The sequence below is a fragment of the Trichoplusia ni genome, chromosome 5, assembly GCF_003590095.1.
Source record: "Trichoplusia ni isolate ovarian cell line Hi5 chromosome 5, tn1, whole genome shotgun sequence".
Taxonomy (NCBI): domain Eukaryota; kingdom Metazoa; phylum Arthropoda; class Insecta; order Lepidoptera; family Noctuidae; genus Trichoplusia; species Trichoplusia ni.
The window spans coordinates 15409109-15481197 of record NC_039482.1 but is presented as its reverse complement, the minus strand read 5'-3'; the positions used below and the strand labels follow the sequence as shown (position 1 = coordinate 15481197).

At 36.6% G+C, this 72089-nt stretch overlaps 1 protein-coding gene across 1 annotated transcript; it reads left to right on the top strand.

The window, feature by feature from the left end:
• The first annotated feature begins 37676 nt into the window (after positions 1 to 37676).
• LOC113493715 (transmembrane protease serine 11G-like) lies at positions 37677 to 42799 on the top strand. Its single transcript, XM_026871708.1, has 8 exons — positions 37677 to 38707; positions 38820 to 39015; positions 39309 to 39411; positions 39676 to 39855; positions 40983 to 41074; positions 41537 to 41600; positions 42065 to 42211; positions 42475 to 42799. The coding sequence occupies exons 1-8, from the start codon at positions 38155 to 38157 to the stop codon at positions 42760 to 42762; spliced, it is 1623 nt and encodes a 540-aa protein (XP_026727509.1). The 5' UTR covers positions 37677 to 38154; the 3' UTR covers positions 42763 to 42799.
• Positions 42800 to 72089: the final 29290 nt, after the last annotated feature.

The window sequence follows — 72089 nt, the reverse complement described above, 5'->3', positions numbered from 1 at the left end:
ACAAGTTTATAACTATCGTCAGCTGAAATATTTTAGAATAATGAAAGTCAATATTTACACTTGAGTTGAAGTTAAAAACCTTTTTTGAAAATCAGCTATAAATACAGATAGTACCAACAAGAAGACCAACAGATTAATGCCTACTTTGGATAATAAAAACGTAACCATCTTAGCCGGGCGTTGTTGTTTCAGAATATTCTCGAAAATCCGCATAAAACAAATCATGTGTATCAGTAGGTAATCCACAATACCCGTTTATCTGTGAAGTAAATATAATGCTCTACATTTACCGCTTATTATGAACTCTTAAACTAGATAAGTAGCGTATGTGGAAGCGAGATGCCGCTCTACAGTGTGTAGCTTGCCGTCCTTCTTCCACAATGACTTGAGACTTGTTTCTAGAGGATATGGTACAGGCACTGAAGTCTTTCGTGAGTTCGTGATAGACAACACCAAATTATCGAAGCTATTGGGTGAAGGTCTGCGATTTCTATGTCCTTTGAGATAGAAATCCTGTGGTTAAACGATTTTTTGTCTTAATATCCGGATTATATTGAATTACCTTTTTGGCCGCAAAAGCTGATAGCGAGATGTAAAAAAAAATCTGCTTTACTCTCAATTCATGTCATAAGTATCACAAGTGTCTGATAAGACGGTAGGATAATGTTGTAAAATGTTTTCCTTTTTAGAGTTCCGTACCCGCTCTGTAGAGACTATAAGGGGTGATGCCTGCCAAGGCAGTGGGGCTACCCTTAAAGGTTAGGCTCTGGTACACGAAGGGCATAGGAAGGAACATGGAGGGATTTTAGTCCCGAGAAGTTTGACACTCCCTTCCACTTAACCTAAAGCAAAAGGAATTATTAGATGATAAATTATCTGAAAAAAAGGGGGCCCGATAGATTTTTTTTCTTTTGCCAAACTGAACCTTCAGTATTCGGACTCCAACTCGCACTTGACTGGTTTTTTAATGGTCCCACAGAATATCAAAGCGAGTATTAAAGTTCAAACCTATTGTTTTCCAAAGCGTAGTGTTTGACAATTCGTTTAGTGTCACCATATTGAGTTTCGCTCAAATATTCCAACAGTTGTATTTCTGAATTTCGCGTTGTTGAGTTTTACGGACCAGACAGATGCTTGCATGTTGCAGTTTTGTGAAACCACCGGAATTTATTCATAGTCACACGTACTTTCTAGTTCAACATCGTCACATATTGAAACGTCCTTCAATATTTAAAGTTGCGGTTATTTTAAATATCGTTCATCCCAAAAATGCTTCAAAATACAAGTCAGTTTTTTCAGTGTCTGTTTTGCAACTGAGCACCAAGAGGAATCACCTTTGCTGTGGAATTGGAGGATTTTTTTTCAACGTTTATCGAAATCTTGTGGTACTTTGGATCAAAATCTAAGAATTAACGTACAATAAAAATGATTTACGTTCTATTATTCGGCCGTCAGTTAACCCTCAAGTTAAGGATTTTGATTAGGGGATTCTTCGGATAAAATTCGTAAAACAATAATAAAATAATGAATGTATATAGTACATGAATGGTCCTTTTTGTATCGCTCTGAAAGGCAAAGGTCCGTGTGTCCTGTTGACAGTTATTACATACGTTTTTGTTAGGGCAAAGAGTTTAACTGGCAGCCGCTACATGCGTCGTGTGACCAATTAATCTTGCTCGGTGACAAAGAACATAAAGCCTTCGTTTTTGCTTCTAGAGCAGTGACTTAATATTTCTATTGTTTGTTTATTTATTCCTTTATTTTATTAATATATTACGATGTGAGTCGGCTAAGTCGAGTCATGTTTTGAATTCCTCTTTCGTACATGATAATAAACTTTCTCAAGGAAATTAATAGTTAATGAAAAAAATTGGTACTTTACATAACCCTCCAAATTAAATTTCCTTTATTTTTTTCCTTAAAGGGCTTTTATTTTCACCTAACCCTACCAACGAACAATTGATATATTAAGGGCATTGTATTAATACATAAAGAAAAATTGTGACGTGAAATTTTTAGGTGGTTTTTAATCCTATAAAAACTAGTTTGGTCCTTAGGTACGCTCTCTTGGCAACGTGTCTCAAATACGTAATATCTTAAGTGTATCGTAAATTGAAGATTTGCTGCGTTGTTTTTATTGTTTTCTTGGGTAGGTGCCCTTTTATAACTGAGTAAGGCATACAAAACGTGAGGGTAAGCTAAATTCATCGGATTTTCTTTATTAAAATAATAAACTTTTATTAAAGTATTACTGGAATTAACAAATCTCTGAAACTATAAATAGTTTTTTTTTTCATTTCATAGCTCAATAATTCTACAGTAAAATTGCTTATTTTTGAAATTAAGACGATTGCCCATCAGTGGGACAAAAAGTGGGGAATTGACATAAAGCAAAAATCAGTTCAATTTATGCGGTCTGTTAAACTTTGCACTCACCTTACAGGCCTTGTAAAAAGGCAAGGTGAGTGTCTCTGTGGCACATAGCTATTCTACTCTTTCATTGAAATAATTGTGTAATACAGAAAGCTCTTTAAACAGGATTAAGTATTCATACCTAGGTATACGTCTCCAAATCACTTACGAACATTTGACATTACATTTTATTAATCCCACCCTAATATAATATTATAATACGTTTACAAGAAGGCTTTCAATTAAGCACATATACATATAGATATATGTAATTTCAATTCAGGTAAGTTTGGGTCCCGTGGGTACAACATGATAATATATTATATTTTACATTTCAATAGGATATCTACTGAAATGAAAATATATGTCTTGGGATTGTAAAAATTGTATTCATATGAAAATTGGGATGAAAATAGATGTCATTCAGGGGCCGGTACTAAAGGATTTCTGTTAAGTTTCCATGTTTGTCTGTTTGTCGTTCTGTGAAGACTGTAGACGGTCAAAGGTCAAGGTTAAGCTATAAACAGTTCAAGCTGTAGACTTAACTGATTGACGCATTGCTATGAAAAACTGTGTTATCCAGTAAAATGGCTTCATCGGAGATATTGGACAAGATTGTATGGAGAACGATACTACGCTGATGGCAGTGCTTAAATGTATTGAACTAACGAATCGAAATAAGGATGTATGTCAAAAAATCCTATAAGTTTTCATGTGGTCTGATCCCAGGTGGCGAAAGAAAGAGAATCGTGGAAGGATTTGGAAAGGCCTTTCCCCGGCTGTAAAAAAAAGTTCATCTTGACTACGCTAAAGCGATGTTACGTGGTCTAGTCCTTTAAGAGGGAGAAGCGGTCGCTTTTTTCACAAGCTAAATACTTCGACAGGTAATATCTGAGGCTAAGGCTAGCTAGTGATAGACCGATCGTAATAAATACCTAGACTTAAACAAATCGGCTGTAGTATCAAATCATTACCTATAATTAACTTTCGGCAGATTGACAGAAAAATATGTGAAACAGTTAATTTAAGTAAAAGCTCGCAATTTGTAATTGTAAATCACTGCGGTGCGTGTTGTATTTACATCGGCGAAGACATTCGTTATTTAGACATGGTATTAGTCTTCAAGCTTTGCTATTATTAGGAGGTAAGTAGAGTAATTAGTAGTTTAGTAATTTCTATCATATTTTGGAGGTGGCAACTTTTTATAATATAGAGTTTTTACTATTACTGGAAGAACAAATGCTGTATCTGTATTTAGAGTAAGTGTTTTTCTTTAGTTACGCAGTTTAGTGTAACATTATATTCTGAAATGCTTGTTCAGAGTTAGACTTACTAAACGAATAACTAATGGAGTTTCTTGCCGGTTCGTGTCTATAAGAATGACAATTTGGAAAAGTGCAAGAGTCACTACTGTCACGTTTCAAAAGTGCCTGGAAAACGACCTATTTAAAATAAAAACTTTTGATTTTGATTTTAGAGTCTGGGTGTCTTTGTACATGTGACTTGAATATTTGTGAAATACTCGCGACACTAGGATTAAATTCCTTAGTGCGAGAGACTTTGATTTAAAAAAACTTGCTAGTTCTATCGCAACAGAAACATCTGCTGTAAGAACTCATATTGGGTGCACAAAAATAGCATAGCCCTGAGTTACAGCCTTAATTTTCTCAGCACATAAGACTTATGTTAAAACGACATCTATATCGTTGGGCACGGTTCCAAATTAGACCGTGGTGTCTTAGAATAACTTACCAAGTATTTTTATCACACCAAACCACTTTTATACTTGTCTAATAGTCAGTAAAGTGGTACTATTTGCTACTAGGTGGATATATACAGGATTATCTAAAAACTTTTATAAGGATTCCGAAGTTTTTATTGGTAAGTTCTCGCTTTTCAAAAGTCGAAGAAGTCCTTCAAAGTTATGATCGAAGTCCAAAGACTTTATAGCCGAAACGGTTTATCTTTTGAAAATGTTTGAATTAAGATTATGTTTTACATCTTTTTATTTTTGGGTGTTTTATGTTCCTTTCTTTATTGGCCAGGGATGAAAAAGGTATTTTGCACAATATTAACTTAACTGTTTTTTCATAGGGGTCTTATTATTCTTCATGTAGTAATCTGTACAGTAAGACCAATTAGAGTAAACTCTTGCATTAAATAATGTTATCATTATGTCGCGGGAGGTTCAGCATTCAAGACACCTGCACCAAGACACCCAGACTATTCGTGGTTTTCACAAAGGTTTGTCCGACGCGGGTATCGAGTTCGCGACTAGTGGGTTTGGTGGGGTAATTTCAATGTGTTCAGTTGAAACAGACCCTAACATGACTTGGGAAATGGTTACGCAGAAGATATAGGGATCACCGTTACTGCCTCTGCCAGTTATTTGCTCAAAACTTCCCTATATGAGAAGAGGGCCTGTACCCCACAGTGGGACATTTGAGGCTTATATTATTATTTGGTATAATATTATGGAAGAGTTCAGGATTAATATTCTAATATAAATATTTGTTTAATCGATAAATATTTAGTTTCCACATCTTTGTGTGGGCGTTACACCCACGGCGGAGGAAAAATCCGAGACTAGGACTGAAAACATTATCTTTTTGAATAGGTTCAAAATAAAGGGTGTGTCTATTTTTATTTTAGTTTATTGTTGTTAGAAAACAACACATTTATTGTTTATTATTCAATTTTTATACACTGTTATGTATTTGCATAATAATTATAGTCGGGGTGGTTACGACGCTGATAGAAAGAGTGTTATGTCTTTCAGCGTAGGTATCATCAAATACATCTCAATTTTACAAAGTTAAGTTTTTAAATAGTTTTTCTTATGATTACGCAATTTTCCACATTGTCATTTTTTTTTTTGGAATGAAACTTTTTACTCGTAATATTTTAAAGTGTAATTACTTCTGATGATATTTTTCTTTCATTACCAGGTGACGTAAACATAAAAGCTTTCTGTCACATCTGCCACTTGTTAGTAACTCATACATGTGATAAATAACTATTGAGTGCCGAATGTTGAACATTCATGAGTTATTCGAGTACTGCGTGACGTATTGCGTCAGCTCCCCTCAACAGCTTAATGAAGTCATAACAAATTGAGATTGAGATCCGTGTTGATGGAGCCGTCATGAAACGGACTCATTTACTATTTACAAAGGGAAGGCTTCATAAAACTCTTGATGAGGAATATTACAACATTTCACAAAGGATATTTATCTAACGCTGCCCTAAAACAACAGACGACCGCCACTCAAAGCAATCTCTAAAAAGAAGAAAATACCTTATGTTATTACTGGGACCTTCACAACGGAAACTTCCACATAACACAAAGAAAACACAATTTTATCACAGCACAATATTACAACAAAAAACACTTTTGCTCACTTATACTATTGTTATTTGTTTATATTCGATTTATTAATAGCAACATTTAAAATTTATTATTAAAATTCAATTTATTATTTTGTCAAAATTTATTTTTATGTTTAAGTTAATAAATAACAAATTCGAATTACAATAACACGATCACTTATTAAGAGATTAAAACGCGAATTACGATAAGAAGTTAGCGAGGAAATTGAAACTCTATTAACTAGGAGAAAAGGTTTAAAATCGAGTGTGCGGTGGGAGCCACCTGTAGATTTAGTAATTTGATTTATGAATATTTTGATGGTGTATTTTTTTTGTGTTATTTTTTTTTATTTGAGATGGTGGATAGACGAGTTTGAGTTTAAAGGGTAGGGTGAGTTAGGGGTGGGAGCGACCGGCCCGAGCCACGTCGCGGTGTGTACTGCCGGTTGCCGGCGTGCGGCGGCTCCCGGCGCGGACTGCGGCGGAACAGGCGCAACACTCCGGCCCGGACCCGACTATAGCACCCCGAGTAGGAAAAAACAATACAAAATACGAATCAAAAATCTCTTTGATGTATACCATTTGAAAGGTTAGATGATTAATAACTAATTGAACACCGGACAACATTATTTGTCTTTCATTCGTTGATTGGCAAAAAAATTGATAATCTGAAAATTTTATATCAGTAACCAAATCGGTATATCATTTAGTTCTTTATACCTCTAGATCCGAGACCTGTCTATAACATTCCGGCACTTTTCGGCTAGCACTAGATACGTGTGCGGAATAATGCTCAACAAGGATCGAAGGACCAGTACCTATACCACGAGACTCTACACCAAGATTGAGGAAGCGAGACAGCACACTACACAACATAGAGCGGCGAGCGCCATCTCACATCAACAACGGTAGCAAGGTTAACAAGCATTTTAAAACCTCGGGGTCCTTTGAGTCGGGAGCCAAACAAATAGGCAGCCTATTTGTTGCTGAGTGGCTGATTTGACGATGATGCCGCGCGATCCTGTTCACACAATTTATTTAGGCTCATAACATGTAAATTGTAACGAAGGAAATCTTTTTTTTTTTGTAGCCCTAAAATATGCTGTTTGGCATATTTGTATAGTACCTACAGACCGCGTAAAGTTAAAATGATACGTTGACATTTTTTACCGTATTATATTATGGAGGTGGTCATATTGTTTTTCTTCAATTAAGTGTGAACCACATAACCAAAATTGATGGGTACTTACATTGGTAAGATTAAACGCATTTCCCTGTAAAGTGGAATGGTTTCCCGCCATCTCGCTGCGGTTATAAAGCTCACATTGTAGTTGATTAGTTTTCTATGACTCCTATAAAAGCGGACGCGAGCTGCAAGTTGCGAGCAGACACCAGATAACTTTGTATTTTCAAGCTTGTGGCCCGTTGACACAAGATCTGAAGCTCACGAGTCTTTCGGTACATATATCTTCACATACTAGCCATTTCTTTTTCTGGCCGGGGTGAAACTCTAATGACTTCAACCTACGCCGAGGGCACGGCGAGGGGATATGTCGGACTCCCACCGACTAAAAACACCCCGGGCCCCTTCAACTGCCTAAGCCAGAGCCACGGGATCGCTCGCGCATGCTTCAGCGCAACCCTGACCGGCCTATATCCTTTTGGACTTCTTCTCGAAAGGTTGATTTAAAAGCCAACCCCTCATTCCTCGTAAGAACGGACGTGCAGGACGACACGTCCGTCTCCTTCTTGGCCTGTTAGCTGGTCGGATGGCAGGGTGCCCTCCCTGCCACCTGCAGGCCCGACCCTACGGTGGTCGCAAGTCGTTTTCACATACTAACGTAGCCCTGCGGGTTTAACCATATTCTTTATATTTTTATAAGACAAAAATCGTAATAAATAAGACAAAATGTTATATATGTTGATATAAATTAACATGTAGTTTTACTTTGTATGTGAACTTATTGGTGGGAAAAATATTGAATGTAACTTTTTAATAAGCAGCAAAAAAACTGGCCAAGTGTGATCCTGACTGGCGAGCCTGAGGGTAAGATTAGTCAAATCAGTTGGGTGACAAATAACTGTATGGGTACCCAACTTCAAATTTATTTGCCAAATACAACTGTTTTGTCCGTAACCGAAGCTTAACATCGATCTTTATATTGCTTTTTTTAATTTTTTTATTTTCCCATTTTCCCCTTCATTTTTCCCTTTATACACAGACCTCAAAAAAGATATATTACCTTTCGTAACTCTATGATTTCAATAAGATATGTGTAACCTAGAAGCTTACAAGTCTTAAGTAAAGTTATCGAATTTAGAAAGGGTAACAGCGCACTGCATGACATAATAATTCTATTTTCCTTCATCTACTTATCCTTCAACAACCTTCATGATATAAAATACTAGCTGTTGCCCGCGACTTCGTCCACTTGGTTAGAAGATCTTGAACCGTTTTCGCAGCTCACGCAACGGAAGCTCTCAAAGATGAATAATGTTCCAAGTTTTTTCCACATTTTTCACTGCCTCTTCGCTCCTATTAGTCGCAGCGTGATGTTATGCCTATAGCCTTCCTTGATAAATGGTCTATTCAATACAAGTTATAGATACAAGATTTTTTCAATTCGAACCAATAGTTCCTGAGATTAGCGCGTTCAAACAAACAAACAAACTCTTCAGATTTATATATCAGTATAGATTAACAAATGTAAGAGTACAAGCTATAATAAAATTACCTCGTAATTAATTTAAAACCATGTAATATCGTTAACATTGCGTCGCTTGTTCACTCATTAAAGCGCGTGTAAAGCGAAACGTTCAGATCTGTCTAATTAAAATATTTTACGCAAATAAAACGTTCTTTTTCCCGACTTTTATGTTTTAAGTAGACAGACGTGGATATGCGGTATATAATATGTTGTGGATTCTTGTTACTTGAGAATGAATAGCTAGTCATATTCGATCCATCGTTCTGTACAATGATTCTGAAAGTTCTGTATCTTGAATACAATGATGTTAGTGTAAGTATGTATATGACCTTTGAAAATATAGACTAATCACTTACCTACCTGTAAACACTGAATAAAAAATGCAGTAATATTCTGCAAATAAAATATTTCTTTATATAGAAGTAGAAACTCTCATAAAAATTAAATATCAAATAGATCACAAGTAATGTCATAAAAAGCAATAATTTTCTGTAAGAGACCCATCATATAAAATGATCTTAATTTATTTGACAAGATAAAACTAAAATGTCTTTCTCATTCACTTTAATGGCTCCAAAATGTAGATGTGTGATTAAAGTGGCTGCAAAATACTTAAATATTACTGTAGCAAGGAGAATGAACGAAAACGTCGTATATTCTTATTAATATGAGATTCTCACGATTCATGCAATTAAGGTAGGTCATAAATGTTAGATAACCGCAGAATTGTGGAGAGGATCAGTTATTTGAATCTGTTTGATGAACTGATGTGATAAGCGTTGCTTCGGGATTGTCACATTGGCACAGTAGCCTACGCCACTCGGCTATCCGTGCAGTCAATGATTACAAAGGCTTGAAACTGCCCTATTTCTTTATTCACATAGTTACTTTTACATCTATAGGAAAGAGCGAGTAAGTAATTAAATGTAGGCCTTTGGTGTAAAGAAGCCTTTTTATTCTTTTAATTTGTCAAGTTTAACAATGACGAGGCTTTTATTTTAAAATAGTGCGATCTATTCTCTCGGGCCATTTGGAGTTGCTACAATGACTGTGTGATTACTTACCATTTATCTTTTTATACGTTCTACAAGTAATCTGTAAAGCATGACTTCTGATTTTTGTAAAAAGCCTTAATATCCTTGCTTTATTGCCTCTGTCACGTTTATCATCATCTTTGGCAGCTATTACCACTTTAGGGCACAAGCACTCTCTATCCTACATTTTTCTACGTCATAACAAATAATTTATGCAAAGCTAAAATTATTGTAACTAGATAATTGTAGATTGAAGTTCAGACAAGATTACATAAATTTAAAGTTGTATGACTAGGTAAGGAAAAGTCCGCACAACGTAAGGGTTTATGACTTCAAACTATTTGCATTTTACACAGATAAAGATTAAGATAAAGAGCAACTCTTCTACAGTTTCAGTGAAATTAGAAAGTCCTTTGGTCCCGGACTTAACCCGGGAAGCAACGACTGTGTCCAACGACCAACCCTTGACTAATACACTTTTGAACCAACGAACCGTTTCCTACTCCCCGGTATTCCAATAGATGGCGGTACTCAGAATATTGGGAGATGGTCCGAAGGGAAATCAAATTGCTTTGCATAAAGATAGAATACTTGAAATTATCTATGTTTTTAAGAATACGAAACATAACGGTCTTGTTGTAATTTGGAAGTTGGAATTTAAATTGTAAAGGACGAAAGGACCATTAGGACCGATGTGTTTGACGACATAACTTGTTAGCTTTTCTGAGACTGAAACAAACATTTTTATTTGTTAAGGTTTTGTTGCTATTGTTCAATTCATTTTACATGTCAAGAAACAGGTGATTTGATATTTATTTAAACATAACGATCTTCGTCGATGTGGTATCAAGATTCAGATATTTTCTTTAATATTTAACAATATTTTTCAGGTATTTTAGTACAAGAAACTAAAGCTCAGCTGAAGGTTGGAAAAAGCCTTCAACGTCTGTAAGCAGTAGGCTATTACGCGAGCTAATATAGATCTTTATTAATGCTGTGTAACATGTACACAAGATAAATATATACTGATATAATATTCCATCACATTAGTTCTATAATAAGGAAAATAAACAGCGATACGATTTCTCATATAAGTAAGTAAGTAGGTAAAGCATTTACCGAACATTATGTTATATCAAGTAACAACGGTAATTAATTCCAAGAAACGACGGGAGGCGAGCATAAGTGTATTTGTGTAACGACTTATATTATTAAGGTATAAATAACTGTAAAAAAGGGCAATCATATTTTCAGTTTTACTGGCCTATTGGTGTAATGGTTAGTGACCCTGGCTGCTAAACCGGTGATCGTGGGTTCGATTCCCACCCAGGAAAATTACCGGTAATCGCTAATATGCTTTTCGTTAAAGAAGAACGTTTCGTTTAAATTATTAATAAACGTTTATCATCACTGGAAGAGATGAATAATTTATTTATTTAATACTTCTCATACAAATATGAACAATGCCGGACTTAATGCCAGAGGCATTCTCTACCAGTCAACCAAGAGGTGGTGCAGAGAAACAAGAAGTAGGTGTACTAGCAAATAGAAAACACAAATAATGAGATAATAATAAAAGCGAAAGATAATATTATGTATAAATATATTTATATATAATGGATAATAGATAGATAATATGAATACCTACATAACATATAAACGGGAGATAATATTAAAAATCAAGAATTCTAAAAGTTTTCAGCAAAATATCTTAATCTGCAACCTGGTCCTTCGGTACGACTAATCTGAGAATACCATAACTTATATTTTAGAAGGTAAACAAGCATCTTTCAACTATAAATTACGTTTGTTTTTGATCGCAGTAAGTAATATATTTTGTTTACTTACAGATATTAATAATTCGCGTTGCCATCTGTCTGTGGACAGGTAAATTGAAAAAGTTGGTCGGAAAGTCTTCAAGACAAGAACTAGGTCATAATTCATAAATACTGCTTGGTAACTAGCTGCAGTGGAAATAGTAAAGCATGATCAGTTGTTGACTGTCTCGTTGGTTCGGATAACTACCGACTTCGACTGCCAATGCGAGGTCTACGATACGGGTCCCGGGTCAAACAAAATGAATAAAGAAACATTCAAGTCACATGTACAAAGACACCCAGACTTCGTAGATTTCAAATATTATGCTTGTCCAATTATCACTTTTTTTTTAATTATGAAGTTATAATTACATATTTTTTGCAGATTTTCGAGAGAATCAATTTCCTTCTCCATCTTTCAATAATCTATATTTGTGAAGTGTGAACCCAAATGAACTGAAACAAACGAGGTCTGCACACAAGACTTCATATTCGTCTCGTGTTTTGTATTTAATACTAGCTATTGTTCCCGGGTTTCTCTCGCTTTCGTATAGCTGCAAAAACATTGACTTAGTTCAGAAAGTCGGGTGTCAGCTACCTTCATACCAAATTTTTGAGCTGTTTGAGCATGAAGAGGAAACAAACATACACCCTGCCTTACTTCCACATTCATGATACTAAGCGCCTGTTTCACAATTACTGATTAGCCCGCTATCTGGCAGATAAATTGACAAATTTGACATTCCGTGTGTGAAAAAATCGGTCAAGTAATTTACCGAGAACTTATGTGGCGGTGGTGAAAGCCTTAAAAGTTGTAATGCAGGCTGTTGCAGGTTACTAGCTAGGTGGTTTTAATATTCCATTTATAGAGCTCAGGCAAAGTTACTTTACTCAAAGTTCAGTCAAAGCAAATCACGATAATGTTGCACAAATTACGGCGCACGAATTCTCAACTTAATAATAGTTGTGCAAATTATAACATCTTTTATTTTTCCCTATTATTTCTTCAGCAAAAATTAAAATAATTTTATTTTCCTTCTTTATACAAAGGAATAATCTCACTCCGGTGAACGCCTAGGGGTGTTACAGATAAAATGAAATAAAATCTGTTGCTATGCTAAATATATAAGGTCTATCCCTTTTTCATTAGGCAAATACCCGAAAGAAATTTCCTCCCACGCAGATTGAACCTGTTACTGCGAAATTAGCTTCACTCTAAGCGAAACGAAATTAGTTCTGTTATAACAAAAGATTTTCCAAGAATCACATAGAATATCATGGTATGTTTTTCTTTTTAATAAACATTAAATATTATGGTAAAAACAGCTTTGAGAGCGGAGAGTCTAAACGATGTTAGACCATTTTGTGTAGTCACGGTAACTTTAACTGTAAGGGAATGACGATATTTTGAACAAGTATGAATGATTGAGAGATAGTACTACGCTAAGCGACTCCAAATATTTATTTGTTTGGCACGGCACCTACATACTTATTTGTATTCTGATTTACGTTGTAAACGAAAAAACAGCATGCTTCTTGCGCTGTTAGGTACTTCTCTCACAGCAAAAGCACTTCGGAAGTGGTGAAGGGTGGGTGAAGCTGGGTGCTGTGCAAAAGTAATTTAAGTACAAAATTTTTTAATGAATGACTTTGTTTTATAGCGCCTACAATAAGCTATCGACTGATGAACATTTCAAACTGTCTGGTTTCTACTTATTACTAAAACAAAATGACTTTGACTTGTCAGTTTGATAAATTTGAGCAATTCAATCAACATTAGAACATTACGTTATCTATAGGTCACCAAGGCCCAATTACCACTAAAGATAAGAACACCCTTGGAATATAATCACAAGTGTATGATTGATACAATAAATCAGTATAATCTTATTCAAACAAACAACACTTCAGTACACTACCTGCTGACAAGTGACGTCACTAATGAATTCGATGACGTCATCAGTCTTGGTAAGCTCGATCGCAAAACAAAGGGTCGTTCTGACGGATTAGAGGTAAACGGAACGATTAGCGCTGAGAAAAGTGCCGGGATTTACTGGGAAATGTATTTATGTAGCTTAGTGAGAATAATGTCTAACTAATAGGTATTAGAGGTTTAGAAATAGTAATAGTAGACTTGCTCCAGATAGTAGAAGCAAATGTAGGTATACGCACGTATATGCAGAAGCGCTGCGAAGCGTATAATGTTTTCAATGAATACAAATAATCATCAGCATCGCCATTGCCAAATTATGTTGGAGATGGCTTCCAGTATAATCGAATGCAGCGATAAATCAGCGTTTTACAAGGAGCGACTGCCTATCTGACCTCTTCAACCCAGTTACCTGGGCAACACGATACCCCTAAGTGAGACTAGCTGTCACACTTTCTAGTTTCTAACTACCCGTTACGACTGTCCTGTGACCTCAACCACTCAGCTATCCGTGCAGTCAACTAAAACTCTACAGTCATATTAATTTTGTAAGTCAATTGTCATAGGTACCTAAATAATTTTAGTCTTATATAATAATAGATAGGGATTAATAAATATAATGTAATAGATGGAAGAATAATTTTCATAAGGATTTGCGATACCATAAATCATTAAATTAATTAACACACGTTGTGGGCTCTATAATTTGGCAGTAACTTGGGTTTACGGGATATATATACATACTGCTTATAAACGACTGCATGTAATATACGTTCTTGACATATAACTGCTACCATTGTGAAAGAGAGACGGTGCTATACAAAGTCCGTATCGGCGTCTCGCTTCCACACGCGCTCATGAGCGTTTAGTAAGTGCTCAGGATGAGATTAGAAAGGTTTCAGTCAAGCTTTTAATTGAACTATAAACTATGCTCCATTTGAGATAAGAATGTTAGTGTAACAGCGGGAGCCAGAGTCAGGGTAAAAAGGATCATTATAAAGTTGACTTTGCATGGAGTGACTGCATGTAATTAACAGGATCGATTTTCGTTCGAGAAGCATTAGTGATTTACGTTGGTGCATGTTTCAATTGCCAATTTTCTTTGTACATATGTGTCAATGAAATTTCTAGGAAATTTCTGAAGAGAAAACAAGGTAAATTCACAAGTAAAATTTATGAAAAAAGTAAAAATCAAATGTGAAATAGGTAGATTATCGAGAGCCAAATGCATTTTATTAATATATTAATAACATCAAACATATTTGTTCATTAAAAGCAGGCATAGTCAATGGAGTTCGTTCCATTGTTTTGAGCTGTCAGTTGCAGGTTTCATTGTAATGAATGCCAAGCTTTGATAAATGATCTGAGATTGACAAGACTATAGCCTAGACCAGGCGCGGTGGCTTCAAAATGCAGGCATCGTGTAACAAAATGGTGGCCAAAGGCAACAATAGGCGGCATAACTGTATGGAAATGCGGCTTAGATTTAAAGTAGTTTGTTTTTTACCAATTAAAAATAATTAAGTGTATTTTTTAAAGTAGCTTAGGATTAACTACTTAACTCTTTTTCAACCGAATTCAAAAGGATATTTTTTTTGTTTGTTGTGGTGGTTTTTTTTTTCTTTGTTGCCTAAAAATTTCGGACTAGATGAACCGATTTTGTTGTTTTTTTTTTAATTTAACATACAATTAATTATAAAGAAGCCATAGATCTGTAATCAAATAGACAAACAAAATTGTGACTATCCTTTATCAACAGGTACTTTGGTATGGACATAACATACAAAAAGCTAAAACACTACAAAATGCCTCACCATAACACACAGCACCATAATGGCGTTTCGTCGCGACAATGACGTCACCTAAAAGCGTGACACTTCACTTGTCCATTAGCGAACAAATGGACGCGTGTTTTTTTGGCCGCGACGCGCATCATCAATCGTAGTGGCGTAACGTATGTGTGTTGCGAGTGGCGGTGCACTGAAATGACGTGGTGACATGGCTTATGAAATGACGGATGGATTCACTGTTAATTACTATTGGAATATAAATGTGATTTTTTGTATTTTAGTATTTATACGGTAGTAATTAATTTATAGGCAGTATCATAATTAAAGAATGTTGTTGGTTTGAGTTTGAAATTGTGCCATTTTAGGAGTAAATGCCTCCCTAAATTTTACAATCACATTCACATTCTTTCACAGCTGCAAAACTTGAAAGACGTTGAAGCGTGAGCGATATTTGGACGGTCAAAAAGTTTTAAATAGACAAATATTTTAAATAAATTACATTATTAACAAGGCCAATACAACTTCAAACGCTATTCTGAAGTAACAATGCACTTTAATTTGAAACCTGTTTCCAAAGCCTTCTTTTAACATGAATTCTCTCGCAGGACATAAATGGAAAATATCCCAAGACTTTCATACTGGCAAACGATTCGTAGTACGAAGAGCAGATATTTTAACACACGAGCTAGGATCAAAGCGATTTAAATCCAGCCTGAAAGCGGGAAATAGAACGACTAAACCTTTTAATGCCAGGTTTTATCTGAAGCGATGTACAGACAGACGATATACGTACTAGGCATTGTCATTCGTACGTACTTATCCGATATATACCTTTTTTATGTTAGGACTGAAACATTTTTTCATACGTAGGTAAGAAATCCGTATTTAAAAAATGGTAGAAATACTATTGTCGTAGTTTTTATTACTATGCTATAATTGGTTTCACGTCATATCCAGAGGTTTTGTGTATCCTTTATTTACATCCGTCTGTAATATGATGGGTAGGTTGTTATGCTTCTTTGATGTAACCTGTGTGAGATCCCACTGCCGGGCACAGACCTCCCCCTATTTCTTTCTGCCTGTCTCTATCTTTCGTGATTTTTGGCCACACGCCAAGCATATCTGACGTTATCTGTCAGCAAAACTTTTAAAGCCAATTATCGATTTGAACGAATCTTTTTATTTTGACTGGATATTATGGAGGTGATTAGTAGTTTGTGTAATCCACAAAGATCCATGCAAAAGTTTAAATGATCAAACTGTTTAATGATCATGAAAACTCGAAATAAAAGCAGAATCAAGGTGAATTTAGCAATAACCTACTTAGTTAAAAGCTGGTGTTCTTTTTACAACATTTTAAACTGTAATTTGTTTACTAAAACAGAATATATTAATGTTATTACATATTCATTGCAACTGTAAAAATACAACAGTTTAAAATCGCCGTAAATACGAGAGCGACACGATGCAGAAGTGACATAGATTAACGCACTTGTTATAAATGGCGCCTGAATTTATGAAGGAATAAATTTCGTTTAGGATGTTCGAACTAATGTTTCAGAGAGATTTATACTTTTTGAGGTACTTAAGTTGGTTTTTATTTAAAGTAATGTTTCGTGTATTTAAATTTTCAGTGGGTGTTGTAGGTCGAAAATGAGCAAATATATTATTAAGAATCTTAAATAAAGAAAGCTAAAGAATCTTACTATGAATTGAGTCACAAATCTTTTACAATTAATGTTTAAAATTATATATTTCTTTTAAGTGTAAAAGTTTTTGCTTTGGCATGGAATATAATCTGAAACACACATTCTAACATATGTATGGTTCAGTACCAAGTCAGTTATAATTAAAGTTACATTTCAGAACGCTTCTACTTCATACAAAATAAGCTTTAAGAAAAAACCTCAACAAATAAAACAATTAAAAGTAAACTCTACCTTATACCCAACTCAACCAAAACACAGCTAAAAAGCCATTATAAAACCTATTTGAAGTAAGGTTATAAAAGTGAAACAAATTAAAACGGATGAATTACACGATGCCTGATGTTTTGTTTCGAATGCCCCGAGCAATGAGGTTGTTCGGTAACGGCTGAGGGGGCAGGGGGGGGGGTGTAATTACAAAAGAGAGACAATACTTTATTTATTTTGATGTGTGTTCTATGATCAAAGGTTGGTTTTAATGACGACTGTGTTGCTCCTGGTTATGTTTACAAGTGGGGATTGTATAAAGAGCGTTATTGAAAAATATTAAAGTATTTTTAAATCTCTATAAAACGACAAAATCGACGTCTCGTAGAGCGAAGTGGTAAAGTAATCCGCTATCTTTACAATTTCCACATAAAACGATTAGCGGGTTAAAACATATTGTTTAAATTCTTATTTTAGGTAATATTTTTTAAATATAGGAAATTGAATAGATATTATATTACAAGCCGAGTATCAAGCTTCGAGCTATAAAATCATATCTACGGGACCTAGCACACCCTCTTCCTTCCACAATTCCAACAACTTTTAACTAACGTTATTCTACACTCAATAGAAGTGGTATAAATGTTGATATGCCAGTTACATCGGCATGTAGTCTGTAACGAGCGCACGTGCCAAACCTCAGCCAGCCGGCGTTTCACCAATATTTCAGCTGTTTCGGTTACCTGGACAGGTGAGTACTGACGTATTGAATCAACTGGTATCGATAGGGTTGTGGTTATTAATAACTATTTATAGAGGCTGTGCAGCCAGTGTTAATGTTTTATATTGAGAATATATTTTTGAAATAATAAAAATATTATATATGTATAGAAAATATTGAAGTTTTGTAACTAAATAATTTAACCATACTGCCTTTATTTACCTAGGTTTTTGACAGATTTGTAATTATTCGACTTTATAATGAGTCCAACCTAACTAAAGCTCCTTGCCTTGCTTATTTTTTCAACCTTTATTCCGAAAAACATTTCTTTTAACTTCAATCCGGAGTTATGGAATACCTGCAATACACAAACAACTTGTGATTACCTAAAATCCAGACATGAATTGTAAATCAGAAAATCCGCGTAAATCATTCGCCGCTGACAGATGTAAATGTGACGATACATCGGCGACGCAGGGACGCACTCGGGGATGAATAAGTAATGGCACGTGTACACAGCTACAGAAATCGGTTTGTATGAACCGATTTACGGATAAGTGACAGTATTTTAAGAGCTTTGTACATTCTATCCTACCATAACGCTGTGCGTGTAAAATTGCCACCTGCAACTACATGGAAGCTATAAAATATGGAGTATTGAAGATTAAATCAAAACACTGTCACTAAGATCCGTTGTCTATAAGGCCGCTTGTGTGATAACTGGGCAGTTGAAAATTTCAGAGATGACGGCTTTTTTGTCGCTATAATAAATACAATAATCAAGGTGAAGGAAAGGTTTTTGCAGTCATATGTATGACGTATTACGATATTTGCAAGAAATGTTTTTCTACTAATCCAAACCCTCCGATGCGAGTCTGTCTTTTACTTGATTGTTTGTTCAGTGGCATACAGGAACTAGTTGTATCTGCACCGCAGCAACATGTTACGCTTGTGTTAACCGATTTTTTTCCGACTCTAAGTCGCTAAGGTTACTATACAGGTAAATATGAGATAATCTCAAACCTTCTGATATGTAACACGAAAAAGGACCGATTTAAAAGATTGCACACAGTGAGTTATACTTCCCTAGCAGTTTGAGCATACTGTGATAATTATGATTTTCCGGCAGAAAAAGTTGTGATCTACTTAAAAATACGCTATAATATACTAAATGAAACATTCATAAAAGTGACGAAGCATAATACACTAAAACAATCCCACTTCTATGCCGACTGTAGGCTGAAAACAGCACTAAATACATTATTAAAGTGAGACAGCGCACTACACAACTTAACGCTGTCCCATTTCCACTACACCGTCAGGTTTATTATACTCTGAACGCTAACATTTACACCACTCCTTACCTCGTAAAACAAACTATTCCCGTTGCACTAAAAGTAGTTCCATCCAATTAAGCAAATCAGCCAAAAACAGAAAATAACACAAAAGCCCTCGTACCGTGTGAAAACAAACATGGCGAACGCAAACACAACAGAATAAGATCGCGTAACTTAATTAAAATGGAGCATGTTTGGAATCAAGTGTTTTGTTCACTGTATATAAGATGTTGCTTATTTTAGTATAATACTGGAGTATCGCTTTGGTTTTGAGGCACTATTATTTAAACGTAATTTTACTAGGTTTTCCCTTTGGTTTTAATCGCGTGATTGTCGGGTATCGTGGAAAAATTCTAGAGATTAAAACTATATCTATGCAACCTTTTGATATAACCTCTTTTGTAACCATACTGTTAAGGCAGCCCTTACCATGGTCTACTTTTCAGGATGGAGTGGAATGGATGTAAGAGACCGCATGCAGTATTACGCTATCTCGCTTCCACGAACTTGAAGGTCCCGTTATAAAAACTCTTAGCTTAGTCTCTATTACTCATAAAGAATACAATATTGTATTAAATAAATAAACGGATAAATTCCCCTCAATTGCAATTTATTGCCAGTAAAAAGTAAGTTCTATATTAATTAACTGAAGTCCGGAAATGCGTTGTCCAAAACACATAAAACCTCTCCGACAAATTTAGTTAATAGAACGGCAGCGACGCGTGTTATGATCGACATCATTTGTTTATTGTCTGGAGCTTGTGAGGCAAGGACATTAAAATGTTTAGTTCATTATGCTATTTACAGTATTATGTATGAGAGTACAAGATTAAAGAATTTCAACAACATCACTGTTCTGATACATTAGCCAAACAATAACAAATAGCTCGACGAATGCTTGGCCTGACTTCCTGAGTTTGGGTGTGAATGTTTGCAAAATCATACAAAGATTAAATTCATTAAAGCGAAAGACTTTTTTTAAATGAACAACGACAAATTACTCACTAATCTGAGTAATGGTTAGGTAATCAATTAATATGTTCTAAAACATTTTTTTCCGTTGAGAGAAGTAGAGAGAGAGTATGCTATCTACTACTTTAACTTTTTATATCCATATATATATTTTAAGCTTGCATTGATTATAATAATATCGTACTACTTAAAGAACTTAGAATTTACTTTTTTGCATAGAAAACTAGTAAAATGCTTATACAAACAGCCTTGAATCGAATGGAAAAAAAACGCAGGAAACTCATGGGAAGGTTGTTAGTAAGAAAACTTCCTATTTGCATAGAGGTCGCAGCTACGGAACCCGCAGTGCGTGTCCACAAAGCGTTTGACAGGACTCTAATAAGCTAATGCAACGTTGCCGCTCCGAAGCTTATAGCTTAGAACGGGCATTCGCTATTGTTGTCTCAAGTTAATAACACAAGGTGGTTTAAAGACAATTTTGAAAATAACCGTCTTTAAAAGAGGACTAAGTATAATTTTGTTTGAATATAACTTTAGAGTAAATTGACACCTGATAGACGCATTTAGGCTATAGTGATAGATTGTCTATCTACAAAGACAAAACTGAAAGCAAAAGCTTATTAACATTTAATATATGTCATTTAGTGCATTAATAATAAAGTTTAAATTCTAGACAGCTTGAATGTCATAATGGACCATAACCATTTACACAAACTTCAAATATATAATGTACGAATGTACGTGTTCTCCATGAACCCCATTAACCAGATACAGAAAAAACACAAATCCTATAATATATGTGTGTAGGAGGTATAGATAACAAATGGCCTCCACTCCTCATCTTATCACGAGGAAGAAGAACTTAATGGCGTGCGTTTAGCGAGGAATTACCGATACGGTGACAGTATACAGGTGTATGGGAGAAGGTCATCTGAGAGTCCGACTCGCGACACTGACACAAAAAGCTAAAAAACAAAAAATCCGTTTGGGTTAACTACGTCTTCACTCTCCACAAACAATGTATGTTCTTAAAAATCGCTTAAAAATGGCAAAAAAAAAAACATCTTTTCGATTTCAACTGTCTAGCTATCGCAGTTTATGAGATACAGCCTGGTGGACCGATGGACAGACGAACACACGGCCTGAAAATCCCCAACTTATAACAGAGAGATTAGCAAAGTTACCCCCGCAAATGCACTTGCCCTTCTGGCTATCCTTCCTACCTTGTGTCCGCACACGATATCCGATAAATATGGTCATTACGGCAGATGAGCCGATTGATTCCTCCGTTCAAGCGAAGTGCCAAAAACCAGGTTGAATGTTTCTGTGTGTATGAGTTGCTGTTGTGGATCATACTAAAAGGTAATAAACCTTCTTGACTATAATTTTCTTTATCGACGTTTAGGTGAAGGTTATTTTAATTTATGGCATTTAGGTTTTAGGTACTCCCTAATTTTGGAAACGCTCATGTAGAGTATGAATGTGTTGAGGGGTGATTTGTTTTTTATGCTGCCTAATAAGTATAAATAAATACTGGATACAACACAACATACATCATTTATATCTGTGTTATATTATTTTTAAGCCCTTTTGTGTGTGTACATAAATTATTAAATAAAATAAAATAAACATTTTTATTTACTTCAATTATTTATTGCATTAAAAACGTGCGTCCTCTGAAACAACTTTTTTTTTCAATATTACTTTAATACAGCACTGTTTTAACTATTTTATTCATCAATTTTACCAACGGCAATAAAAATATATTTCTAATATGATCAAAATTCGTCAATTTGCGACACAAAAAACCCAATCTCATTATTTCTACCTTCCTCTAAGTTTTAATATATTCAGACGGTGCCGCGGTCGAGCTCACCATAATTCTAATCAGCCGCCGTTGATAAGGGATAATCCGAATATTTCAGACAAACTTTATCATGATTAAGAAATATTCCAAAAGTTTAGATTATTTATAAACTTTTTTCAGAAGTTCGAGGCGTAAATTATGTTTACCTACACAAAGGGAGATTTAAATTGAATTATTTTTACAGACGAAATTGTTAATTCCAAAATTTGCTTTCGAATTCTACTGAGGAATTTTTCATATAGCGAACGTATTTTATAGAGGTGCACAATACACAAAACATGATATAATAAAACTCATATTGATCATTGTAGAATATGATTATTATTACACCATACAATACTTCCGTCCTCCATGCTGAGCCCGAGTCGTTAACCGAAGTCCAGCAAGTGACGTTCGTTCGTAAATAGTGATTGCCATGTGACAAGTATCACTTATGACATAATCAATTTATACTCGACTAAAATAATACTATGGTTGTTTATTATATTTTGAAAACTCTGAATATCACGTAGTAAGATTGGGTGTCAGAGTAAACCAACAGCCAAAATCAAAGACTTATTAAAAAAATACTATACAAGGTAGATATATTCTACTTTGTTAACATAAAGGCTTATTTACTGACCAACTGTAGCAAAAACGAATCGTTCACTATTTTAGACCAAACTATAGAAATGATACTGGTCACACTTAACCAAGAGCCCAAAAACAGCCTACATTCCGCAATAATAAAAAAACCTCACCCAAACCCCAAATCTGTTAGTCTGTAATAAATTGCTTCAGTAAGCGGCTCTCACAACAAAAGTGCGTGTAAAATGCCCATTACTCGAACATACGATCACATATAACTCCGGCCGCCGCTAATTTCTCCCGACGCATCCTTAATGTTTCCTCCAGATTTTATCACTATCTGTTTAACATCTAGTGATCTGTAAATTAAACATTCAAATGTTTTTTTCTTGACATTCGATTTATTGCCATGGTAGGTGAAAGTCGTTGTGAAGTTAGCTGCAGAAGGACTACTGTACACGAATATGACATGTATGAATAGTAAAATTTTCATTATAGCCCACTATGAAATGCTACTGATTCCATTATAATTTTATTTCATGTTGATCTGAAATATAATTGATTAACAGAGTAGTATTCCCATTCGCTACTGTGTGGCATCGCGAATTTTTTCAGAGAATAAAAAAAAAAAAAGTTTTTTAGTCTATGGCAACTCACAACTAAACGTCACTTTCTCTTTTCGCGACTTAACGGCATCGTGGTGATTTTGTTAATTACACTTTTATTACGTTATTTAAATAGTTTTTGGCATATTTCAAGTCGAAAAAGTATTGCCAAGTGATACAAAAGCCTTGAAAATACTGGCCAAGATGTTTAAAAGTGATCTTCGAGACTATAAAGGCGCTGCGGAGTTAATGCAGGATGCGTGTACGCAGCCCTTGCCCTAGGTTCATCGCCGTGGGATGGAACCCCAAATTACGGAATATAAACGATGGAACACTGACCCATAACCTCAAAGAGGGGGGCCAACAGGTGAGGTTTTCTCTGATTTTAGGTTCAGCGAACAAGGACGCAAATATGATGTGAGATGATGCGAAATACTAAAAACATGCATGAACCGAGCGGGTCCGAGAGACTTTAGCTCGAAGATCGGGCTCTTCGCGAGACGTCGTAGCTCTGATAAACCCTACTGCAAAGTTCGGGACGCGAGCCCGCAACTTTGATAGTACACAAAACAACATGCATTACGTATAACCGAGCTAGTACGCGATGCTCCACGCTCGATGTTAAATTGTGGGCGCCCCCAAATTACGGAATATAAACGATGGAACACTGACCCATAACCTCAAAGAGGGGGGCCAACAGGTGAGGTTTTCTCCGATTTTAGGTTCAGTGAACAAGGACACAAATATGATGTGAGATGATGCGAAGTACTAAAGACATGCATGAACCGAGCGGGTACGAGAGACTTTAGCTCGAAGATCGGGCTCTTCGCGAGACGTCGTAGCTCTGATAAACCCTACTGCAAAGTTCGGGACGCGAGCCCGCAACTTTGATGGTACACAAACAACATGCATTACTACAAAGTTCGGGACGCGAGCCCGCAACTTTGATGTTACACAAACAACATGCATTACTACAAAGTTCGGGACGCGAGCCCGCAACTTTGATAGAACAACATGCATTAAGTATAACCGAGCTTGTACGCGAGACAGCTCGAAGATCAAAACTTCGTACGAGATACGACAGTTTTGATGAAGAACGTACTATGTTCACTGGTTCTCACAGTCCACAACAAGAACCAATGGTGACAATCTTCGAGGTGGATTCGAGGCTCAAGATAGAAACAAGACCAATGCAACTATCAAGAATGTATAACAAAAGTTATAACCGAATACCACCTCTAAACCTAAGCAAGGACTGTGGAAAACATAAGTGGTCCGGCATCAAACCAAAGTGCTAGCACAGCAAGGTGGACCCAAGAGTGGTATGATACAACTGTGACACCCTCGCTGAACAGGACACAGGAAGGGTGGCCCCGAGAGGGTACACCATGCCATGCATCCAGCAGGCAATTGTCAACCAGGTATATGTAATATATCTAACTGTCTTTCATGTTGTGAACATACCACCACTAATGTACCTTAAAATACTTGAACATAACATTGTTTACATAAACAATATACATATAAATGAAATCAACAATATGTGTCAGACCATCAATAACTCATGAGTTAGGGGCTGTACAAATATGCACTCACAGTAAAAATTTCTATCTATATACATATATGTCTAAAGATTTAATATTCTTAAGACCACCAAACTCAACGGACAGATCAGATTTGTTCTTAACTGAAAACCAAAAATATATATAGAAAAATATTATAGTTTTCAAATTGTGGATATGGAAACCTTGGAGCATCAATATCACATGTCTTGCACAGTCTTAAGATAAAACTGATTCCTTAGGTTCAATAACACCTAAACTCAGAAAAATTAATCCGCTTTGAGTTTGAAAATGTCATATAAATTTACTGCAATTCCATGTAGTCCATGTACAGCACCCACAGTCCTTACAGACTAGAAATTTAACAAACTGTTGTCTGAATGACCACCCATTGGTTAGAATCAGTATAAATGTCTGGCTGACAGAGGGGCTACACTCACATTTATCTAAATGATTTTCCCTCATTGTTAACTATAATTAAAGTATATTAGTGCAATAAATACTTTAGGTTTACTATGAATAGAGACTAGTTAACATCAGAAATACAGCAAGAATGCAACTCCTATAGAGATACTAAATATCAATGATATTAAACATTGCCCAATCAGCAAATTGGCAAGATTGTTGGGAACCTTCTGTGAACCTGCCCAAGAGGTTATGTTCAAACACACACAAAAAATAATAGAACAAGTTAAGTACTTAGCCTTGTTGCATAACAATAGCAATCTTGATGCTGTCAACTGACCTAAGATGGGGCCCCATTACATAATCCGAAACTATAAGAACATTATAGAAAATGTATACTAGAACTAGTTTCTAAAGCTTTTCTAATAGAATGGTGACACATTGTAATGGCGAAAACAATTGTAGTGTGGTGCCTTATTTAGAATGATGACTTGCATTTAATACATCAATTAGAACATAATATTAACTGGATTAAAACACATTGCAAGATTATACAGCCAGAGTAACATGGCTGCAAATACATAAGTAAGATAAATAGTGCTCAGTTCCACATGTAAGTCAATGAAAAAACCATACTTGTTTCGTTATCAATAGATTTTGGGCCCCACAAGTTTATCTATAGCAATAAAAACAATGTGACACACACATCTCTAAGAAGTGAGGCACCCAATAACATTAATGCTACTAAACACTAAATGTATATGCATCAATACTTAGTGGACATGAATATGTTTTTTAAGCATTCCCAACATTTGTTTACCTTACTAAATGTTTCAGAATATTAATAATGACAAAGCAAAAAGTCACTAAGTTCTTATTCACCCAATTTTGGGATTTTTAACCGACAACACACACTGAGCAGACTAGGTGCCCTGACAAAAAGCATCTCTTAGGGGAAGCAGTTAGAAGCCAACGTTAGATAGCTCATTAACCATCATGTTACCATCTGTGTCAACAAAGCAGTAACCGGGATCCAATTTTGATCTTCACCCTTATTAATTAGGAAACATTAATAGAAAGTTTAGAGAATGGAGCTAGCTTCAAAACCCTAAATTTCTACAAATCAGCATTGACTCTAAAGATGGGAGAGGAATTAGGCATGGATAACAAAGGATTTCTGAGAGGCTTACTCAGATTGAGATTTGCCTGTATTACAGAAAGCCAGAACCCATATTTTGTATTGAACCAGCTAACTCATCTGCTAGCTGCCTCAAAACACAATATTATAAACATATTGCTTATCGGTTAAGAAAGTATAGATGGTTATTAAATAGAACTTGCAACAACTGGTTACAAGCAACATGATGACAAAATAGGCTAGAACATAATTATATGGCACAGGAATAACTCTGTTGACAATAGACACAAACATACATATATTAGGTTAATGAAACATACAATACACCTGTATCTGAAGACACAGAATTATTTATTTGAACCAAGACACAAAAATCTTCTAACTCCTAGCTTGGATAGCTGCTCAATGGGTACTAGCCGCCCTCTCATACATTAAACTAAATAACATAGCCCATGTCACACCCTGACAATTAATAAGATGAGAATTGTGATAACCAACCTTACTCTCAGTAAAAAAGGAAAGGAACCATAATGTACTTTTTACTTTTAAGATCATAAATTATGGCTAACTTCTAAGATTTAAAGATCCTTGTAGCCTTAACCAATACCTGAAATAAGTTAACTTTACCATATTAAAAGTTTTACCCTTGGCCTTCAAAACAGTTAATCAGGTATCAAATTTATACCTGCTGACAGCTGTATCCCACACTCCAGCAGTACATCTGCAAGAGCAGCAGGAATGCTCTTGAGTTTAATCAGGGAAAAAGGTGGTTTGGTTGTAGGTTCTACTACCTTTGCAAGGCCTTATAGCTCATGTCTTAGGAACCGACAACTGCAGTGACAAAAATTTTAATTTAATTTTAATCATAATTGAGTGACTTACAAACTGCAACTGACAGTAAATGGAATATCTCATTATCATCTTGTTATTTCTTATTAATAGCTTATAAATAAGAAATATTTGCAGTACCTTAAATACTCTTATTATTACTGCGCTAAAAAAGAGCAAAAATTAGTAACTAATTATCTAATTTTATGGCAAAATTAAAACAATATGAAGAAAATCTGTATTACTAAAAAAATCTTAATTACATTGTAAATAATTAAAAATAATTATCAAATTGTTTGACACAATTAACACAATGTGTAGAAAATTTGTTACTAAAAATTTATTGTTACATTGTTAATAATGAATAATTAATTATCAAACTGTACACAATATCACTATGTATTGGAAATGTGTCTTACTCAAAATCCATAGTTACATTGTTAAAAGCTAATGGTTAAGTATCAAATTGCACAAGGTGCAGGAAATTTGTATGACTTAAAAAAAGTCATAGTTACATTGATGTCAAAAAGAGCACAAATTGGTAATTAATAGCCAATCATGAAATTGGTGGACACAGTCTCCACAATATGTGGAACAATTGATAAAGATATATTTATTTGCATAAACATGTGTAACATAACATAAAATTTGTTCATTGTCCCACTTAAAAACTCATATTACATTAATCTCAGTAATAGAACAAAGATAAAGAAGTATTTATTTGCCTAAAACATGTATTAAACATTTTTTGATGTGGTGAAAATATAAGGACAATATATGCATCAACATGTTCTGCCCTTTTGGCTTACAAATTTGGCATTTAGAAAAATTTGTTAATTACTACAGACTAATTTTATAAAAAATGAAAATTAATAGTTGATCAATAATCAATGTGTATGACAGAATATATGGATAAAAACAAATATAGATACTAATATTAGGATAATATGCCACTATAAATAGATATCTTAATAATTATAAAGCCTTAACCGTTATTCATCATATCCAGGCTTATAAGATGTACCCATTATGCCTCAATCTCTGAACAACTACTCTGTTAATCAATTATATTTCAGATCAACATGAAATAAAATTGAGGATTGGATTAACTTACCTAAGTGACATCCAATCGTAATTTTATGAAGGTTGATCTGAAATGTAATCACCCACCCCAACCCCAGCATCAATAGCTGAACCCTGGCATAATGGGACCCACAAAATCATGGTTAGCTCTAAATCAGTGACGTTTAGTTGTGAGTTGCCATAGACTAAAAAACTTTTTTTTTTTTATTCTCTGAAAAAATTCGCGATGCCACACAGTAGCGAATGGGAATACTACTCTGTTAATCAATTATATTTCAGATCAACCTTCATAAAATTACGATTGGATGTCACTTAGGTAAGTTAATCCAATCCTCAATTATGTTTATATTAATACCAAATAAGATCGATTATTTTAATGGGTTAAACCAGGTGCCTAATTGTAGAAAGTTTTAATATTATTGATTTACAAGTTTCGGTCTATTTTTGTACATTCGTAATAAATTAAGGCAACTTTTTTGGATGGGCACAATTCTTCCAGTATATCGCGAATGCTGGCCACATAGGAACTATATATTTCTGACTAAAGCGTGAAACTATCATGAAAAGTCCAATCGCTAGTTTATTTTAATTAGGTAATAACTCAGATAACATACCCACGATAGCTTAGTTTCAATTAAACGCAAACAATTCTTTATTAATTTGGTAATGTAACTATTACACTCGCTCTTATTCAGCGCTACTTCTGCATACAACCGTATCGTGATTGTTATTACAGATCCGCAAGTGTTACGGCGTCTTTATCGGTAGTTACGATAACACTCACTAGTTGAGTAGGCAGCTCTATAAACACTTAGAAACGGCCACTTAGTAGTCGGAGTGTGTCAGACGATCAGCTTGCGGATACAAATATAATTATAATTACATCCCACGATGTCGATATTTTTCTTAATCCGTAATTCAGTAGGCTGTAGGATCGTTCTGAACACATGCGAATTGTTTTCTAAATTTCTTTGATATTATATTACCTTTAAATCGTGTAACCAACTATTAAAGTGTATTACGTTTTGGTATATACTTTGACTTTAATTAAAACTAAAACACATTAAAAACAAATTAAAAAATGCGTTATTTGCCCTCATCAAACTAATGACATTGCGTAATAGCTTAGAAAACCATAAATAAACCATTATCTATGTCATACTAGACCTACCTATGTATTAGAGTATAGCAAACAATAACAGAACCTCTAGTTTGCATGTGAAGGCGTCAAGTCCGCCCCTGGCGCACTTCCGGGGCGGGCGGAAATACGTCATTACCGGCAGACACAATGGCGGCGGTTCCTCGTCATTATGTCACACCTTCGGGTTATAGGTCACGAGGAGATAGCGCGGGATAGCCAACTAGGATCACTCTGGAGGTATGAGCCACGCAGGTAATGATGGGGCCTAAGTAGATGTGTTATTTTAAATTAAAATGGAACTGCACGGATAGCCGAGTGGTTTAGGTCAACAAGACAAAGACCAAAAATCGCGTGCCGCGAGTTCGATCCCCACATAACAGATTGGGGGTTTTTGCGTTTCACAAATACTTACTGTGAGTATTATTCAAATCATGAATGATTATAAAATCCTCGTCTGTTCAGTAGAAATAAATAATATAAAATTGTGAAGCAAAATAACAGAGACATTTATCTCCCTCTGAATAACGCTATTCATTTAAAAACACCACAAAAACCCACTCAGATTTATGTCATAATATGGCGTGCCATTAATTTGTGTCATATCGTTTGTAGTAACAAAATAAATTCCATCGTTACTCCACCGCGGGAACATGAAAAACATTCCTGTTAAAATAATTAATATGAGGATTCCCGTCATGCTTGGATATTTGACGTTTCGTTAAGAGAGGAAAATACATTATACCTTGATTTTCTTTCTGATTTCTATATTATACAAAAGAACAAAGCAAATGTGAGGAGCTCGTGGCTAAGCTATAACCGCATAAGTGAATTGATCACAGGTTAAGCTATGCTTGACGCGGTTAGTCCGTAGTTCGTCCGTGTTTCGGAAGGCACGTAAAATTGTGGGTCCCGGCTGTTATTCCTACATCTTTGGCAGTGGTTCCAAGTTGTCAGAAGCTTGAAAAATCTGACAGCCAGTCTAACTAAGGGGTATCGTGTTGCCAAGGTAACTGGGTTGAGGAGGTCAGATAGGCAGTCGGTCCTTGTAAAACACTGGTACTTAGCTGAAACCGGCTAGACTGGTAGCCGACCCCAACATAGTTGGGAAAAGGCTAGGCCGATGATGAAAAAAGCAAATGTAATTAGATAGCCTTTTCATAGTGACTTATTGTCCCCGAATCAGAAAATTTAAAATACCAAGTCTAACCCTTAAATAGTGAAAGATTGATTTAAGTAAATTTTTACGATATTTATGATCTTTATGCAAACTATACAACATCATTATGGCATATATTAAAAAAGGTCGAGGAAAAAGAAACACGTTGCTACATAAATAAGAACATAATCGATTGACATTGTCAAGACCTATTACGTACACAAAGCACACCGCAGTCATGCCGCCCGCGGTGTCCGGCGTAACAAATAGCGGCACTTTTTACAGCCTGTAACGATCTCGTCAATCACTTGTTATCTCCCAAACGGTAGAGCCCTCTGCTTGCTTCACACAATGTAGGAAATATACAGAATATCAAATCCAAGCGATACCTAATTGATAAGTGGCATAAACGGCTAAAATCGTAAAGTAACAAAAAGTTAATGATAAGGAAAATGTCCTTCGAATAATTTGTTAATTTTACTCGCGTTATATGTAACAGCAACAGTAAAAATGTTTTTATCCTGTTTATGTTCCCGATCATTTATAGCGACAGCTAGTATTCTATATTTGTTAGGAAGATATACTTGTAAAAATAATTAAATTAAGCAATCAACAATCGACAAGCACATTTCAGTTTGCTAACTATACAATAAAATCGTATCGCATTGCTTGTGTGGTGGCGCTATCTGGCTGATCCCGTGGGATAGACGTGATTGAACGGCTGCTACAGCGGGGGTAATAAGCTGTTGCAGTTTTTGGGGCTTACGACTGACTTATACGTTTCTTGAGTATTTTTTATTCGCGTTTAAGATCTTAAATACGTTTTGGGAATTATTCTTGGTATATAAGAAGTTGTTTGGTGTACGCTGGAAATTAAAAAGAAACACCTTTCCAAAGCAAGCAGAATTAGTTATTATTGAAGTCATCTGTGGAAAGTCAGTTTCAGTTAGGGATTTATAAAAGAAACGCAAGAAAAAAAAGGAGCAGATTAAAAAACTAGAAAATAAAAGGTTACTTTTTTGGAACTTGGGGTCATGATACTCTATGAAATACCACAGTTTATTATAAAATTGTCATCCAACATAACTCGAAATTCGTATTTCGTACTTTAATTCCTGTCAGAAAAGCATAAAGCCGAAACGTCTTCAACTAATTCTATAAGATCGCTTAACAAAACTACAGCGTCTGCCGAGTTCGCTCGTCTCAGGAATCTTGAGCTCGTTCGAGTTGACGGGCATTGAAGCGTGAACCAGATAGGAAACTGCGAGGCTGAAGGCATTTGCATGTTATACTCCTGTGTTTCGATGGAAGATTTTGGTGCTTAAGGAACAAAATTAGTCGAATACGGATTTAATATTAAATTTTCTTGTAATCCGCTTACAAAACTTTATATTCTTGCTAACGACCAAAGATATTTAAAATACCGTCATAACTCTCATGATTTACTTTTAATCGGTAAAAAACACACTATCTATGTAAGTTATTGCCTCTTTATCTACTAACATTAAAAACCAAATAGCTTTTAATTTAAAGTTCTAAAAATTAAGCTTAATTTCCTCAGATGACACAGCGGCTGCGTCTTCAATTGTAGCTTTAACAAACTTTAGAACACTTCAAGACATTAAGATTAATTAAAATCCCCGAACTTGGAGCATGTAGACAATGATATCAAGCGCTTCGTGCCTTTCACAGAACAAAGGAATGTTGGAGGAAGCGCCCTGTAACCAACGTCAAAAAACGCATTAGTATTCGCACGATGCACGGTGGTTATAGTAAATTGCTTTTTGATTGTTATTACTTTCTGTCATCTTTCAAATATGTGAAATCTTAAAAAAATACAAGCTGATAGATTGTAGCCACAAAACGAAATGAATGAAAGACAAGAGAATAAAAAGTAAAGATAAGTTATAGAATAAATAACGCAGTCATGGAATATTCTTTTATTTGTACTCTATATTGATTGGCTTCTCCTAATGATCCCTCACGCACGTAACAAGATTGCCACTTCCTTCTAGTTCTCTGCTCTATGATTCCGCCTCACCGGATCTAACCATAAAAGTGGTCGTAACTCTCGTCTCCAGCCGCTTCAGGAGTCTCACGACAATGTACGCCGCAGTAATTACATCTTACTGGGTACGCATTAGGAAATACGCGTATTGTACTTTTGCAGGTAATAGCACATTCACTTAATAAGGAGAGATTGTGAGGAACACTGGAACTGTTTAGTCCTGGATAGAGGAATATGGAAGAAGTGTGGAGAGTCGTTGCTCTGCAGTAAGTCAGGTTGTCCTACAGGTTTATGAGGAGTGAGGGGTGGGCTTTTTACACCTATCCCTTGAGAAGGAGTCCAAAGGTCTAGAGCCAGCCAGAGTTGCGCAGAGTATGCGCGAGCGATCCCGTGACTCTGGCTGAAACAGTAGAAGGGGCCTGGGGTGTTTTTAGTCGGTGGAAGTCCGACATATCCCCACGCCTCGCCGTGCCCTCGACGTGGTTTGAAGACGTTAGCATTTCAACCCGGAAAAGAAAAACAGTCGTTGTCCTACAGGTATATTAGTAATTGACTATAGTTTAGTTTAAGATTAATCTTGCAAGATGTGTACCCGACGTACCCGTTCCTCATATAGAACCGCTTTTTTTTCATTAATCCTCCTCGCGTCCTAATTCAATGTAAGTCTCTATAATAATATCTAAAACTTGGTGACAATGCTACATTTTAAACTGTTTTAGAGCTGGAGTGACAAAAAGCTTCAGGTTTGTCATAATAAAATATTCGGAAACTTAAAGACCATTTTCTCACAACTACAATAATACAATTCCCTCGCGACTGTAAAACGCTTATGTTTAAAACCTCCAGACATAGATTTAGGTGATATTAAGCTCTGCCGACGAACCGTTTATGTTAAACCGCAGTTAGTTTTTACGTTTAGTTGTTTCGTTTTGTGAACTATGTGGAGCTTGAGTTGTTTATTACTGCGGGCTGTAATAGATTTTGATGTTTATAAAAACGAAGTTGTAGCTGTTTCTATTCGAATATTCTAGTTCTTTTTTGCAGGAATAAGTGTTGCAGAATTTGCAGGTTCAAAATTGCAAAATGACGTTCTACTTTAGCTGGTATATTTTTAATAGTTTTAACTACATTAACAATATCGACGGTAAATAAACAAAGAGAAGCGGCCGCTTCGTATGAAATAGTAAAACAAAATAAAACAAGTGCGAGTCGGAACTCGCAACACTAAGGCCAAAGAAAAACAAAATAACCAATACCAAAAAAACGAACCAAACAATAAAAACGAAAAACCAATAAACTCACGGGCACAAAAAAAAAATATCTCAGACATTATTATTAATTATGTAAATAACTCGGCACCATCAACTCTAGAAACAGTAAGGAGGCAAGAACAATAAAGTTATAATATCCAGACATTATCAGCTTTAAAACAAAAAATAGAATTACTTAAACATTTATGTAAATAACATAATGATTTCTTGATGGAAAGTTAGTGAAGGGCTGTAATAAGTTGCGGCGTTACAATTAATAAGCATCACAGTAATGGCCGCCGCCGGGTACACTGTGTCTACTGAAACTGTTTAATTTCCACCTCTTAATGAACACGTGGCGTTGGGCCACGACGTGTGTACGGAGCGGGGAGACGACAAAAGTCACACCACCTGCCCTCCAAGAGGTTGGAACTCATAGCTATCAATTTCAAATGTTCTTGTTTGAAAGTTTGAAGCCAATCCGCTCAGAGCTCTGCAAGTAGGTACGCACCGTCTTGCTCCGGACTGGCAGAAGCCTTGGTTTCAAATCTTATGGTAGGCATGCACCGATTTAAAAAAGAAACGGTTCTGCCATTGAACTGTATTCGTATTACAGTAATCAGATAATGGACACAGATTTTGTTTGCAATAAATAAATAAAATCTGTATTAAACTTTAATAAGCTTACAGTAACTCGGCAAAAAAAACAAGTGCATGTAGATTGCGAACAGCGACATCTACCGTCAGTCGTGTATAACTGCAATGTAAACTACTCGAACGTGAGGTCGCGTCGCCGTCATTATTCAATTACCGGGGAGCGCCGCTCGTTTACTGGCCCCAAGTGAATTATACGGCGGAATCAAATTACCGGCGATTTCATTTAGAACGTTCTCGTAGCCTTAGCTAACTCGGTTGTTCGCATTAATTCACGCCCAGTGTCTTTAGAGTTTAATCTTGAATTTATTTCGTATAATTCTGTTTTACGTCGGCAGCTCAATTATTTATCTTGAGAGAGTTGTTTTTGTGTTTTAATAAGATTCTAAAGTAAACGAAAACAAAATGTTATTTGAACCTGTTGTTGTTCACAGACTTTATTTATAATTACGACCTTAGGTGCAATAAACACATGAGACAGCATTATTTAATAAAATTAAATAAATATTTAATAAATAAACTCTGATAATATTGTTTCCAGTATTTATAATTTACTATCTCATTGGTAAGTCTTGGGTTAGGGACCAATCCCAAACGCATATTACAATATCATAAAGTCTAACAAAACATTGAAATTTCACTAAGAATAATTTTATCAATATCTTGTTCCGCCGTAAAATAAAGGTTAGAAATAAATTAATGTTATATTTATTCTAGAACAAGTGAGTTATTACCTAGAAAACAGCACCATTCTAATTGACAAGAGTCTGCTTAAGAGCCATCTATTGACGGTTTGTGTAACTAAGTACAAAGTGAGTTACGGTTTGGTGGTGCGCGTTTATCCGCTTACCGATAGATGGCACTAATTCGGTTAAAAGCTATATTATTTCCTTTTATATGTTATGTATAAATCGAATAAAATACCGTTGGAAGAATATACAGTCTTTAATTAAAAATTATTCGCGAATACGTCTTAGCCATTCGATGTTACGTTTCGCCTACTCGATACAAGATGGCGCTACTTCATACAAACTCTTAGAGTTGGGCAAAGTAGTTAACAATAAATTATTTATACATAATCAGAGAAAATTAGCTTTGCAATATTGCGACACGAGGAAGTATTATAACATTATATAAGGTTCTGAAATGTTTAATTGAAACGCAGGGTAACATTAATTTTAAAAAGCACTTATTTATCTTTCAAAGTAAGCTCAGCCAAAAAGTTATATTAGATTTACTGCATCATTTTGAACATAAGCATTTTTTTAAACACAAGAGTATTATTCAAGTTTTTAAATCATAGAGTTACCACCTTATCTTTATTATTGGAAATAACTACTTAAATGTTTGTTTTCAACAAGATGAAATCTTATTACCTACTGAGAAAAGTAGCCAGAAAACTTTTATGACCTGAAAACTTAATACCAATTCCAATTCGAAGTTGGAGCAATAATCGAGAACCCTCAATTACTCGGAACTCGATTAGATACAAATCTAGGACCAGGTAAGTACCTGCTGTCTAACACTGCGATACAAACATTGTGACCGTTCACAATGTGAGACATTCATCCCCTTTAGACAAGTGATAGTTCTACAGTCTTTAATGTTTATAGAAAACACTCAAATGTATTGAGAAACATTTCGTTTAGGCAAATCAAGTGACTTTGACTCTCATCTCCATACTTTCCAGGGTTGTCTCTATTGTAAACTAGACTCGCGAGGTGTTTCACAAACATTCAAATCACATGCCCAAAGACACCCAGACTCAAGACAAGCATTCGTGGATCACACGAACACTTGTAATACCCGGGGACCGAACTGCGACACGTCAGCGTAAGCAGAGTAAAGGATTCTGCATGAATTCAACTTTTCTTAAGTTTTATTTCCGTATTTAGCAATATTTTATACTGAGTGTATACAGTGTCATGCGGGCCCAACTTAGTCGGTATGAAGTAGAGTGCTAATTCCAAATCAAATAAATTGAATTCTCGGTTTTTAGTTGTTACCCTTTCGATATGACTGTGGTGATTTCCCCCGGGAACGAACCGCGACGGCGCGCGCTATATCTGATGCTACATGATTTATGCCGAAGCAGATATCATTGTGAGAGGCGCCCTCTGGGGGCGAGATGTGGTTAGGAAGATAGTTCGATGTCTAGATGCTAGCTCTATCGGGTAATGAAGACAATTCACTCAAATATATCGTGAGGAGGAATAAGAATAACAATGTTTGTGTAGTATTATAATTAAATGGAACAGTTTATACTGAAGGATAAAATAATAAGACTTTTACATTAAATAAACATTTTTTGAATTTTCTCGAATAAAATGATAACCAAAATAAAATGTAATTTTTGTTTAATTCGTTCTGCTTGATGGTTTAGCATTTATTTCTTCTACAAATACTTTAGTGGGGGAGCAAGAATCTAATTACAATTGTACCTAAACAATTTGAATGACTATCTTAATATCATGCGCAGAGATTCCTTAACAAACACTGAAGCCCCCAATCTCGTACATCTTGATCGAACAATATATCCTCGTCATCCACTCGTTCCCCGGCTATAACGTTCATTTCACGACTCATTTACACCAAGTTTCTCGGAATAAATATAATCCGTCTACTTGGCTGCCTACTTGGCTGCCCCTATTCTCAGGGTCGTAATTCGATTCCCAGTTTAGGTATCTCGTGTATGTAGCCTGATTGATGACTTTCGCCCGCTTACGACAGACTTATTATCGACATAAGTTAGCAATTTGGGATAGTAGCCGATATTATATCTGGCTGTTTTTATGTGTATATGTTGGACTTTTTATAGCGATCAATCAATCTAGATTGACTCCAGTTTTTGCGGGCTATTGATTTGTTTTTGGACATGACATTTTGCGATAATCTTGTATCGGAAACAGTTAGCCATTGTTATACCTACTACAACATTGATTATTTTCCTTTTCGCTGTGCCTGATAGGGCCATAAATAATTCTATACATATTATGCTCGCCTGATTTGTTTCGACATTTCGTCTCAGGGTAGTCAGATAGGAAATGTCGACTCCAGCGTTCTCAAAACAGTCATGTAAAAGTGTTGAAATATCCTACTTGCAAAATAAATGATTTCATGCCATTTCATTTCTCGCTTATAGGTAAGTTATGGTATTCATAGATTTGAAAATATATGTATTAAAGCCAGCAACTTCTATATTTAATGAAGTTTGCAGTCTTTTACTGCATCTTAAACTGTAATCCTCGGATTTTCAAGTGACTCGATCCCTGTCTCAAGTACTCCGGTGAAGTTTAATGCATGTATGTTATACGGGTTTCACAATTCTGTTAAAGCTATTGATGTGCAGTTATCTCAAGTATTCTTTGATAAAACTTAATTTAATGCTTCATCAAATTCTGATTACATAGATAGCTCGAAGATTACGCAGTTTAAATTAAAAAAAAATGTAAATGTTATAAATTCAGATATGTTAAGTGAATCTTCAACAAAGAGACGTTTAATACAATTTAAACCATCAACTAGGTTACTATTATCTTATACATTTTATGTTTATGTTTCAGATGAAACATGATCATACAATAATTACATTCAGTCTTATACGCAGCAGCAACTTGTTGATTATATAAGCCTAGTGTTATGAAGCCAGCCGCTTTATTATGATCAGTTTTAATACGAGGACCTTTATTGCCTCTGACGTCACAGCTTTATCATTAACTCCCGCATAGCTCGGCAGATCAGAAACAGAACGTTGATTGACATTTGCCTTATTACCGCCCAGACCAATATGAGCCCCGTGATAAAACTTTTACAACTCATAAAATTATTCAATATCGATAAAATACAGGACGCGATAAATTCAGAACAACAAGAGCACTTCTGATGTGATGTATTTTCTACTATATTTGACATTGCTATGTACTTGTTACGTGGTCCAAGCTCCTTACGTGTCAGAGCCTCTTGAAGGACAAAATCTAACAGTATATGATGTGTCCGACAGAGTGGTCACCATGTTTGGTCTTGATATTGAAAATCCAAGAATCAAAGACCTGAAAGAGAAGTTAGAAAAAATCAGTTCTTATATAGTTAACAATAAGTTAGTAGCCGACGTTCTGGGCAACGTGACTTCTGAGACCAACCTGACCGAGACAAACTTCTACAATGCTCTAAACGAAAATGACCACTTCAAATACTTGAGCACGAATGAGTCAAAAAGCTTGTACTTAACGTTGAAGGAGAAGATGACTCGAGATGACATTTTAAACATAGTAGCTGAACGAGGAGAGAGGAAGAAACTAGTGAAATCAGCTCGACGGATGATGCAGGACCCGCTCCCGAAGGAAGACGATGAAGAGATGATGAACGATGTCGTCGATAAAATGATAGGAGAAGCGCCACAAGACTCACACAAGTTGAAGAAAAATGAAAGCATATATTGGGGTAAGATACCTTATTATTCCAGCGATCTTGAAGGATGCACAAAATCAATGGAAAGTTAGGTTAGGATCTTCAGATCAAGTATCTAAAAATACGATACACAATCTATCTTTAGACCCTCAAAACGAGTTGGAAGACTTGAAACAGTACCATGAAGAGAAGCGCAGCGGGCGGCGCATCTTCAAGGGCGAGAGGACCACCATCCGGTACTACCCGTTCATGGCCTCCGTGCACGTGATGGGCAGGTTCTGGTGCGGGGCGGTGCTGTACTGGCAGGACATGGCCATCACCTCCGCGTCGTGCTTGCAACTGTAAGTGGTGTTGATCATCTGTTCTTAAACGTCTTACTGGTCTTGTAACTGTACCTGGGTTTTATTTAAATTTATATATTTTAAGAATTTTCTCCTATGATTATAAAATGCATAACTTGTAGCTTTATGTTAATCAGTATCTGAATATTTTCAGTACGTAGCTTTAACACTTTGTAAAATATATTTAATAAGTAATTTGAGCACTTTGAGCAACCTTACACAAAAAAGTCCAATATTAACAAAATTTAATTAATTTCTCTACTTATATTTCTATACTTTGCGTCATTTCTCAGGATGCACAACAACCGCTTCTTCCGTGAGAACCCGCGGGTGGTTCAATTGAGGATGGGCAGCAACCACAGCAGGATCGGAGGAGAGGTCATCGACGTCCTCGAGGTGATGCACAAGTGCCTTCAAAGACCAATAACACTTTGATTTCGACAAAATCTCCTTCACCTGCATTAAATTTTTTAATTTTCCAGGAGGTCCACTTTAAATTTAATAGTAGTAATTATATTCTGTTCAGCCTTGAGACTTTTTAGTAATTTAAGTGGTCACGGTTGTTTCTAGAAAAAACTTCTCATAATCGTTCCATCAGACAATCTGCCGCGCTCACTCATACCAACCCTCGCTTAAAAGTGAATGCATTATTTTCGTCAGGTATACTTCCACCCGGGCTACAACCCCAAGTCGTTGCGGAACAACCTGGCGGTGGTGCGCCTGCGCCGGCGCCTACACTTCTCCTACCACATCCTGCCCAAGATCATCGCTATCTCCCACCACGGCCACTCGGTGCCTGCCACCGCTGAGATACTGGTCCTCGGGTGGGGAGTCACTAAGGTATTATTTTTATTGTGCCTTGCCAGCATACCTGTATGACTTTTGTACGTATGTAAGCACTGACTAGAGAATAGTGCTTTGAGGTAAACAGATTAGGTTTATCGAAATTCAAAGTTCATGTAATACCATTTAGGAGTGTGATTTTTGGTAAGTTTAAAACGAGATCTTAATATAATTAACAATTTAGTTTCTCAAGCATCCAGAAGAAAGGAGTAAAGCCTTTAACATATTCGTTATTATTATAAAACAGGCATATTAATATATTCAAGTAAAAGACGTGGAACGGATCATAATAAATAATTATTAGGTAAATATCACAATCAAAAATTCAATTATAAAGAAAAATAAAGCCTGTCGTAAAGAGTAATCTATGAAATCACTGATCCGTCCGCAAAGAATTTGTTACACACAAGAATTTGCTCTCCCAAGAAATATATTTTACTGCCGAGTGAAACTAATAATGATGTTAAGATAAAAAAATATGAGAGCACAGAGGATCTACCACTGTCTCTTAAGAAATGCAGGACTAGTTGTGGAAGCGAGACAGCAATACACAGCGTAGAGCCCCGTCTCTCTCACACACACAAATAGAGACAGAAACTAATAAATGGTTATCCATGGCACAAAAAGTACATAAACCATAACGAATTCAATGAGAAGCAATCACTTTCAATTTGATGAAAGCAATCTAACAACCCAAGCAAGGTCAGAGGATGATAATAATGGGCAAGTAACATCATAAAACGAAGCAATCTATTGTGTTGCTGTGGACAGTAATGGCGGCTGAAATTAACTGTAAAATAGTCGTTACTTTAATGTTATTAATGGGGTTTTTCTGGAAAACAAGAGGGAAATGTTTAGACGAAGGTAGCTATGTTTGTGACCTGTTGCTTCATGATTTAATTAGCATAAATATAATTAAATTAGGAGTCAACAATTTTCTTATCTTCACAAAATAAGGCATCATATTTGTGTAAACATTTATGGAAGAAAGGAAAATGTCAAACAATTTTGAGTATAAAGAAAATTGGGAAAATGTTCTGATGAAACACACGCTCGGTATTGAGCACCTTGTTTGCTACGAGTAAGTAAGTAGGAGGTGTTTGCTAACCGTTTTACTTTCGCAGATATCACAGAAACTGGCGTACGAGCCAATCTTCTTACAGAGGAAGTTTTTGCCAGTCTACCCGAACGCTTTTTGCAAAGAGGTGTACGGGGAGTGAGTATCCGCACATGTTTTAATTTTAAATTATCTGTTTGGAGATAAAAAATATGAAAATAGTTTCTAAAATATATTTTGGTATTATAGACGAGTCGAAACTAAGTCAAATGGCAAATTTAAAAAAACTAGTTGTTTAATCTGGTTAGCTATATTATGTTCAGCCATATAATCCACTGTTTTAGTATAAACATATGTCTTAGATATAAAAAGCACGAAATTATTTATAAATAGTAAAAAAAAAATGGGAAAATTTGGTTGTGAATAAAAAACCAACCTATTTCTCTAGGTTTTCGTTCAGCCAACACAAAATAATAAAAAAGGTTTCCAAACCAGCTGACTATCGCCTATCGGCAACGTGATGTATCCTTTCCCTGAAATCGAGTTAGTGTAACAAGGTTGTGTGCGCAGCGGTCAGTTTGGCTAACCTTGAGGGTCCTACATAAACACGGTTTGTTTCAGTAAATTTATAACGGAGAATATGTTCTGTGCCGGCACGCTGACCACGGGCGAGGGAGCCTGCGATGTGAGCATACTCATATTATCTTTACATTCGTATGATTATGTTAACAGGAAGTATTACAGATTAATTTTTGATGTGGAAGGTAAATATTTGTTACGTATACCTATGTATGTATACTGGGCAATTCAAGTTGCTGATACTCTACGACGTATTTACGTCGAGTTTAAGATTACCAAAGAAGGCTACAGAACTTCTGGTAATAGATTGCTTGCTTCATATCGTATACCAGTGTTTCTTTTCTCCAAAAAAGGAGATCTAAAGCTTAACATAGAATGGTATCAAAATATGACATACATAGCATTACTACCAGCTTTCTATATTTGGATCACAGCTTCGATTTGTGTATGTTATTGCATCATAAGCTATTGCAACGTTCTCTAATACCTTAGTTTAAGCCTCAAAATGAGAGAATTTATAACAACTTAAGTTTTACTAGTTCTCTATCATTAATTACTTTGTCTCTGTAGCACGATGCGGGCGGTCCAGCGATCCTATCTGGTCGTCTGGTGGGGATCATCTCTTTCGGACCAGCCATCTGCGGGTTCGCTAATGCTCCCACTGTGTTCACCCTCATAGGAGCTTTTGCCGATTGGATAGAATCAGTTAACGAAAGCGTGAGTATTTGCTTCCTTTACTTTCCTTCGCGACGCAATTTTTAAATGAAATCTTTCTTTTTGGAAATCGTTGTTTTGGTAATGACTTCTAAATCAAGAAAAAAAAAATATATATATATAAAAAAATATAATATTTGTTTAGAATGCATTGATTGATTTTTTTAAACAAATTGTCATGTCTAAGGCGGAAAACCGAGCGAGTTCAAAATTTGTGAATAGTGTCTGGTGCTCATATTCTAATGTAATGTTGATATCCTCCCCAGATGCCCGGCTACTACCGCGGGAACGCTCGCTCAACCACGACCACCAAATCTCAAGTCAACGAGTTTCTGGCCACCTACAGGATATCGATGCAAAGCGCCAAGAGTACGAAGGGGCCGTTATTGGCTCCGTTTACTTTGAAGAAGTATATTCCGCCCACCACGCAGGCTGAGGAGACGTTGTCAGTCGAGAAGTCGGCGGTGCCCGGCCGCATCGCGCTGCGAGAGGGCGCGCGGGCGGGCGCCTACGAGTCGGACGGGGGGTGGAGTGCTGACTCTAAGAAAAAATAAATAATCATCTTTATTATAGTTACCGGCAAGGATCTTGAGCGCTGATATTCACCTTCGCAGAAGTGATTTTTTGGGTGTCTTTTGCGGTATGAAGTGAGGCGCGGGGCGGACTAAAGTGCAGTGATTGGCCCGCAGCGCATCGCGTCACAGCCGTCACTCGTGATTGACTTAAATTCGTTCTTTGCAGCAGTTGCATGCACCTCAAGACGGCTCAAGATTGGCGTTTTATTTTATCATGAGTGTACGATGCGCAATGCGATCCCCCTTCTTCCGTCGAGCGCTCAAGATCCGTGCCGATAACTATACTATCGTCATCATCACTAGCCCGTAGCAGTCTACTTATGGATATAGATCTCTCTCTCTATAAATCCTCAATGCCTCAGACCGCGCCAAAAACATGTTCCGCTGCTCGTTGTTAATCATCGAACTTTTAGTTTTGTGTAGCCTTCACTGGTAGAGAGTGTTCCTAAAAAAGAGCGACTTAGCTCCATTATATTATTTTACCAATTCTAGATTATTTTGTCATCGAAGAATAATAAATAAGACCATATTTTATGCAAAATCTCTTTATTATATTTTGGTCTGAAGACTATAAAATTGTTACTCTGTAGCAGTGGTAATTGAAAACACGTTTACCAACACTGAACAATTCATACAAATACATGTATCCCGGCTATAACTAGAATAATCACAGGAAACCATAATAATTTAACTCTCGAATACGATTGCATCGTAAAACTATGAATAAAATATTGAGCGAACTCAAATTAATCAAAACAAGCTTGCATTGTTTTCCTACGGGCGAAAACCTCGACCCATTTTCCGGGCTTAGCCTGTACACGGGATGTTTCGGTGTGTACTGTCTACAGGGTGGTCACGTTCACTTGTTTTTACAACGAGTCATAAACGTGTGGCAACATGTTGTGGGCAACTGTTATTAAGTGCTCGGTGCGGCGGCAGGTGGCGCTGTGTCCGCTGTGCCCGGTTACCGAGCGTGGCGCGTGCTCCAGTTTTCAGTTATTTCAGATCTTTTTTAGATGTTGAGCTAAGATTTATAGTATTGCTGCTACAGTTCGCGCTTGGATGCATACAAATACCTGTTTGCCTTAGTTCCTGACTCTACGTGGTAACAAAAACTTTTGTAACATTTATTAAGATGATTAACGATTGAAAAATATCTTAAATGTAGCTTTAGTATGTTTTTGGTTATAAATATGAGACTCTACAAATGCAATAGTAAAATAAAAATAGGACCTAAATCTAAAATGTTGCTCAAACTAAACAGTTTGTTTGTTTGAACGCGCTAATCTCAGTAACTACTGGTCCGAATTGAGAAATCTTTTTGATTTGAATAAACCATTTATCAAGGAAGGCTATAGGCTATATAACATCACGCTGCGACTAATAGGAGCGAAGATACAATAGAAAATGTGGAAAAAACGGGGAAAATTCTAACCACTTGGACGAAGTCGCGGGCAACAGCTAGTATTAAAAATTTCTCTAGACAATCTCTCTTCACAATTACAATGTTATCTCATCTAGTATTTATTTCATTTCATCGAGCTAATATTTATATTGAACCAACACTACAGACCCGACCGCGCTATATTACCGTTTTATTTTATTATGTCTACAATTAATAAGATATTAAAGGCAATAATTTATTCATTTATACCCACGACCGTGAACGCTAGCAAAAGTCCTGCGAGGTAGTTTCCATCCGATACGTTCCTTTTTATTATTTTCTTTATGATCAACGCATATGTTTGTTTCGATATTCCTTGTCAGGGTAGTCAGATAGGAAGTGTCGACTTCGGCGTCCTCAAAAACAAACACATAAAAGGGATAATATATCCTACTTACTGTTAAGGACCTATTGATACTAGCCTGGATTCGAAGTTGCGGCCATGTTAAATGTTTTGAAATCTCAGCGTTTAAATCAAAACAAATTGTAACACAATTGCATATTTTGTGAGACATACAGCTTCACGTTGAACACGCTACGCCAGTTGAGTTCGCCAAGCGTAGTGAACACGTGCCAAAAAACTGATGTCTGACATCAAAGTCAGACGCTGTCAGACCGCGTTGGTCTGACGAGACCATGTATTTCTGATATTTAATCTGGTACAGCCTCAGTTTAAACAATGTACTTTCAAAAATGAACCTTCCTGTATCGTTATAAAGTGGATTTCAAGTTGAAAGTCTTGCTTGTGTTGTGTGGTAGACTGTAGTTTTTTTTGTGTGGTTTCTGTGTGATTTTTTGTGGCGCGTTAGAGCTTAGCCGTCCGGAAAAGGCTTTGTTTGCCGTTTCGCTGTGGTTTCGAAATGCTGGAGCTGAGTCAAAGGTGGTATTTTATGCTCTCGTTCAGAGTTACCTTTTTATTGTTATGTGACAGCAAAATTATACAGGTATAAGCTGCGCAGTACTAATGGGGTGGTAAGATGTGATATATAAATTATACGTTATTAATTTGCAAGGTTTATGTCGCTGTCGGGCAATTTCGGGATCAGAATAGTTTTTTTTTAACGAAAGCCACGTTATTTATGACTCTTATAGGCTGTGGAATAACCAAAAATCATATCCAAAGGAGGTTTTATAAAAAATCGAAGCTAAAAAAAGCTTAAGTATTATATTGGGACCAATAGCCCTTTTGAAATCTCATGTCGTCTCCAATTATAAACCCAAAAGACAGCGCACCTTAAGACAAAAAGATAAAACATCTTCACACTTCAAAATATGAATCCCCTAAACATAACATTTCTTAAAATAAAACGTGTAATTCTTGGTAGTCGAGTTACAACGGGTCTAACAAATAGCGTCGCAGAGTGGTGCGGTAATGGGTGCCATACGTCTGAGCCGCGGTATATTATGCGGGGCTCACGGAGCGCATTTGTCAGCTTACACTGTGTTTGTGTACGTTTTTATCTTGCGGTTAAGTGGGACTTGAGATCATTGGGTTTTTTGTACCCTTAGATGACATGATTCTTCAGAGTTCTTGTGCTCTCTCTTGAATCCCAGATAAATCCGCTAAGTTCTCTTTTCTGATACTCGCGCTAAAGTTCACGGATTTGACAAGCATATTTTATAAGAGCAATTGGTTCTAAAGTCAAATTAAGTATGCTTTTTAATTGAATAAGACTGGTTAATAATAAAAATAATATATTCCTCGTAGGTATATACAATTTACATCACATTTAAATTTAAAAAAAGTACCTTACTTAAAGCCTCGGTTCAATTGAACGATTTGGACAAATAACCTTATGCCAAGGAACAACAAGAAACTGTAAACATTGAATAATTACGCTATAAAGTTAACGTTGGTTTTGACAGAGGATACCAAAACCTTTAATATAAAATTTTATAAGTCTTTTAAAAACAGGAAAGACTCCGCTCTACGTCGTGTTTGTCTACAATAATCTCACTTTTAGAGGTAACGGTAGAACCCCTACAAACACAAAGGAACTTCGTCATCAGTAAATAAACTCGTGAATACATTCACGACACATCCTGCTATACACCTTATGTTCGATGAAAATCAAATCATCTGTTTGTAATTCGATATCGCTTGCAATCCACTCGCCGTGGCGCGGTGCTGGAGTGCCGGTTTACTGCTGGCGAGGACGTGATGAGCAGCTGAAATGATGTGCAGGCCAGTGGGCAGCGGTGACGAACAAACAGATATTATAGCGTGAATATATTGGGGAAGTGGAGGCAATTTGAGTGGTATTGTGTATTGTGGAACAAAAATAAGGTCAGGACACTTACGTACAGACTCCAAATACATTGATTTTATAAATCAATTGTAAATAAATATTAAACTCTAAATGCATATTAAGACGTCTATGTAACATTATACAATATCTCTGTATACTTATATAACACTAGAGCATATTATAATATAGCAAACGTGGCGATAAATAACAGTGTCTGCACTTCATAGAAATCAAAGGAATTAGAATACAAATCACAAAATTAATACGTATTAAATAAAATGCAAAGAATGATAAATAGTTGACAGTCACCTGTCACTTCAGCAACTCACAAAAACAAGATCACATCAAACATACCTCCATAAGACCATATCAAGTATGCACAGTCCTTGCAGCGATAACGGGTTTAGTAGTAGCCTGCCTATGTGTTGTGACGTCAGCTGTAATCACACGGGTCGCACTGACCCACGGGACGCCGCACGCGTGTCACACCACGTGGGAGAGCACGGTTACAGTAGCTTGTTTGCAATTTGATTTTAAGTCGAGTTTGTTTGTTAGTGACGTAATCTGTAGTGGTACAAGGTGTGGAATATTGTTTTAATTCAATAGTTGAGTTGCTTACGCCACGGCCATTGAGAAGTGTTGACGTGGCGTTGCGGATTCGATTCTCACGTGACACAAATATGACGAAAATGTAGATACTTTTTTTGGTACGTTTATTCTTCATTACGGGACTAGTAAAAGCGTCTTGTATACACGGTGATTTTTTAGTCGTCTTACAAAAGCAGCCCAGTTCATGTATCCGACGTAAAATACCCCTAGGCACGATTATTATTTTTTTATCATCAACTAAGATATAGAATAAGTACGAAGAAAAATTAAACAAGAGAAATCTGAAATATACTCTTAAAAATGATAAAAACGCCGCCGCCCGCGCCCCTCACCATTGTTACAAGGCTCGGACCGAGCTCTCAACAGAGCTGTGTTTCTAAAAAACTAAGAATTGCATCATAATATTGAATAAAAATTGCATTTTAATTTTATTCAAATCTCATAAATACCTATTTTTTATCATGAACGTGTTCTAGTCATTGGATACATGAACTGGGCTGCTTTTGTAAGACGACTAAAAAATCACGGTGTATAGAAATAATTCTAGGACCTCGGTCTCTTTTTATTGTATTCACAACAACAATATCGAAAGAATGCTGCAATTTCCAAGAATATGTTATAGAGGCTCATAAAAGCAATAGAACAGTCGTTATTACATGAACGATTGAGCAATAGTTCCCGGGCCGGGTGAAGCCAGGCGGAATAACTTGCATTTATTATTCAGAACACAATGAATTGTAGCGATGTCAAAGTTAGGTCAAGGTACAGAGAGTACGAGTGTTTTGAAAGCGTTTGAAACTAGTTGAATCGGGCAGGGTAGCCCTTTCGTGTAAGGTATTTGATCTAAGGAGGATTTAATATCTTATTAAAGTAAGTATAATATATTTGGAGGAATAGTTTACAACTAAAGTTTATCATATGCAGTCAACTAACTGTCAGTAAAATCATATCTAAATCGCTCCAGCCATCAGAGATTAGCCGAAACGAATATAAATGCAAAAGCCGAAAGATAAATGTATTTCGTCTTTTGCAACTATATTCGTTTCGGCGTTTTGTATTCCTTGTAAATATGAAAATGTGAATTAGTAATATTTAACTGCAACATACTTATATGTCGACACATAATTAATACATGCTACAAAATATTGCTTTTCTCAAATATATTTGACCATTAAACCGCATTGGGCACTAGCAAAAGCGCGACACGTATTGTTGCAATGGTTATCGTCACAGAACGTATCGTAAATTTTAATAAATTGTACAGAAATGAATTTGAATCCTTGCCAATTTATATCAACAAGAATGGATTTATTCAATTGTAAGTTTATGTCGCCATATATATTTAAGTCGTTGTGTTTAGTGCTTAATCCTGCCTTGATCTAAATAGGCGGGTTGTATCTGTTATTGCAATATTTTTCTTCTTTTGTTAAATATACGTAGATCAAATACTGTTTCTTGGCGTAAATATGTGGCAATTTTTATATAATACACTTTTCAAATAAAAAATCTTTACAATTAAAGATCATGTTAATGTTCCATGGACAACGCTTGAAATGTATACATCTAAATAGCCTCTACATTCGTCTTGGTATAATAGTTAGCATTGAATACATTACAGCTAAGTGCAGTGTTTCGACGTCGCGATTGGTTGGAATCTCAAGCGGGCTGCCTGTCAGACCGCACCGTAACATCGAACATACCTACATAGTGAAAATGTACAGTGGAGCCTTATACATAATGGAGCATTGACTGCACGGATAGCCAAGTGGTTGAGGTCACCACACCAAACCACTGTGCGCGATGTGTCGCTGGTTCGATCCCCGCGCAGGACAAGCATTTGTGTGATCCACGAATGCTTTTTCTGAGCCTGGGTGTCTTGTGCATGTGAATTGTATGTTTGTAAGATCCCCCGCGACACAAGGATTAAGGCACTTACTGCGAGAGAATATATTTTGAAACATATATTTCAGAAATTGATTTTCGGAATTAGTATCATGTAGTTTCTTTTTATTACAAACCTTTCTTTACATAAAAGCAAGTTAACCCACAAAACATTAATTTATTTCGCTCGTCTATAAACCCATCCTAAGATATACGCCATAAGTTATAACATTACATAACAATCAGTCACAAATACTTTCATTACTCTTCCCCGAAATGGTGTAAATCCTATTTGCCGTTGATAAATATGAGTTCATAAATCGTTGTGGCGATGTCGATGTGAGAACAGCGCCATTAGTTGCCACTCAACCCTGTAATGGCGCGCGCGCTCGCGTGCTCGCATGCGAGGGTTAATTGTTGGCAATTACTCCTTATAATGTGCTGTACTTACCTAGTTGAGATAGAGAATCGTTGGGCTCTAGTCTTTTTATGAGCCTAGTTTAGTGTCGGCCGAATGAAACCTTACGGAAAATGGAGCTTTCGTTTGATGCCTATGTTCATCACAGGACCCTGATATAAATTTCCTTTCTTAAGCATATTTTGTCTTTTTCTGAATAATAATAATGTAAGAATATAGCTAAATATAGCTAAATATCTTTTGAACCTCATAAATTATGTATAACTTAAACATTTTTCAATAAGGTCAAAGATTGTAATTGTCAAATTATTTTCGACAGGCATCTCAAAACACGAATGAGAAACGACACCAAGGTAAACAAAGGCTAAAGAGCAACATTTCTATATTTTATCATTTTAAAGGAAACAAAAACAAAACGTATCAATCATTGCTATCTGTCATCTACAGTTTGAAAGTACTTGAGGACGGTCGGGAAGCGGCGGTTTGAATCAGAAAACCTACCATCACGGATAAAAGCAATGGTCTTGGAGTTGTACAAGCGAGACGGCACTATACACAGTGTAGAGCGGTATCTCGTTTCCACAAAATGCATGTGTTCCTTGAGAGATGGTGGTAGGCCCCCGGACACACCAGACGCAACTGGAAACAACCGGTTACGGCCGCGCGAACAATCACAATGGCGGATTTATGAAACTCTCGTAAAGCGAGAGTGGTTTTAAAATTTCAAACAGATTGTCAAGTTTACTATCCTGCTCTGATTTATTATGAGAGTTTATAGGTGTGCTGGCTCAGATCCTTTCATAAAAATAATTTCAAATTGTTGAGTAGGCATTTCAAACGTAGTATTTTGTACTGTAGTAGTTTCACAAATAAGCTTTTGTTAAACACACAATATAAGTTAAACATTAAACATCTACCAAAATGTCCAAAGTTAGATGTGACGTGAAACAGGAAATAACCAGTTGAAGCCGGTTTAAACTGGTATTAGCCGCTCCACACTGACGTGAAGCAGTTTGATCCGGTTTTGAATCGTGTAATCCTAATACAGCGTGTAAAAGGCATGCGGCTGTTGAATGAGGTTTATGTTTATTGTGTTGGTGTCGTTTGTAAGAAGACAGGGTTCTGTATATATTTTTTTTCGTTAGATATTACAGATAGAGGTCACACGAAAAGGAGTGTTTGACCTCTATAATTTTCAGACCAATCTGTTTTGATACTTTTTCTCAAATTCGAAATTTTATATTTTTCTGGCACAAAATTGAACTTATACGAAAGAATCATCAAAAATAATAAAAACTGAGACGCGAATAAATTCTAAATTTCTCTGTATCTCTCTATTCCCCAGTGCATAGTAAAGTCTTGCACCTGTCAAATTTCGATGTTACTTTATTTTCGACTGCATTTTTAACGCGCCGTCTGTCTAGCCCCTTATTTCAGAGTCACTATCCTAGCGGCAATAGTTCCATTGCGCCGTTAAATCTTTTACGAAGTTTTAAGTCGTTTTCCAGAGAACGGCTTCGCAGGCTATTAGTTTAATACTAGAACTTGGCTTATACTCCAGTTTGAATGTTTGTAAAAATGATGCACTGGTATAATGTTCTTACGTGCTTTCCGCGGGTATGCTTGACGTCCAGTATCACAATGACTTTTTTCCATATTTCTTTGCTTAATCTACTTTATAATTTGATATTGACTTTCATGTTTGATAGGAAATCTCGGCTAAAGGACAGAACTGATTTTGAAACTGAGATTCATAACAATATGTTTTTTTTTGTCAGGATAAAAATTCTCGCAGCACTTTCACTCAACGCCATCTCGCAGTCTCAAACTATGCAGAGATTATATTATAAGTACTAGACCAGTGATAAACATACTTATGTTTTTCTAAATACCAACATTTGAACAACAACACTGGTTGTACCAACATACGACGATAATTTTGTAACAGATTCATATTAATAACGCTATTATAAATTAACAGCGTTCGCAAAAATTGGGCACCTGACCCTTACCCTTTAAACAATTTCCAAGCTTATGTTTCCCTATTCAACTTATTAAAATTATTTTATTGCTTTGCGTTTTAGCTGTAAAACCATAACATTAGTATTGATCTGTCGTTTTTCACAAGATGAAATAAATTTAATTTACTAGCAGTTGCCTGTGGGCTCGTAAGCTAATATACAATTCGGGATAATAACTAATATGTGTACCAAGTTTTATCAAAATCCGTCTTGTTGTTCTTGCGTGAAAGAGTAACAAACATCCATACAGCTTCCACGTTTATAATATAAGTAGGATTGAATGTTGAATTCAACTGTTTTTATGTTGTTCAGGTTTAATATAAAGATTTAACCTCAGTGACAGGTTTATAGAGCTGAAAGCTCCACTGCTTATAGTAATATTATTGCTTGTGAAAGAGAGACAGCACTCTAGTCACGCTCCCACAACTACAATTGTATTACTATGAGACGTAGTGGTAGGCCCCCTGAAGGCTATCGCAAGACATTCGCTTTGTTACAACTAGATAATATGGGTATTTATTGGTGAAAAGGGTTCTCTAATCAAATAACTGTGCTTATCAGATAGTTGCGGCTTACTCAGAGGGACTCCGATTTTACTATCAAATAGATTGGGATTTTATTGAATTCTGAATGATTTGTTCATTTGATGAACGTTTAGTCTTTTTCATTAACTAAATGTTATTAATCCTAATTCACAAATAACTACATATTAATTAAAAGTCTCGATTTTAAGGCGCAGATAATTATAATTTAAACTTTAAATGATTTTGATATACAATTTAGATTTATCGTTGATAGCTATAGTATGCACACTTTTGATTTAATTAATTTTACTTTTCATTACCTCCTGCATTTTTCCTGCTGTTTAAAAATACTCCACATCTCACCAACCTACAGGAACATGTTAAATGATACACAGAGAGGTTATCTCTAGAGCTACGTCACGCACTTACTTGTCTTACATAAGGGAGCAGGCGCTACATAACTGATGGACCCTCGCTCACGACTTACCTGCAAATGGGAAAACTTGTTCATTATCATGCACTACGTATTAAAGGGTATAGGGTCAACGTGTTACTGAAGTGCCCGAGTACGGTATTTTTTCAATAATGTTTCTGGTAAGAAATGAATAAGTGCTTATTATTAGTGCCAATATTTTTACAGAATAGGCACTAACCCTTACAGAATCTATTCATATAAATTTTATCAGTTGACAGTACTTTTTATTTATTTAAACTATTAATTGTCTTAAAATAAGTATTTCATTTCTACGCAGAGAAGTGATTTTCAAAATATGAACTATGTTGGTGTAAAATACAATAATTATTTGAGAATCTGGGAGGCTTTTTGCAGCTGTTAATTTTTTTCCAGGCAGTGCTTCTGGAATATGTCCTGCAGTACTCTTAAATTGCCAAAGAAGAAACGAGATGGTGCTACAGTGCGCGTGGCGATGTCTCGCATTCACTCATATTTTAAGAGCTTTATGTTTATAATAAGTAGTTATAACAGAACGTCTTTAGAATATTTCATACTTTTAACGAGCCTTTGTGTACGAGCTGTTATGTTTCAGTAAGAATAACAAAGATAGAGATAACTTTAAAATGATTGTTTTTCTTGTGTTAGCGGTTTACAAATGTTCTCATCTGATAATTTTATTACTTTGTCTTTGTTAACTCAATTGTTTATTTACAGTTGTTATGAATAACTTTGCATGTTTTGAATTAATTTAGAGTCTTATTTGTTAGACAGAAAGTCTCGTCGACTTTTCTTTTGGAACAATAGTTTCTGTAACAATTTATTTTGTCTCTTTTGCTAAGTAAAACGCCTTTTAGTAATACGTAGAAATTAATGTGAAACTATTGTGAGCTGAAACCAAAATTAGGTTTGAAAAACTAACGCCAGAATTTCGCACGTGGTACATACCACACGTCGACACACCGAACAAATTAAAACAATTATATAGTAACTACTATTATTAAGAGAACTAGGATTACTAAGTGAGCAGTTTGTAACCACTACATTTAACTCAAACATGCTCTCATGTACAATACGTGTAACTGGCACACTCGTACACACACATATACACGCGCACACATATACAACCACGGTGCCACGTGGTATCAGTAAGTGGCATTCCTTGTCCAGTTAACTGTCATGACTGGTGACAAAATAACTAGTCAACTGCGAGTAGGGCGCCATGAGTACGTACAAAAAGGCTAAAGAAATGGTTGTTAGACAAATACGTTTGAGAGTGGGACTACGAACTTACGCCTAAAACTTCATGCCCGTCTGGTTGAACATATGTCAACAGGCTGAATCTTATGAACCGTGATAGCTAGATGGTAAAAAAAACACATATAATTTATTTTCGTTGCCTTTAATAAACATAACTTGTGATATGACTGCAGCTGGACTACTCTTTTCATATGAAAACGTTTGAACATTGGTCACCACACTAGCCCAGTGAGGTTTGGCAATTTTAGATTCCAAATAAAAAAACGAGTTTCCACACGATGTTTTTCCTTTCCTATTAAATCATATTCAAACAAGCCGGACTCACTTAATCCTCTATTTGAGTACTCTACATTATAACAGTAGATTCTCAACTAATACGTTTTAATCCTCTAACTATACGTTTACTTCAGAATAATCAGCTTTGGGAACACAATTACTTAGTCGGTGTCTATACGAACAAGTCGGAACAAGCTGTAACACAATTACAGGAGAAGCCACGTCATCTCACAAGTCTCGGAACTTCACGTGTCTGCATACATTCCTGACAAATTGAGTTTTAAAGGGTTTGATGTGAGGAAAGTTAAAATTATATATTTGAATTTTATTCGAGTATTTTATTATATAAACGCCTTTGAAGATGACTAAATATATTTCTGCTTTTCAGTTTTATTCAACATTCTTGTATTGACTGACTATCCTTATGTGTTATTAAATTAATGAAAAATACTTTTTAGTTTTACAATTAGTTGATTTGCCGTTGAGAGACAAAAATGGATGATTCCACATTAATCTTGCAACTGTTTAGTGCATTAATGGCAATTGAAAGACGCATACCAAATACTAATAAAACTGTTTGGTTTATTAGTTTTTTGATAAAATAATCCTTGTTACAAGCTTATAGTTGCCGTAATCTCACTTTAAACAAGTCTTGCTTTGAAAGCTCATCTGATCTGCAGAGATTTCATATATGTGTCATCTTGTAAATTATATTTCTTTGGATGCCATACTTGCCGATAATCTCAGATTTTTCTTTCCTTTGATCTCCTCTTGATACATTATTCCTGGACTATCTATGGCTAGTACAGGTTCCCTAACAGCCGTAACGACACTCGATATCGCGAGACGTTAACGTGAGTGTGTCGTAAACTACTGTGCTACTTTACCTGCACACCCCACCACACATCACTAGTCATACCATACCACCAAAATCACCCTTATTCCCTTAACATAAGGGTGATGTTGTTCCAAGTTTGATGCTACACTCGTGCGGTTGTCTGTACGTTTTATCTCTCGGTGTAAAGTCGGGAGATTTCGTCTGCTCTTAATTCTATTGTTATTTGTCATTGCTTGTCGAGTGCTTCGCAAATGATCAGAGAGTTATAAAATTAAGTTACTATTAAGCTGGTAGTCATTTTGATTTGATTTCTGGCTTTGATGGTGGAGATAGAACTGTCGTTACGTTATATTGTTATAGAGTGATCGTACTTGAATACCCTCGTTTTGTAAGAACTACATTGTGTATGGTAAGGGAGTTTGGGAAAAGAGTATTTACAAAACCACGAAAATTCAATTTGTCACTTTTATAAATACTTTAAAATGAGAGGAGCTCGTGGCTAAGCTATAACCGCATAAGTGATACGATCACAGGTTAAGCTATGCTTGACGCGGTTGGTCTGTAGATGGGTGACCATCTTTGTCAAAACGAGTTCCTCCGTGTTTCGGAAGGCACGTTAAATTGTGGGTCCCGGCTGTTATTCCTACATCTTTGACAGTCGTTACAGGTAGTCAGAAGCTTGAAAAAGTCTGACAGCCAGTCTAACCAAGGGGTATCGTGTTGCCCAGGTAACTGGGTTAAGGAGGTCAGATAGGCAGTCGCTCCTTGTAAAACCCTGGTACTTAACTGAAACCGGTTGGACTTGTAGCCGACCCCAACATAGTTGGGAAAAGGCTAGGCCAATGATATAAATACTTTAAAATTTTATTATGGAACCCTTTATTTCTAAATCTACTCGTACTTGATGATATTAATAGTTCCTTTTTAAATGAATTTCTGCAAATTTGCTCTCATTAGGCTTCCAATCCAAGACAATTGTTTCCCTAGGACAGACCAAACTTAAGAGCATTTCTCGGTAATAGTTGTTTTCTTCTTAGATCCTTGCCTAAAGAAGTAACAATCATGGCGGTTGATAGCACCCTGCTTGAAAAGTCTACTTTCGCGATGTCTCACCCAAATAATATCGTACCCTACCACTGAGCATAGAACATTGTCATTATGTCCCGAAGTTTGAAAGTGTGACAATGTCCTAAATCAATACTGCCTAAGCAAACGCTGCAGTCGTACAGACGCGCACACGGACAAACCCGCGGCAACACAAATAACTCGCGCGACTTTGTCTGTTTGTTTGTTGGCTTTGAGTGTTTGCTACTGTCTCGTTTGGACGCACTTGTGTCTTTATGTGGCTGTCACAAATGTATGGAGTATCTATTCATGTTCTTAAGGGTTAGTTGTTAATGATTGTAAGAAGACAACGGTATTGAAGAACTGAGCAAAACATGTCGCTCTTAGATATCATACTCGATGCATGTCATTTTCAAGTGGTAGAGAAACGAATATTTTTGAACGGAATTTATTGAATTAATAAGCTGGGTTCTGCTTCCCAGCATAACAATATTTTTAACACATGTTTCCGTAAAAATAAAATCGTAGAGGTCGTTTTAGTATATTATAATTTAAATCGTAACTTTTATTCACTTCACTTCATGACATAAGCAAAGTCGAAAAAAATCAAAGCGTGGCTATAAAATTAATATTATAATGGCAAAAAATATGATTCTTCAGCAATTAAAGCTGAATTCGTAAAGTTCTAACGAAATTAAAACGTTTCAGATCTGAATGGAATCAATTAAGTTTTTTGCTAACAGCTGACGAGACGTCGATTACTTTTCGAGACGTCTTGATCGAAGGCCCTTCAATATTTGTCTTAAAGTCTGATTGATTTGTCTGTCTCAGCTAAACGCTTCGCCTGGGAATAATCTTGAAATCTTTACTCAATGGGGTGTGATCTTATTTACGTAGAGATTGTTTAGTGATCGAGGGATTCTTGGTAAATGAGTAAAAGTTGTGAAGGTTTTCATATCTAGTATTATTATGGTTACTGTTGACCTAGTATAATGGATCTAGATAGATAGAAAAAATATTTTGATGAGACTGGTAAACGACAGAAAAGTAATGAACGAATTTGGTATCATAAAATGTACATTATTTTAACTTTAAAATGACATACTGAAACCAGAATTTAAAATCAATTAGTGATTTCGTGGTCTGGCTGTGAAGAAAACGATTCTTAAACTGGAATACTTCTTAATGGAATCTTTCCACCGTACTTTTCTTTCAATATTAAATTAAATTTTACGCTTCTTTAGCGTACTTTCATGTATGGCTAATATACACTAATGGCTAATATCATTAGTGTTTGATTTACACAAGAGGTATAAACAAATTATCAGCAAGTACAAAATTATTCATATCTCCAATCTGAACTAAATTCCATATTAATTTGTTGTCATCAAGCGAGATTGTTATGATAACTTACTGCTGTGAGCGACAGCGGTGTAAAGTACTAGCGTTGAGCGATACTGTGGAGAACAAGACACGTGTGACTGAGAATATTTAGCACTTTTATTGTAGGTTAAAAGGAATCAGAAACAGGAAGTTGTCATTTTCAATATATGTTATTTCAGGAGATAAATGGTTTTACGTTTTGATTGGAATAATTTTATTCTGGAATGCCTTAATCTTATAAAAATAATGTTTGGGTATATGAATGAAATTTAACGTTGTGATAACACTCAGATATAAGGTTCAAATTCAACCCATGCAACGAGCATTCGTGTAAATTGCGTAAGTGTTTCGTTGTCGTCCAATTTTAAAATCCATAATCAAAGAGAGAAACGTATCCCCGTCAGTAAGGCTCCGCTGTCTGTTCGTCTCATGTACTATGAATACTGCGATGGCTAGAATCGTGAAATTTTCATAGTTCAAGGACTTCTGGAGCCGCTATAACAGAAATATATAAAAGCAATCGATAGCGACGTTTAGAAAAGTAGTAATGGTGCTCTTGGCGAGTACGAATCGCGTTTAATTGGTTTTAAAAAAATCTGTGCGATGCATATTTAACAAATGCTAATACACAAGTGATAAACATAGTAAAGCAGTTCATGTACGCTTTACAGTAATTTCAACCTTGTGTCTTCCTCTTACAGTTATAATTTGCTGTAGTCTTGACCCACACACTAAACCCCAAACAAATTATCAAGCACCCTACACCTACGTTATCCTCAACAGATGGCTATTTCCCGCGCAAATTGAGACCTAGGCGCGTAATCTTAGCTCACATAATATGGCCGGCTGAGCTAGATCAGGGGCTCTCAACCTTTTGACCGTCGGCGCATATACAGGTTCAGTATTTTATTATGGCGCCCAACGCCAGCAACTTAATTATTCGTAATTATTTTTATCAATAAGATAAGGCTTATTAATATGAGTACTCATGCAAAATCATTTGGTTTTGGCGGATGGTTTGGCATCCTTCTTTACATGCAACAGGGTGCGGTGCGCTGTTTGAGTACCCCTGAAAAATACTTATGTAATATAGTGGCATGCGCTACACTGACCCACACCTAGTGTGTTTGACGTGAGATCTTATTTATGGCTAACATCATAAATATGAGTTTTCCAGAAAAATGCTCTTGGAATCAGTGATATATTGATCCTAGAAGGAGGTTTTTTTTATAGAATTCATAATAGGTACTATATAATACATGCTAATGCAGTTATGAACGCCAGTCTCCTATAAGGTAAGAATAACAACTTTCGAAGCTGTTTTTCTCCTTTATAATAGGGATGATGGGTAAAAATTACAAATCTGTTTAGACCATCAGATAAATTTCTCTACCTTACCAATAGAACAAATTCTATTCAATTAAGAACTTATAAAATTAGCATTTCTATAATTTATTTATTTAAGTCTAAATATTTGTGGAAATAAACTCAGCAACAGACTATCATAGTTACACTGTATTAACCCCGACAACGGCCGCCAGCCACAAATTGTAACACAACACCAAGTATCAAGATTGTTCATGTTTAGCTGTGAGCTGTCAGTGCCAAAACTAACCTGTTAGCGTTTCAGTATCAATAGACTGGCACATCTGCCAATTCACAGGACTTTGCCAGCGCAGCTTAGCAACTTGCCAATCGCCTGCTGGCAACTTGCCAATGGCAGTTAACCTTTAAACGGCTACGAAAATCAACACTATTAGTATTGTATTAGTGATTTAAAAAGAGATCGTTGTTACGAGTGAAAAATTAATTACCCATTTTCTTTGTAAAATTTAAATATACACTGTAACAAACTAAGTACTGGTGCCGAGTTACCCTTTTTATTTTAACTTAAAAATTTAGTCTAATTCGTTTTTAAATTTATTGAAATTTCTATTGAATGTTTGGTAATCCTTGTTAATTGATAGTCGTATACAATTCAGTGTCCCCACCAGTCCCATTAACAATAATATATTGTTCTTGATTGTACTAAAGCACTGGATAAGTGCTAACGTGCTCTAGTTCATGTAGTCCTGGTAACAAGTGTCTAGTATTTGTCGCAGCTGTTCAATTAAACGAACAAAATGCTTAGGAATGTCAGATATATGGGAGTACGTTCGAGACCCGACTTTAGTTGTATTTTTTTGCCGTTTCCTTTGTGTTACAACCTTGTTTATAGCGACTCTTGTTACTAACATTTTAAAGTAAAATTATAAATAAATCAATTTACTAACAATTTTCAGTTTTTATCTCTCTATGGAGTCAGAAGGCGGAAATAGAAGTAAGGTGGCGAAACTTAGTTTTCATAAATTGGTACGTGCGTTTCAAAATCATTTTTGGTTTTGCTATGAAAACTTCTCAACAGTTAATTGTGCATTTGAAAACTAATGCCACTATCTTCTCCCATTGATAGCAAAATTTAACTTTACACAGCATATGTTAGAAGGCATTTAAACTACTATAAAGTGGAGTCACCATTTATACCCTTAACGTTTCTCTACCGCGGTTCGACATTCCCCATCGGATGATAGAGTGCCGGCAATTGTGTGAGAGTGTCGCGTCCCATTGTGTCCTCGTGACGTCACGCCATGGCAGCCATTGTTACTTGATTGACGAAGTGACAGGAGCAGGCTTGTGTTGTGTCCTCAAATATTGAATGTTTCGGTTAACGGTTTATTATTTTGGTAAAGTGCAAGGGTATCAAGAATATGTTGAGTGAAAGTTAAGAGTTTGATGTATGTTTATCGCTTCCGTACTTTTTAAGTAGAGTTCTGAAAATATTGTGAATTTCTGTACTCTTTACAGTTAAGATAACCTGTATTTTCTGCAATTAATCCGGGCATTGTTGACAATTTTGCAAACATGTTAAGACCTTTCCACGCCTCCTAGCTCACCTTAAACGATGATCTTAATAAAAATTGTTGACCTTTATCAGTCGACAAGAAACAACAATTCAGAAGATATTAATGAACTTACATTTCTGTTTCCAGTACTTGTTCCTTCCTGTAATTCTATGAGCACATAATCATATAACAATAAGAAACACAGCCTCCGCACAGCTGACACCTGGCGCGACAATCAACGTGAACATGTCCCGAGACGAATCATATTAACTGCCGCTGTCCGTGTATGAGAGGTACATCTTAACTGTGCACCCTTTAGAGTAGTTATAGTAGTGCTTGGAACTTTGTATCGAAAGTCGGTTTTAAATGCACGTCAGATTTTTATTATGTCACTGAATTAGTTCTAGTATGAAATAGTTTCAATATTAAAACACAATTTTGAAATTGGATAATGCATCTAACGGTTATATTATAATCGTCACGACTAATTCAAAAAGCAAAATGTTTATAAACATTATTTAATCAAAATAATTCAACAAAGAGGAGAACAAATATTAACATAACATTAGATCTCTAAACTTAAAATGTAGGTTACATGAATATCTAACGTTCATACTTCATACAAATTTCAGTCCGCCTCAACATCAAAAGGATTTACAATCATATTTATAACAGCTCTACGTAGTTACATTAGCGCTACGCTCCCGCTACGTTCCCGCTACGGCGTAGCAACGTAGCGATGTAGGTCATTGTCGCTGAACATAATAAAATCTATTAGATTTATTTCAATTCCATTCGATCAGTTACAGACTCGATTCGTGTTAGTAACAGATGTTCGTAGCACCCTATAATTCTTCCATTCTTAGATAGCCTTTTTATCGTAAATGGGTATTAGCCTACTTTATTCAAACACTGAATTTTTTTCGTACCAATAAAGGTTATTTATGTCTCCGATCGATCTGTAGGCTTCCGATAAATAGGTTTCGGGGGAAAATATCTGTACTCGTGAACGCCAGGGATAGTCAACATTTGTCAACGAGGGGATGTTCGCTTAACACCCCTGTAGGGTTGACCTGAAGAGACATTGTTAAGACTGCGGAAAAAATGTGGGTTTTGTCAATATCCCACGAAGTTGACCAAAATAGAAGGTTGATTTATGTAAATAGTAAATAGATGTAGGAAATGACAAAGCAATGTTTTTTATAACATTTTGTTCTTCCAAAATGTCAGTCTACAGTTAGTCATTCAGTGATTGATGAAATCTATTATAAAAATCTGATTTACATATATTTTTTAGTTATTACATGTTCACCACACCAAATTTTATAGTGACAATACTCACCTCAGCTGTATTACCAAGTTGAAGGTCGGCAACCTGTCGCCAAATAATCCGGGGTTTATCCTCAGATGCCTCAGTTTTCAAAATATAATTGGATGTGGCTTGGATTACAGTATCGATTGTGTCGAGAGCCTGAAGGGTCAACTGAAGCCTTCGCGATATTGAGAACAGGAGAAAGGCTCAGGTAGGCTTTAGTGGGTGTTACCATGTTTTCTCATCGTCAGTTTATCGCTGTACGAATATGAATATAAAATGGGACTGTGAATGGAAATGTTTATGTTTATTTTTGAATCTCGAAAAAAGGGACGTTAAATATCCAAGAGATACATTTGGACATCAGAAATGTATTTTTGCTCCATTCAACTTTAAATTTTTTTATTGTGAAAACATTTTACTAAAGGGTAACTATATACTAAGTAATAGTACTAAATAAAATTACATTTAACACTAAAACTACAGTTACGTTAAAACTAGTAATCGTATTGTAAATGAGTTATTAAACTTATTATATGAGTGATTACCTATTTTATTATGAGTAAAAAGTCAGACATAAACTTTCATTTTTGGGTCTTTAGAACACTTCTGGACATCTAAACCCAATAATAAAATGGCGAATATTTAGAAGTGATAACTTGGCATACACCCAATATTGTTCAACGACCCATTATTACCTCCGAAACGAACATGAGATTGATTTCTCAAGAGCACTCTGGAAAGGCGTAGCGAAATAGCGATTACGTTGAAGTTATGAACCTGCCTAGTATCGACAGATCTAGATCTTAGTGTCTTAATGTCTAGATCGAAATTATTTGTAAGTTATAGGACTTTACACGTAACAGCTGCCATAAGGGATCATAAGATGAGTTGTTTGTTCACTTAATATTAAAGTTATTAAAGTTAAAGCAATTATCAGCAATATCAATGATAAAATACCTACCTGTGCTTTATTCCTTGACCTAAGTAAGGCTTTTGATCTAGTTAACCATGACAGACTGATAGATAAAATGGAAAAATATGGCATCAGGGGTCCAGCCAAGGATTGGTTTCAGTCGTATCTTAGGAACCGAAATCAGGTTACAAGAATAACAAAATTTAACCAACTAACTAACTGCCTGGAATATTTCGATTCTAATCCGGATATTAATGACTGTGGCGTTCCGCAAGGTAGCATTTTAGGATCTTTACTGTTTCTTCTTTACATTAACGATCTGCCAAAATCAATAAAACGTGAATGTGTCCTTTTTGCTGATGACACTACAATAATTGTCAAATGTAATAATCCTCAAAATTATGATATGGAAATTAATCAAACTTTGAACGATGTGATACAATGGCTAGATGATAATAAACTAAAAATAAATATTTCTAAAACTAACTTGCTTCATTTTAAAACATGGCAAAGTAAACCTATACGCTTTAACGTGGTATACAATAATAATAATATTAATCAGGTGATTACTTCAAAATTTCTTGGAGTTACATTAGATGAGTGTTTCACTTGGAAAAACCACATTGACATTATTTGTAGAAAAATTAACCAATTCGTATTTGCATTACGGAAAGTAAAAGATGTTACGTCTCGGCATACCTCCTTGATGGTGTATCACGCCTACATCTGCTCAGTGATTCGCTACGGTATCGTGGTATGGGGAAACTCTTCCGATATAGAAAGAATCTTTATTGCCCAAAAAAAATGCATTCGAACAATTTTTAACATGGAATGGTCCGAATCCTGTAAGCCTGTATTTAAGTCACAGAGTCTGTTAACGGTGCCATGCATATACATCTACGAAGTTGCTAAGCTCTTAAGATCTAATCCATTGCTCTTTCAAACAAAAGATAACACAAATAAAAGAGAGGTAACACATTTATCATATGAAATGCCAATTCCTAAATTAGAAATATTTCGAAAGAACTGTGTTTACATGGTTCCTCTAGTATATAACGCACTGCCTAAGTCTATAAGGCAACTACCCTTTAAAAAAAATTGTATTGAACTGCGGAAATGGTTGTTAATGGAAAGTTTTTATTCGATAAACGAATTTTTTTACAAATATCCATGTAAATACTTTAGTCTTGACTTAGCTTCTAAATATAGGCCTAAGTAGCTAGTCCATCAATATAAGTTCCTATTCTATGGTATATGATGTAATCTTCTAAAATAATGTTATTGTATATGTAAAAATAATGTTATTTAGTTTTTATGTCCGCTAATAAATTTTGTATTGTGTGTTATGTAAATTTTAAGTTTAATGTGTTAGCTTATAAGAAATATATTCTAAGTAATTTGCATGCCGCTATGACGGCGAAACATGTCGATCTATTTTATATGAATGTAACAACTTTGTACTTACCATGTTTCTGGCAAATAAAATATTATTATTACCTTTATTTAAATTAAAAAACATATAAATTACATTTTTAAATATAGGCATATAAAAAAAACAACATATATTTAAAAATATAAAAAATAGTGTCCAACCGGCAACGGGAACAGGGCCCAAGCTGCCGGTGGTCAGGGCTCCAGAGAGAGGAACCTCCTCACGATGCGCGCCGTGTCCAGAAGTACCGCTTTCTGAATCAAACCCTTGACCCAGACGCCCAACGAGAGCCTCCGAAGATGTTGATCGAGGCTCTTGGCTATTAAGCCATTGGCACTTACGACTATCGGGACAATGATTGCCGAGTCCACCTCCCACAAGTCGACAACCTCGTGAGCTAAATCCAAATATTTCAATTGTTTTTCTTTTTCTGCTTTCACGAGGTTCTCGTCATGGGGGATGGTGATATCAACAATCATTGTCCGACGCTCTGATCGGTCGATCACCACTATATCAGGCTTATTGGCAACAATAGTCCTGTCAGTGATGATAGACCGATCCCAGTACAGTGTGATATGACCACTTTCGAGAACTGGGTCGGGCACATACTTATAGTACGGCACCTCAGATTCCACAAGTTTGTATTTCAGAGCAAGCTGCTGATGGATAATCCTGGCCACTTGGTTATGTCTGTGCAAGTATTCACCGTTAGCAAGACGAGAACATCCCGAAACTATATGTCTCAAGGATTCACCGGAGGAGTGACATGCCCGACAGATGTCAACTGTACCATCCTTAATTATATATTTTCGGTAGTTATTCGTCATGATAACTTCATCCATAATTGCACATACAAACCCTTCGATTTCTCCAAAGAGATCTCCGAAGCGTAGCCAGGCCACGGACGCTAAGAAATCTACATCGGCCCCGTGAAGGGTCCGATAATAGCGTCCGTGTAGCTCCTTGCTTTGCCATACATCTTTGCGGTCTTTGACGCTCATTACGACAGGTTTGTGCCAGTTCTCTTTACCTAGAGAGAGCGGAGTGAAGGCCTTATCCACTGCCACCACATCTCGGTGCATCCCCACGTTCACTCGGAGGAAATACTCCCTGAGGTTACATACCTCGCGATTATGGAGGGTCTTGGCATTTAGGAAGCCACGACCCCCACACTTTCGCGGGATATATAACCTCATTACCGATGATCGCGGGTGGTGCATTCGATTTGCGGTGAGCAGTGTGCGGACTCTTCTATCCAAGGCGTCCAGTTCGGTCTGTGTCCACTTGAGTATGCCAAAGGAGTACATTATCACTGGCATGACCCAACCATTAAAGGCACGCACCTTGTTACCGCCCGACAAGGAACTTTTTAGTACCTTATTCAGGCGGCCAAAGAAACGTGTCTGTAACGATTGTTTCATGTCAGCAACATTAATGCCTAACGCCTCTGACATACCCAAGTATTTGTAGGTTTCCGTTGAGGAGAGGGACCTCAGGTTTATAGAATCCGAGAGCTGTATGCCCTGGGATTCTACAATCCCACCTCGTTTTACATGCATGACTGCACATTTGTCAACACCAAATTCCATTCTGATGGAATTACTGAAGCTTTCAGTAATCTTCAGTAACTTCATCAGTTGCAACTTGTTGGAAGCAAACAATTTCAGGTCATCCATGTACAACAAGTGGGAGATTACCTGGCTTCCTCTCCGCAACGAGTAGCCCAGCCTTGAATTCTCAAGCAGAGTGCTAAGAGGATTCAAGGCTAAACAGAACCACAGGGGACTCAAACTGTCACCTTGAAATATTCCCCGCTCAATCCTAATAAGTTGACCGCTCTTTTGGATATCCCGACATCCTGGATAGTGAAGCACCGTAGTCCATTGCCCCATACATGACTTCAAAAAAGTGCGTAGAGTTGTATTGATTTTATACAACTCTAGCACCCTCATGAGCCATGCATGTGGCACCGAATCATAGGCCTTCTTATAATCTATCCAACATGTCGAAACACCCTTTTTGGAGCGGCGAACTTGTTGGCAAATAGTCATATCAATAAGGAGTAGCTCCTTAGTACCACGTGACCCATTCCTACATCCATTCTGAGAGGCAGACATGATAGAAAACCGTTCAATGGTCATTAATCTTTTCTCTCAGAATGGATGTAAGCAGTTTGTAGATGGTGGGTAAACATGTAATGGGTCTATAATTTTTGGGGTCCGTGGTACTACCTGTTTTGTGGAGCAGATGGGTGGAACCAGTAGTGAAGAACTGTGGGAGCACGCCCGAGTCTACGGCAGATTGGAATTGGGATGCTAAGCAACCATGTGAACTTGGTAGCCATTTCAACCAGAAGTTATGCAGTCCATCCGGGCCCGGGGCTTTCCAATTGGCCAACGGACGGACTGCATTGGCTACGTCTTGGGGACTAATATCAATAGCCCCCATTTCTTCTATTCGTTCACACGATTGCTCAACATCACGTATCCAATCCCCCTCAGAGTGGGTTACAGGCGCCGACCAGATGCTGCGCCAAAACAAATTTGTAGCGACATCATCCGGCACCCTCCTCCGACGCAGGTTGCTCCCAAGATCTGTACACCCATCTTTGGTCTCTTTGGAACATACGGTTCTGGTGAAATCGGTCCACCCGAGTCTTGTACCGTCGAATACGGCTTGCCCAGGCACACACCTTTTGCTTAAAAAAGTCAATGCGTTCTGTAACTCGGGCGGTGTATTCGCTGGGGCTAATATTAGTCCCAGTAAACGCCCGCTTTACAAAACGCATGACCCTAGGGCGAGTGTTTCCGCCCCGAAACGCAACAAGTTTGGCTATGAGTGTCCTGGCCTCAGCAACACGCTTCTCAATCCTGCACTGCCAGGCTGGTGCCGCTTGCTTAGGCCGTGCAGCTGTGTTATCTCGAAAGGTAACACCAGCTACACGACACGCCGCAACAGCCGCACAGTACAGAAGCGAGTGCGTGTCACCGAGGTCTTCGCTGTTCCCAAAATAACTGGATAGCAGCGAATCCAGGACACCCATTAGCGCCTTGTTTCGGTTGTGCATGGGCAAGCGAGGTAGTCGTGATCTCTGGTCCCGGGGTGTTGACCGATACTCCAGAACCGCCTGTTCCAATGTACTCCTTATATGATCACTGCACTGGGTACTTACAGTTATAGCACCGTCATCATCTCCCCCGTCAGCAGGGTTGGCAGGCAGCGCGCTTGCAGCTGGCGCTTCCGCTATTGACGGGGTAACGACGACAGGGCTAGTCTGCACTTCAGAGCGCAATCGATCAAGCGTCGCGTCATCCAACCTGTGATTACGTTGGATAACTCGCACTTGATCCGACAAACGTTGTGCCGATACGTCGACGTCCGGTTCAAGGGTCCGAAACAGAGAGAGCATTCTGGCACGGTACGCAGTGAGGTTAGTTCCTCCCCCTGTCGCCCCATAGTAGGCGCGCATGACATTCTCGTTCATGGGTCGAGTCCACTTCATGCGCTGCACAACACCACCGGGAGCGGGAGCCCTGTTCGAGGCCGGTTGGCCTGAGGGCGCCAAGCTACTCGGCGGCCGGCGCCTCCCCGGCCGACGTACAGGTGTTGGCGACGTCGGCGGGGAGTAGTACTCGTCGCTGGAGCTCGACGCGACTGCAACTGCCGGCGCTGGACCTCGGCCCGGCGGCAGCTGCGAGGCGGAGCTCGGCGACGAGCCCGGGGATGGAAGGCGTGCTGCTCTTCTTCGTGTCAACATTTATCTATTCTTGTTTTCTGAGTCGTAAATTACATATTTTATAGTGATGACATATGTCATCGTACATCGGATTTTCATTTTTATTTACTTTTTTATTTTAATATGGTTTCTTGAGTTTTATATGTGCACTTTTACTATTATATATACTATTATAAAAATATTGTTTATTGTATAATTATCGTAAAGAAGTTCTAAAATAAAAATATTCAGAAAAAATAGATGATTGACGGTTGACACGAAGTTTTTTTTTTTTTTTTTTTTTTATATTATTATTTCCTTTATTTCATTAAAATACATATAAATTACATTTTTAAATATATATAAAAAACAACATACATTTAAAAATATAAAAAATAGTGTCCAACCGCCAACGGGTACAGGGCCCAAGCTGCCGGTGGTCAGGGCTCCAGAGAGAGGAACCTCCTCACGATGCGCGCCGTGTCCAGAAGTACCGCTTTCTGAATCAAACCCTTGACCCAGACGCCCAACGAGAGCCTCCGAAGATGTTGATCGAGGCTCTTGGCTATTAAGCCATTGGCACTTACGACTATCGGGACAATGATTGCCGAGTCCACCTCCCACAAGTCGACAACCTCGTGAGCTAAATCCAAATATTTCAATTGTTTTTCTTTTTCTGCTTTCACGAGGTTCTCGTCATGGGGGATAGTGATATCAACAATCATTGTCCGACGCTCTGATCGATCGATCACCACTATATCAGGCTTATTGGCAACAATAGTCCTGTCAGTGATGATAGATCGATCCCAGTACAGTGTGATATGACCACTTTCGAGAACTGGGTCGGGCACATACTTATAGTACGGCACCTCAGATTCCACAAGTTTGTATTTCAGAGCAAGCTGCTGATGGATAATCCTGGCCACTTGGTTATGTCTGTGCAAGTATTCACCGTTAGCAAGACGAGAACATCCCGAAGCTATATGTCTCAAGGATTCACCGGAGGAGTGACATGCCCGACAGATGTCAACTGTACCATCCTTAATTATATATTTTCGGTAGTTATTCGTCATGATAACTTCATCCATAATTGCACATACAAACCCTTCGGTTTCTCCAAAGAGATCTCCGAAGCGTAGCCAGGCCACGGACGCTAAGAAATCTACATCGGCCCCGTGAAGGGTCCGATAATAGCGTCCGTGTAGCTCCTTGCTTTGCCATACGTCTTTGCGGTCTTTGACGCTTAGTACGATAGGTTTGTGCCAGTTCTCTTTACCTAGAGAGAGCGGAGTGAAGCCCTTATCCACTGCCACCACATCTCGGTGCATCCCCACGTCCACTCGGAGGAAATACTCCCTGAGGTTACATACCTCGCGATTATGGAGGGTCTTGGCATTTAGGAAGCCACGACCCCCACACTTTCGCGGGATATATAACCTCATTACCGATGATCGCGGGTGGTGCATTCGATTTGCGGTGAGCAGTGTGCGGACTCTTCTATCCAAGGCGTCCAGTTCGGTCTGTGTCCACTTGAGTATGCCAAAGGAGTACATTATCACTGGCATGACCCAACCATTAAAGGCACGCACCTTGTTACCGCCCGATAAGGAACTTTTTAGTACCCTATTCAGGCGGCCAAAGAAACGTGTCTGTAACGATTGTTTCATGTCATATTGTTATTATTAAATTGTTAGTAATTGTCTTTTCCTAAAATAAATAACGAAGTATCCTCATAGTCAGGGTGAACGTTGCTTGATATACTATACGTGTAGGTATATGTGATTATTTAGTCCATCAAATCCACTTCGCTTGGATAACTGGTTTACCTTCCATTTTCAGTTCGGATTTTCGGAAAAATGCTTCATGGAAAAATATTCAGTTAGATTTCACTGCGATACTTTCATAGCCCTAAAATCTGTCACTCACAATTTAATTGAACGAAAAGTTATAGACCGTTAAATTTTAAGAGATTTTATTCTCATTGAATATCTTATAATTTATTGGGAAAGCTTGTGTGCACGAGTTTTATATCATATCGTTCACTTTAAAGAATAATGTAGTTTGATTATATCTCATGTTTGATGGTCAAGAAAGAGAAATAAGGTTCTTTTCGAATAGCTTGAGCAACACAATACGTTGGGCGATAGTTCTCCCACACCGTCCAGTTTCATTACAAGTGAAGTTGATTAGGGTACGCCCGTAAGCACCAGTTGCGGAATAGAGGCTTGTGTTGTTAGGGGTCACCACGAAAATGGTTCACCAAGATTTAATGTGAACTCAACATAAAATCCGAGAAAAAAATTTAGCTTGACTAAAAGTAAATCACATTTACTTTTGGTCAAGCAAAGAAATATCTTTATTTTTATCAATCCCTTTGTTTTTGATCTTATTGCAGAACCGATAAAACGGACTTCACATACCAATGTTAGAATTATCTTTTTTTTATTGTTTACTATTTTATGTCTTTATGGTTATTCAAATAGGGTGTCCGATTTAGTGGCATTCCATATTTTAGAAAATCTCATAGCTAAATAGTGTTTAAGCATTTGAGGTTAACACAATAAACGTGGTTAAAAAGAACTATAGTATAGATTGTGGTAATCCTACGGGTTTGTAGCATGCAGAACCCATATGGTGAAAAAAGATTCGAGGCTATTTATTTTTTGTGTATATTGTGACGTCAAAGAAGGGAAAAAGCTTTACATGCAGCTGCTCTCGAAATAAAATGAGTTGACTGACGGAAAAGTGGTGAGATTGGATCATTATAAGTATGTCGTTATTCCAATTACTATTTATTTGTAGCTTTATTACAAAAAAAGGGGAGAAAAAACTAATAAAATGTATTTAAAATGAACATGAATTTTCTAACCTTACTACTATCTATACCTTGTCATAAAGATTTATCTTTAATTTTGCTCAATGTTCGAGATTGAATTCATTAAACCACTTGATCATTACCAACGTTAAATACCTCATAGAGCAGACGTCTTTATTTATAAATAACATCAACATTATTCATGGCAGTAAATCTTAATCACCTTATCAGGCTGGAATTTGATTAAACCTCCACAAATCACGCCGCGATGAGAGAGGCTGTATAAGTATTGAATAGCGTGTGTCGGAATCATTAAGACTTCTGACACGCACTATCTTTAAGACATACTTACTTACAGATACTTATAAGAAAATAGATCAGAATTAAGCTGATTACCAATTTTACAGTTTTGATTATCATCATTGGCCTAGCCTTTTCCCAACTATGTTGGGGTCGGCTACCAGTCACTACTATGTACACTACACCCCGACAATGCAAATAAGGGGCAAAAAATGAAGATGTGGACGATTAGCAAAGTAGTCAAGGTTTAGAAACTTCTTTTGCATCCTATTATTGGACTTAAGTTAAGACACAGGAGTCGCCAATCCAAAAATTTAGATAATTCCTATATTTAGATAAGTAAAACACTTGTACTAAACCAAGTATGTTTTGTTAATAATTGTATGCAGGTACTTACTACTACTGTATATCTATTCTTAGAAACCAGAAGTGAGGACAGGTTTTTAAAAAGAAAGCACGGTTACCTCACAAACAATTTAACCAAATCATTACAAAGATAACTTAAAGTTAATACATCAAACTCTAATTACTGCAAAGGAATATGAATGGCAATTATCGAAATAACAATATGGCTGCTATGCTGAATAAATACAACGAAGGTCACGGAGATGTTCCAGCGAAGCCAGCTGACACCGGAGAGAGAGCGTTGCTAAGCGCGCTCCGTCTTTTATAGCGGACTGCATGTCATATCCCAGGTTCGAAAGAGGTTTCACTAAGGATCTTGAAGGAGGTTTCACTTTGAAAAAGAGGTTTCGTTAACACTATGTATAGTTATTACAAAAGTCGTTAAAGTGAAGTTAGCTCCACCGCGCGTCGCTCACGTCACGTGACGATTCATCTGATCAATATTCTGAATCTTTAATTACTCTCAAACGATCAATTGTGAACAAAAGAGGCCGAGTTAACACTTTGAAGTTAATTTGTGTTGGCAACATAGTTGTAGGTACTTTGTGAATAAGTATCTTTTTTTAATTACTCTGTTTAGTAGAAACCTAGATAGTTTTAATGGCAGTAGTATAGTTAGTCACAATTCATAAAAAAAATTAAAAGCATAATTTTCACATCGTGTATTTACTTTTTGTTGAATTTTCTCGCTGATTTAGCAAATGAAAATAATTGATAGCCAGGATTAACTTAAGCTAATTTTTATTTAAAGTGGCATATATTTTCATGCGGATTAGAGACTTTTAGTGAACAAATAAAATACAAAACATCTTCGAAATACAATATTTGGTTTGATGATTCTACTCTACCATCATCCGAAAAAAATATTTTCACTATAAGTTTCATGATATGTTTTTTGCAGAATTTAGAGTTCGCATGCACTGGTCCTCGCGTCCGTAATGAACGCCTGGCCGCGCCGCGCCGCGCCGCGCCCTCACCTATTAGATCAAGTGTGCCGCGGCTCAATGCTCGCAAATTTCCCTCAACTTAACCAGGTTCAAGGAGAAAAATGGACAAAAGCACTGGATTTCTTAAAAAAAATAGTCGCGAATTTTTAAGTATTACTTTTCA

What these genes read in the sequence shown, in the direction of transcription:
- LOC113493715 (XM_026871708.1), top strand. Translation starts at nt 38,155, where the DNA reads ATGTATTTTCTACTATATTTGACATTGCTATGTACTTGTTACGTGGTC. An exon ending in TCGGGTGGGGAGTCACTAAG is followed by an intron (nt 39,856 to 40,982) that starts GTATTATTTTTA and finishes TTACTTTCGCAG; the next exon opens with ATATCACAGAAACTGGCGTA. An exon ending in TAGAATCAGTTAACGAAAGC is followed by an intron (nt 42,212 to 42,474) that starts GTGAGTATTTGC and finishes TATCCTCCCCAG; the next exon opens with ATGCCCGGCTACTACCGCGG.